We start from the raw sequence: 71,884 nt of genomic DNA, 5'->3' as shown, positions 1-71,884 counted from the left end.
TCCTCCGCTCTCCTGAATCACCGCTCCACGCAGCTCCATCATTTCGTGAACGGGCAGGCCCCTTCCAGGACATCCTCTAGAAGCCAGCAAGTTGTCCAACCGGATGGCCATGTCCACCAGTTGATCGAACGACAACGTGGTGTCCCGGCAGGCTAGCTCCCTTCGGATGTCCTCTCGTAGATGGCACCGGAAGTGGTCGATAAGGGCCCGCTCGTTCCACCAGGACCCAGCCGCTAGAGAACGAAACTCCAGGGCGAAGTCCTGCGCGGTCCTCGTCCCCTGCCTCAGATGGACCTGCCACCAGGAGACGAGGGCGGACACCTTCTCCCACTCCGATGGAGCCAGACTGATGGTTGAGAAGTATAAATCCATTTGTAAGAGGATTCTGTGATGCTGTGATTTTGAAGGAGTCAGGAGCAGTAGGGTAAATCACAGAATAACAGGATTTATTCTGAACTACAGAGTTACGCAGTAATGCGTAAAAACACTCCAGTGCGCAAAACAGGCACACTGGAAAATACAAGGCACAGGGAATATTCCCGGCGATACAACATACACAGAGCTCCACCGAGCTTCTCTCTCCTCCACAATAAACAATCACACACAAAGACAAGGGGGCAGAGGGAACACTTATACAGGTACTGATGAGGGGATATGAACCAGGTGTGTGTAATAAACAAGACAAAACAAATGTAATGATGAGATGAGGAGCGGCAGTGGCTAGAAGGCCGGTGAGGACGAACACCGAAGCCTGCCCGAACAAGGAGTGGAGGCAGCTTCGGAGGACAAATACAATTAGATTTGTTTTGATTTGAAAATCTAGCCGCCATTGGACTCTGGAGCAGTGGAATGGCATTCTCTGGAGTGATGAATCACGCTTCACCATCTGGCAGTCTGACGGACAAATCTGGGTTTGTGGGATGCCAGGAGAATGCATAGTGCCAACTAAAGTTTGGTGGAGGATGAATAATGGTCTGGGGCTGTTTTTCATGGTTCAGGCTAGATCGTGTGGAAGAACTTGACTGGCCTGCACAGAGACTTCAACCCCATCGAACACTTTTGGGATGAATTGGAACGCTGACTGCGAGCCAGGCCTAATCGCCCAACATCGGTGACCGACCTCACTAAGGCTCTTCTGGCTGAATGGAAGCAAGTCCCTGCAGCAATGTTCCAACATCTAGTGGAAAGCCTTCCCAGAAGAGTGGAGGCGGTTATAGCAGCAAAGGGGGGACCAACTCCATATTAATGCCCATGATTTTGGAATGAGATGTTCAGGTATCCACATGTAGTGTAGGGCAGTCAGGTGGTTAGCTGCCAGCAGAGACTGCTATTGTAAAAACGGCTAGCTGGAGCTCGTCTGAGCGGTCGGTTGTGAATGCCCTCACCTGCTAGTACTTAATGCTGATATAATTGGTTCCTGGAGAGCTACCCTCCTGTAGGTTTTCGCTCCAACCCCAGGTGTTACTAACCTGATTCATCTTATCAACCTGCTAATTATTAGAATCAGGTGTGCTAGATTAGGGTTGGAGCAAAAATCTTCGGGACAGTAGCACTCCAGGAACAGGGTTGGGCAGTCCTGCACAACAGACTGTCTGGCAAAAACAGTATGGATGCTTCTTAGTCCAGAACATCTATTATCTTCATCAGTTTACATAGGATGGACTTGTGGCAAATATACAATGTTGTAAGCTATGCAATAGGAATATCTACACAGGAAAGAATGGCATAGCATCTATACAGGGATATTCACATAACAGCATGCACATTTACAGCAGTTTATGTATAAACATCTCGCTGGCGGGAGAGAGAACTAATTACTTAGACAGGCGAGATTTATGCAAATAGTCCGGGTAGCCATGATTAGCTGTTCAGGAGTATTATGGCTTGGGGGTAGAAGCTGTTGAGAAGTCTTTTGGACCTAGACTTGGCACTCCGGTACCGCTTGCCGTGCGGTAGCAGAGAGAACAGTCTATGACTAGGATGGCTGGAGTCTTTGACAATTTTGAGGGCCTTCCTCTGACACCGCCTGGTATAGAGGTCCTGGATGGCAGGAAGCTTGGCCCCAGTGATGTACTGGGCCGTACGCACTACCATCTGTAGTGCCTTGCGGTCGGAGGCCAAGCAGTTGCCATACCAGGCGGTGATGCAACCAATTTAAAAGATTTTACAGAGTTACAGTTCATAGAAGGAAAACAGTCAATTGAAATAAATTAATTGGGCCCTAATTTATGGATGTGACATGACTGGGCAGGGGCACAATGATGGGCGGGCCTGGGAGGACATAGGGAAGGCACTGGGGAGCCAGGCACAGCCAATCAGAATGAGTTTTTCCACACAAAAGGGCTTTATTACAGACAGAAATACTCCTCAGCACCACCCCTCAGACAATCCTGCAGGTGAAGAAGCCGGATGTGGAGGTCCTGGGCTGGTGTGGTTACATGTGGTCTGCGGTTGTGAGGCTGGTTGGACATACTGCAAAATTCTTCGGCTTATGGTCGAGAAATTAACATTCAATTCACTGGCAACAGCTCTGGTGGACATTCCTGCAAAACTTGAGACATCTGTGGCATTGTGTTGTGTGACAAAACTGCACATTTTAGAGTGGCCTTTTATTGTCCCCAGCACAATGTGCACCTGTGTAATGATCATGCTGTTTAATCAGCTTCTTGATATGCCACACCTGTCAGGTGGATTAATTATCTTGGCAAAGGAGATATGCTCACTAACAGGGATGTAAACACATTTGTGCACAACATTTGAGAGAAATAAGCTTTTTGTGCATATGGAACATTTCTGGGACCTTTTATTTCAGCTCATGAAACATCTGATCTGGAGTGGGAGGGGTCTGAGTCCAATTGTGCATTCGGGCACTCTGATTGGTGGAAACCAGGAGGCTGTGCCAGCTGAGAAGAGGAGAAATCATCCTAACGGGACTATGGGGAAAGTCACGTGCACAGACATGGCCTTTTTTAAATTTATTTTTTATTTTTTATTTTTTACATCTATTGCAGTAATGTTGAAGGGCTCTTATTACTTAGCCAGCTAGAAGGATGAAGTAATAAGCTAACTTTAAACGGAGCCTACCTTAGCAGGAGCAAAACATAGGCTGCTAAGTTCTCATAATAGCTTTGCTTTACAGAGAATAGGCTACTGAGACAGACAGTGATTTGGCGCTCAGAGGTGAGGCTGAGGCAGGCTGCAATGCATGCAGGAAGAAGCAGAGGACACAGAGAGAGAGAGGAAGCAAGCAGAGAGAGGTTAGTACAGTGGTTCCCAAACTTGTGGTCGGGTCCCCATGTGGGGTCCCCTGAGAACATCTGTACTAATCCTATCAAACAAGTTAGGAACTTTAAAAAATAAAATATGTTTCAATATGAACATCTCCACATGGCGTATCTTTCCTTTCGGCCTCCATTAAATTGCAATCAGAATGTAAACAATACAGTTCTAAAAAGTAATATGTTTTCGTTTATTTCGGTGACTGTTCATCATATCTCGATCGCCCACCGGACTTTATAGTTTATTATATTAATACAGAAATCGTAAGTAATATTTTAATAATTCATGTGAATGTGATAATACGGTCATCTGTGTGCTCCATTGATGTCTGTTTGTGCGGAGCTTGATTAGTAATGCCTAGGAATACAAATGTGAACGCTATGTAATTTGAAAAAATAGATATCTATACAAAGAGTTGCTGATTTTATGCAATTCATCATTACAACTGACTGAACTGTCGCTGATGCTAAGTGTTAGTGTGAATCATTTCTCATATTTCCCCCCTTTCAGGGGTATAACATTATAATTGTATAGCTAATAGGTTATGCAGTGCATTAGGAAAGTATTCAGACCCTTCACTCTTTCCACATTTTGTTACCTTACAGCCTTATTCTAAAATTGTTTCCCCCCCCCCCACAGCAATCTACACACAATACCCCATAATGACAAAGCAAAAACAGGTTTTTAGAAATGTTAGCAAATGTATTAAAAAAATTGAAATATTCTGGGGCCTGTAGTTTTTCCTGATATGGTAACCTAACCAGGTAAAACTCCAGACCTTATACGGTATAACGTGATTAATCTGTTGTAAACATATTTAATATGGGCTACCATGGGACCAGAGTTTTTCTAATCAGGTCACATGGTTAACAAAAAAAACTCCTGGCCTTGAGGAGGAGGAAAACCCTGTAAAACTGCAGCAACCTTGTACTTGTTCATATGAATTATGTTTTAAAGAAGGGAGGTTTCGTGTACACAGAGAAAGCAACAGAATTGGACAAAAAAACTCACAGGGCAGAGCTTTCTTTATGCAGGTTTGCATCCTGTAGTCCTGCCCTATGCAACTGTAGGCCTCATTAAAAATTAACTCACAGTCTATATGTGCTATTGTGTTTATTTATTAATTCCAGCTAATCATTCTGGATTGAAAAAGTCTAGGTAACCTAGTCAGCCCAAGTTTGAATATAAACCAAATTTGATCCCATTCACATTTCTGACTATAGGCTAAATACAAAAAAGTTACCCTGGCCAGAGGGACAGGGCGCTTAGTAGGCTAGACTAAGATGCAGTTGTTAGTAGCCTACAGTTGATCAGACTGAAACATAGTCTCGTTTCCATACACTACAACATGTCAGATCGCTAATGTTAAGGTGTATAGGCTGCTACATTTACGTAAGAGTTTTTGCTTGTGTCTGTCGTGAGTGATGTGCTATCAGCTTGCTAAAAAAAAGAGCAGAGGTAAGTAGAGAGCACGCGCTGAGCTTTGTGCGTTGTGCCCATCCCGCACGACACCCCAAAGAGCCTGCAGCAGCACTCCAGCGTGAAGGACAGAGAAATTGTACACGAGTTGACAAATCATGAGGCAAATCGGTATAAAACAAAAGCACCTTTCCCCTCTTTTTAACTCTGCGCCAATATATTTTTATTAAAGTAAATGAAAAGTGGTGTGGCGCCACACCTGATTGAAAAGTGCTGTGGCAAATGCTGCCTCGACACACGTTTTCCGGCAGCCCTGATGATACATCATTATGACATGAACTATGACATTAACTATGACATGGCCTTTATGAACTATAGCAACCAGTACTGTCTCATTATCCAGCCCTACGACCAAAGACAGATGAATGTCTATTGTGGACCAATATATTGTATGCTAAGGCAATAAGGCCTTACAAAAGACACTGCCCATCATGGATGCCCCTCCTGTGAGCACTCAAATACCTAGCTATCTACTGTCTAACCCCCTGAACATGAGTTGAATTATAGAACCTGAAAGCATTACCTCATGTAGAGGTTTAATGGTTTATATTGGTTTCTTTGGTGTGCATAGATACTGTATACTAGGCTTTCAGAAAATGTATAATTGTCTGAACCTCTAACAAACAGTTTGACTGAATTGTTTCATAAAGGACAATGGATGATTGTATCCAGAAAATGACCAAGGCCCAATATCAGTTTCATATTATTGATACTCAGAGTCATATTTTGGATGCTTTTTTAATGTTTATTATAGTGTGGTCCTCCAACACAGCTGCGCCAAGAAGCTTTACTGAGGGAAAATCAACATCAGGCGGTCCACCCAGTTGTGGCTGAGATCCCTCAATGCAATGAGGTGATAGTGGACCTGGAGTTGGGCCTGGAGCCAACCAGGGTAGAGGTCTCCCTGAATGAGAGGGAGCAGCTGAGTCATCAGGAGATCGGTGGCTTGGTGTGCCTCCCAGCAGCGAGGGCCCAGGCAGAAACCAAGCTCTCTACGGAGGCTCCAGTAGTGGCACCATCAGTGCCAATGTACTCAGTAAGGAGGCGCCCAAAGGTAAACACAAAATGACAGATCTCACCCAGTGCTCTATCCATCGGTGTACAATACAACATATTTATTTCCCATGAAGCAGGCAATATGTAGCTTATACTTCAAGATGTATATTCTTCAAGTCACTCACCTCACTCTTATTGAAACAGTGAGGTGTCATATCATTGATATGCTGTGTCATGTTATTGATTAGCAGTGTCATATTTTGGTTGTTTGGTTGATGTTTATTACAGACCTACCCTCCTCCACCACCACCCTCCATGAGGCCAGGATGGACAGGGGATCCCTGTGGTCCTCAACCTGTTCCAACAACCTGCGCACATGGAAGAGGTGAGTAAAGAGTCTTTTTTTAACAGCAGTGAACCTAGAGGCCAGGTATGTATGACTTTGAGTAAGCATGCAAGTAACTAACAGGAATAGTGTCATTTATGGAGACTGAGGCTTTAATTGTCAGGTTGCCGTTTATTGGGATGAATCTTGTCTTGGAGGCAGCGCTGAATGGTTTCAGCTAGATGGGCCAGCCGCAATGTTAAAATTAGTTATATCGTAAAAAATTAATGGAAACAAAAATGTGCATTTTGGTCTTGATTGAAGGTTAGAGTTAGGCATAAGGTTAGCAGTGTGGTTAACGAATGGGGGTAAAGTTAGGTGTAGGTTTAATGTGATTTTATGACTTTGTGGCTGTGCCAGCTAGTGACCAACCTGAAGAGCTGCCTTCAGTACATGAGTCATCCCAATAAATGCCAACCTGCCTTTATTCATACTCGTGCCCTGTACTGCCTACAGAGTATTGAAGTTGTGTCCATATGTCCTACTTGTCACAGAGCCACGGAGCAGATACGTGGATGTCCTGGGCCAGGAATGGAAGAACAGTCCTGTGACTGAATGTTCTGCTGTCCCCAACTGCCCTGCTCAACGACCCGTGGTCCAGAGTGGACCTGCTGCTGAGCCTCTCATTGTGAGGCCCAAGACCAGCGGAGAGGGCTGGCTGGCTTGGCTTGCTTGGCTTTGGCTGTAAGAAGGAGACACACCTGCCGGAGGATTCCCCAAAATCTTTAAGAAACCTGCTCTTCATATCTTGACATTTTAAATCAGAGCAAAGCAATTGTATGAACTGTGAGTGTGTTATTAAATTGCTTTTACTAATTGTTTTCAAATTGTATTGATAGATACAGAGTAAGCCTCAACCACCTCCCTCACCAATGGGGATGTACCCCCCTCCAACAATGTGGAACACAGGCTATCTGGGGGACTCTGGCAGTCTTCCCAAGGGTGGCTACATGAGACTTAACTTCTCATACTGCTTCAGCCAATCATTGCTCTGTCTGCTGTTCTCCTTCTAACTTTTCCCCCTACTTACAGCAGGTCTGTGGGTTGACCCTAACCCCCAGATTAACCCGGATGGGAACATAACCGAGGCCCCCAGCCAGAGTCGCAAACCCGAAACACAGCTGTTCGTGACAGATGTGTATGCTCTGATGGCACCAATGGAAGTCCCACCTGACGGTCAGTATTGGTTATAAGTTGTTCTTGCTATTCTTCTATATGTTTGATAGGCTGGTGAGGTAAGGAAAGCTGCCACCATTTTGAATCCCTATTTGCTGGTAGTGATCAGACTCCCATCAATGCTTTTGCTATGGACCTCCCTTAGTAATAAGTATGCCGTAAAGTTAGACAGCAGCCTTTCCACAACAATCTACAGAATTCAGTAATTCGTTCAGTCTACAATTGTATTCATTAATATTTGAGCTAAGTTGTGTTTAGATGTTTGTAAAAGACAGTGAGGGAGAAATAGTGAGATACAGTATGTTTTTTTCTCTGCAGATTCAGAGAATTCAGCATGGTGGAATGGGAACTTTATTTAAAATGCCATGCCCAAATGCCACCACAATTCAAGAATGACCCTTTAGCTACCAAGCATGAGAACGAAAAAGACAGTTTTAATAAAAAAAAGTAGTAGTATTTCTATCCTCTGGATTTGCCATAAATTGTTGTTGGATAGAAGTACAGCGATACCTTCCATCCCTGGATTGAAGTACAAAGTTCACAGAGGTGCAAATATATTGGCATATGGTCGTTTCAACTAGGAGAGCATTTCTTCTAGTCTAAATGTTTTGGCTAGACCTAGGATCATAGGATAGGATCATAGAATCATAGAATCATAATGCAGCCTATACAAGCACAATGACAGCATTCTTCCACTAGAGGGCACCATCGACTTTGGTAAACCACCTTGAACTCAATACAAGTCGTGTTAGAGGCATAGAGATGGATAGAGGGTGCACTTGCCACAAATATAGTGTGTGTGGTCTCTTTCGCTCTCAATGCCTCACACCCATAGTAATGGAGAGAATCAAACACTGGATGTCAGTATGGTACCACCATGGTACACTAAAATCATTATCTGAGTCAGTGAAGCTGTTAGTCAGTAAGACCAACACCAGTGATTTATGATATTGTAAACATGCCAGAATGAAAGCAAACTATAGAAAAGTAGCTCGTTTGTCAAAGTCTCACCGGTCGGTAAGTGCACTGGACTTTTACAAAAGCATTCAAAGTTTGGAAAAATTGAGTCATACTTTCACTTGCAGTGCCAACTTGGTGGGAAAATGTGCCTCACAGCTCACACTCCTTTCTGCCAGTTAGCAGTGTTATTCAATACTGTCGCTACATCACTGTTAGGTAACTAGCTATATAGGCCTATGTTTATTTGTACCACATTTGGTTGATCCAACCAAATAACAATGTTTATTTTTGTTACAAGTATGTTGCATTGTGTGCACAGTGCTGTTCCCTGTGGGGAATGCCTGTTTAAGTGCATATGAAGTCAAATGACATTCCACTAACTATAACAGACATATTAATGAAGAACAAATCAAGACTACAGTATACTTATCTCACACACACACACACACACACACACACACACACACACACACACACACAAACAGGAGAGCCTGGAGCAGAGGGCATCTGCATTGCAGCGCCCAATGAGCAGTTTAGGGAGTGAAGTTCCTTGCTTAGGGGAACATTACATGTTAATGCAAAAACAGAATGATGAATAAATATCCTGGATAGCTTTGCTTTCTGATTATCTCGCCACCAAAAGAGATACATTATCTTATTTTATTAAGGATGTCATAATGTGTCTTCCTTCCACTATCTCGTACAGCAGCTGTGTATAATCACGCCGGCTAGCTAAATGACGGTAAGATGTGATTGTTATGTCTTTCTTGACCCCACATATCTCTCACAGCAGTGTAGTATGAAAAAAGTATGAAAAAGTATTAAATGTATGCACTCACTAACTGTAAGTCGCTATGGATAAGAGTGTCTGCTAAATGACTAAAATGTAAAGTATAGTAGCTACTGTCTGTAGCCCATAGCTGATAAGAACAGGGTGTGGTTGACACTAAGAACCAGTCTGACCTGCCTGTTGCCTAAATCAACTGACTGGCCCGTTACCAGCCACCAATCCTGATGTGTTGTCCACCCTCTCCATTGCAACAACATCCCTTCATAATAATTGTGAAACAAACTGCTCCCTCTTCATGACAGTTATTGCGGCAAATTTTTTATGGTCGTATGATGAATCACGCTATGATAAGCGAAGAGAGAGACTTGGTGTGATGTCAGTGGCTGTCTATCTTAACGACACAACAGGAATGCTAGCACTGACAGATTTATGATAGTGTTTGATCCCATGGCACTGTGTGCAGACCCAAGTCAAAGCTGCGCTGTGTGTTGAAAATTCACATCCAGCTAGTGCTTGGCTATGACTGTCTCGCATTGCCCTTGGAGGTTCCCCGTTCCCACTGAGACCTGCAGTTCAGTCGTTGTTTTAACTTTCACAGATAGTTATTGATACCAATCATGCCATGCTCTGTCTGAGACTCTGGGCAGAGGTCAAGGGTTTTCTCCTCTCCTTGTGTATTCAGTCAAACTTAGAATGCGCTAACATGGAGGCTATCAGTAGAACTCGTCACCTATGAGGGATTTTCCTTCTCTCACCCCACACAGTTCCTCCAAAGTCCCAAGCTATATACTTTTCTACAGACTTTTTTGGACAAAGAGGAGAATGTGTTCAACTTACTTTAGATACTAAGCTGAAATTTGTCTCAGTACTGTAACAAGAAAGCACAATTTATTCTAGGGATATTTCAAACAAGTGTGTTTCATGATTACTCTAATATGTATGATCAAAGTATCATGAACAGAGATTCCACTGGGCAAAAACTGGTTGAAACAACGTTGTTTCCACGTCATTTCAAACAGCAAACTAAATGTGATGATGTTGAATCAATATGGAAAACTGATTGGATTTGCAAAAGGTCATCAACTTAAGGGAAGTTAGTATTTTCTAAACCTAAATCCAATCACACTGTGACATTTTTGGTTGATTTCAAGTTTAATTCACGTTAGTTGACAACTCAACCAAATGTAAATCAAAACTGGACGTTGAACTGACGTCTGTGTCCAGTGGGATGTGATATAAGACAAGCTGGTAATTATTCAGTCGAATTAAATTAAATTAGATGTTATTACAGTCCAAGCCAATAAAATGTATTGTATTGTGTTGATTGACAAGGAAATGGTCCGGATCTGATTAACATTTGAAATGTCAATAGAAAAGACCAACCACATCAGTTCCAGGCGATCTGCCAGGTGATCAAAACAAACAAATTGTGGTTGCAGTTTTACAGCTATAAACAATAACACCTAAAGCTAATGTAAATTCCCCACAAACCCAAGCCTTGGGCTTTGTAAACAAGGCAGCAATTACAGTGTTTTAACAATCTGTATACAACAGGAAAATATGACATATGATGAGAGCAATTCAACATTTATTTTGACCACAATGTAAGTTAGGTGGTTATCCATCCCTTCTATGAACTCACCCCTATTCTACAAGCAAGAACAGTGTGTGTGTGTGTGTGTGTGTGTGTGTGTGTGTATGTGTGTGTGTGTGTGTCGGGGACGACGACGACAGCAGATTCACCAATATAACAACAATAGCAATAATAAGAACAGCCATTTAAAAGGATGTTATTTAGAAACCGGCCTGACTATGCATTTTTTATTCATGTATTGTGTGTGTGTGTGCACATATGTGGTGTGTTTGTGTGCAAGGATGTGTGTATGCGTGTGTCTGTGAGAAAGTGAGTGATTGCGTATTTGCAAACATGGTCCCCTTGTTTCATTTGCAGGAACTGCAGTTTCTAAATGTGCTAGTGATTCTGCTCCAATATCAACATTAGTCATCTCAGTATTCCACTAGAGTACGTCCACTATTCTCATTTAGGCATAGCATAGACAGAAACACCTACCTACCTGTCAAACATAAACATAGAATAGTGTGTTCACACAGAAACAGACACAGACAAGAACACACCCCTTGTTGCCCCCCCCCCCCCCCCCCCCCCCCCCCCCCCCCGTGCCCGACACTTCTGACTAGTTCCACTGTACTCAATCATCGTTCCACAGAGAGCAAAGTACAACACAGATACCAACCCTGTCAACAAAGACTTTCTTTGTTCAGCCGGTCAGTATTTACCTCCTCAGTCAATGTTTTTCCACTTGTCTCTAGGCAACACTGCCACTTGGTGAGTAGGAAACTCTGCATGTTGTGGCACTGTGTCGAAATGCTAAAGAATGTCTGAGGGCATAGATTAGTCGTCCAGTTGGGTGTGTCCCGACTCCCTCTTGAGGAGTAATTTTACCACACCCAGGGTCATATACTCCGTTCTGTGGTCACGGATCCTGCTCCCTGATCTTTTCTCCATTCAGTGGTGTTTGAGTGCACAAGCTGCAAGGCACACAAGACTTTCAGTAACCTTCAATGTCTCTCACATGTTATGTTTTCCACAGCTGAGTTTTCAGCCATTGTCCACAACATCCTGACCACCTCCTGACAACCCCGCTGTTATATCTAACACAGAGCCCCGAGAGTATTATGTGGTTGTCATGCTTTTTAATAAATACAGGCAACAGATAGGGGAAAAACAATACAGGCTTATAATAGTATGATAGTCAACTTTTCCAAAAGCTGTCTACCTTATTGAAATAATTTCAGCCACACAATAGCGATTCATATTCACCAGAACATTTATTTTCAGAAACAGGATGGTCAAACACACTCTGATAGCAAATCTTGTTCATTATTCCTACTTTCTCATCCTAATTCCACTTCCTGGAACTCTAGTAAGGCTTCCTATGATTGGCAGATATCTTAAAAACAGGTATATTATTGACCTATCAGGATGAGAGGCATTGCAGTGTTAATGGTACTCCTCAGGTATTTTATTTGACAGCTCTCCTCTTTAGTTGTAACAGTGTGTGGTGTTTGTGGGTGTGGGTGTGTTTCTGATAATATTATGCACTGCCAGCAGAGATGGACATCTAGCTGGAAGAGCGCACTGTGGTGGTTGTGAGTGTGGTTTTCGATCCCCCTGCAGAAAGAAAATGAGAACGTTACAACATGCTGATTACCTACTATTACAACCATCATATATTTTCATTATAAAGCCATTATATAAAATAGATGATATTTACCTGAGCCAACAGGTCTGAAAAGGCGGATGGTGAAAATAAATGGAAAAAATTAGTTGGAGTGGTAGCCATTTTGTATCTGTCTGAATGACTAACAATAATAACTATGACTACTATGATTATTTGGGCCATGTTAAATGTATGGACGTTTATGGCCATTTCCCATAGATTTGCAGTGTTTACCTGGACTCCTCCCCTTCCAGGAGGCCCCTGTAGGTGGCGATCTCCTGCTCCAGACGGGACTTGATGTCCAGCAGCATCTTGTAATCGTGGCCCTGCGTCTCGATGCTCTGGCGCACCCTGTTTAGCTCCTGTTCCAGCATGTTGATCTGGTTCTGGTAGCCCGAGAGCATGGCGCTGTAGCGGCCCTCTGTCTCTCTCAGTGTGTTCTCCAGAGCTCCTTTCTGTGTGGCGATAGAGGTGATACAGGGTCAGTAACAGGAAATGCAATTATAGAAATAATGAAAATAAACCTCAAACCAGACATAGTTATTGCACTAAATCAACTTTGATAAGCAAATGTCAACAAACTTCTGCTAATACACCATACCAAGACTATGTTGAGAGTTAACACAAATATGCCAGCGCCACTAAGCACAGCAAGGTCACTTCTTGGGGTGCTTATTTGAAATGAGATACTGAGTTCTATGTATTCCCAAAAAAGGAATTGCAGCAGATGTTTCTTTTCTTTAAATGACCTTTAGTGGAGGCTGCTTTGGGGAGGACGGCTCAAAATAATGGCTGGAACGGAGCTAATGGAATGGCTTCAAACACATAGAAACCATGTTTTTGATACCAGTCCACTGATTCTCCAGCCATTACCACGAGCCCATCCTCCCCAATTAAGGTGCCACCAACCTCCTGTGCTTTAGACCAAGATGGAATGTAGCCTTGTTACTGCAGCGGGATGGATTTAGATATATTTTCTGAGTTTGATAAGCCCCAGCTAAGTTCCCATGGGAGTTAGGCTCTAGCTCTTTCACTGCATTCCTTTGGAAACACTCATACTCTTGCTGTCTTCCAGAGAGGGTGCAGATGCCTTTAAAAAGCAGAAAACCTCTGCATAACCCTAACCTCCCCCGTGTCTACTAATCCCCCACTTTTAGCCTTTTTCCATTGCTTTCCCATTTTCCCTCTCCTACTCAATCTCTCTCCAAGTCCTCCCCCTTCTTCCCTCCCTCCTATCTCGTCAATCCCTTTCAACCATGCCCTCCTATCTCGCTCTTTCCCTCTGTTGAAAGAGAGAAACTAGACTCCAGAGGATTGATAATGAGAATGGTGAAAGAGAGTCAAATGTTGATTGTTGCCAAAAGTGGCATAAAGTTGTGTAAATTATGGCCCCTAAACTGTGGTCCGTTGTCAGATGTTAGTGATGCTGGCTCACCATGCTGAGCTGTGACTGCAGCTCGATCTCCAGGCCCTGCATGGTGCGTCTCAGGTCGTTGATCTCTGTCTTGGTCGTCTGGATGATCTCTGTGCTGGTGGCCACCTCCTTGGACAGGTTGGCTGACTGAAATACAAACAAACCAGGGCCGCCATTTTAATCCCACTGTAGCTAACATTCCTGATGAACTTACACCACCATCTTCAAATACATTACAGTTAATTACATATTGTTAATTACAGTTAATTACATATTTTGGTTTTGAAGATGTAATTACAAAAAATTAGCGTGGGAGACAGATGGGGAATTTTGGTGAGGTGTGCCATGGCGACGGTTACCTTGTCGTTGAACCATGCCTCCTGGTCGCGGCGGTGTTTGTCGATGATGCCCTCGTACTGGGTGCGGATCTCCTCCATCATCCTGGACATGTCCTGCTGGGGCGCCGCGTCCACCTCCACGTTCACTGTGCCGGTGAGTTGAGCACGCATGGCTGCCAGCTCCTGTGGAATCATGGGAAATGGAGTCACTCTCATCCCTCTTACTTTCTATCCAATGTTTCAAAACAATCCCCTGCCACTAACTTTCTCCTCTCTATTGTCACTGGGGTGTGTTTATATTGAATAACATCTCATCACTGCAATGGAAAAAAGGGAAAAAGGGAATTGCCCCCGCACCTCTACGTGGTTCTTCTTGAGGTAGGCCAGCTCATCCTGCAGACCCTCGATCTGCATCTCCAGGTCGGCCTTGGTCAGAGTGGTCTGGTCCAGCAGGCGACGCAGGTTCGCGATGTCAGCCTCCACCGACTGGCGCATCATCAGCTCATGCTCGAACCTGATTGGTTGGGAGAAAGGGAGGAAGTTATCATGAGACATTTGAATCCAAACTTGTAAATAAGACATGTACCTTTTGAGTGATTATTTGCTTGTTTGCCTCTTATAACCTAGTTTTGTAATAGCTGATACTATGGAGCTGATTGAGGAAGTGCCCTTACTTGGTCTGGAAGTCATCAGCAGCCAGTTTAGAGTTGTCAATCTGCAGCAGGATGTTGGCGTTGTTGCATGTGGCACCGTTGATCTAAAAGAAAACATGAAAGACTTTCATTGTTCACCATGGTAGAATCACAGTTAGTCAATTTGGAAGCTGATAGTATTTTGATACGCTATTGCATCTGTCGCAAAGCTTGTTGAATACACAAGGAGTTAACACTTCCTAAAAACCTAAATATGAATCTACCAGAAAAAGAAATCAGCCATTTGTAGCAGCTCCTGGAATGACCTTGTCACCTTCCTCCTTCAGATTGAACTCCTTTGCTTCATAGGTCTTAAATAGCCATCTTTTTTTAAAAATCTAATAATCTATAAATGTCAGTGACAGCTCATTGTTTTTCTAACCCTCTGTACTCTGATTAAAAACTATAAGTCAATCCTGAAGTATACTTTATGAATGTTGTGTTACTCATTCCTACATACAGTAAGCTGATTTTCCTTTCCCTAGTAGCCTGTCAGCACTGCCTACTTAACACTGCAAGATACGAAATGATGGATTTGATCAGCCAATAGCAGACGAGGTCAGCACACTACCTTGTCCTTCAGGTCGTTGATGATGGCCCAGTATTTGCTGTAGTCCCTCTCGGCGGCAGGCCCCTTCTTCTCATAATACTCCCTGATCTGAATCTCCAACTTGGAGTTGGCCTCCTCCAGCGAGCGCACCTTATCCAGGTAAGTGGACAGGCGGTCGTTCAGGTTCTGCATGGTGGCCTTCTCGTTCAGGTGGATGGCGCCGCCATCCAGGGCGCTGGACAGGTTGAAGCCGCCACCACCGCCGGATCCATAGCCGCCACCGAAGCCGGCCCCACCGCCGTACCCAGAGGAGACTGAGCGTACGGAGGAAGAGGAGATGCGGGTGCCACCGCCGGAACCACCTCCGTACACGCTGAAGGCCTTGGGGGCACTGGACACGTAGCCGACCCGGCTTGAGATGATGTTGGAGCCCCCGGAGAAGTTCATGGGGCCCCCACCGCTGGAGCTCTTGTACGAGTAGTAAGACATGCTGACTTGCTGGCTGCTGTAGGTCAGTGGAGTGGAGGAGAGAGGAGAGAGGACCGTTGTAGAGCTGGAGCCTCCAGGAGTGTGGAGTTGGACAGAGGGAGGCTGGCTCCTGATATAGTCTTAGCCCTGGGGCGGGCCTTGTGGAGGTGGGAGAGGAGAGGAGGAGAGAACAGGGAACGGACAGGGGGAGGAGAGGGTGACTTTACAACACTCTCCAATAGCCTTGGCACCGCCACAGTCTGTTTGCCTTTAAGGACCAGTGTTCAGTTTCCACCCTGTGAGGAAACTGTAATGGAATGCCTGTGTGTGTGATGTGTGCGGGGGAATGAGTGTGTGTGTGTGGTGTGTGTGTGTGTGTGGGGGGGGGGGGGGGTGAGTGTGTGTGTGTATGTGTGTGCCTGTGTGCCTTAATTACTAGAACTTTATGCCAGTCTATCAAACTATATCACTCTCTGTTATTTGCCAGTCGTTAGGTATACATTGTTGAAACATTGAAGTATCCCTTTTTTCCAAGCTAAAGTAAAGTGTTACCTGCCACACCTAAAGTAAACATCTTATTACAGGATAAGTGCTAAGCACACTGTATCTATCATTAAAACTGTGGGTGTCTTTCATTAAAGAAATGAAATGTATTGAAACCATTAAATGGTTATTCCAAGTTACCTACATTGGTACACAGACTGCTAAGATACTTCAGCATATTCAGCTGAAGACAGCAAATCAATGACCATTTTGCTTATTCGTCAGTGAGTGATGAAATGCATCTCAAACACGTGAACATACTGTATATCAAAAATTCAAAGCAATTCATCTACCCAGAAAGTGTTGGCATGCAGTCAATTACTATTGAGCACTTTATTGATTGAAACATCATCTATATGGTAGAAAACATGACTGCATGAAGACCCCCAGACCTCTATTGTTTTACATACTCTCAGCCTGGTCCTTTTAGGGGCCCATGTACGCGGCCCATTGTTCTCCATCTACTTCAAACATCCCCTTCAGCCCCATGGGCCGTGTCCTGTGTCTCTGTGTGTTAGTGTGTAGTGTGCTAGTGTGTGTGTGTGTCTTCTGTGTTAGTGAACTGAGACTCCCAGTACGGATGAAGTATGTTGTTTTTGGCCAGGGGGAGGTAGAGTGTATGATGAAGGACGATGAGGGAGAGAGAGCCTCGGGGGGGTTGTGACTGTGTGTGAGATCAGTCTTGGACACTGGCCAGCTCCCACCCCACATCTGGTATCAGCGTCAGAGAAACAGGGAGAGCAAGGAAGGGAATGGGTCCTCATACCTCATACAATCTCTAATAGGGTTGTGCCTGAGTTGGAGGGGGATGCATTCACTTTTTCTTCATACATGTGAGAGATTTTAGTAAATTCGAGGGAAAACCACTCCCTGAATGCAAACGAAGAAGAATTGCATGCAAAACTTTGCTGCAGAATAATCCAACAAACCATACAGCAGTATACCCATTACAGAGTGGCAGACTTTAGACATTGTGCAGACTGTGCAAGCTGTGAAGTGTAAGATTAGTTTTACTCTATAGTAGAAATTGAAACATCTCCAATGTAATTTTTATTCATTCATTAATTGAATTGCAGTAAATCTTCTGTATTCACTGGATTAAAAACAAATACAGAATATAGAATCAACCCTGGTTCTAGAAGTTTCTCTGGTTCATGGAAGTTTTCTACTCTTGCCCAACCCGGCCGGTGCCAGAACCTGGCCTTGGCACAGGTGGTGAGAAGTGGGCATACCGGGCAGATACCGGGCAGGTGAATCGTCTGGAGCAGCAAAATGATGCAGTCACTGACTCACACAGACACTTAAACAACCAACCCATTGTACCGTGTCACGTCGGAGCTTGCAACCTGTAAAAATCAACAGTGTGCCTGTTTTCATTTGCACTGAATTAATCTTTCACGTTTATAGAGGTGACCGGAAAACTTTCCCTACTGTGTAGAGTGTCTGATTTCCTGCCATAAAGATACTGTAGCGATTCTTATGAATATATATTGAGTCTCAATCGTAAATTGATAAGACAATAAGGTGATATTTGCTGATGAAAAGCATGTGATATAGCATTCTGTAAAAGGTGTGGCTGACCTAGCTGAACTCTACAATACAACTCTCTGTTTGAAGAGTATGGCAGCTACTGTAGTTATGGTGCTACTACGCATGGAATAATAACCCAAAAGATGTCCTTAGGTGTCGGGCATAAAACTGAATGAGGGTCCATTTATTTCACAATGCATTGAAACCATGTGTCGTTTCTGTGTGTTTCAGTGCAGCTAAAAACTGGAGATATCCTATCCTTACGTATTGATAACAAGCTGTAGGGTGAGCAATAATTTCACTGTAGTGTTCAAAGAATGACCCCAATCTAACTCTCATAAATAGTTCTACCTGGAAACAAAAATGTTCTAACTGGAACTAAAAAGGGTTCTACTATGGGGAAAGCCGAAGAACCCTTTTGGAAACCTTTTTTCTAAGAGTGTATGTTTATGATGCTTTATGCAAAAGTCTCAATGCAAAAGACTCAGGGCTCTATTCAATCTGTAAAGCTGAAGCGTTAGAGATTCCGCAATAGAAATTTAAAGGTAATTTCCGATTGAGCTGACATATGCAGCGTTTACTGTGAATGCAGTCTCCAATAAAAAGCAGGAACATTTCCTTTCAATTTTAATCACGCTGTAAAGCTGAACTTCCCCGATGCAGATTGAATAGAGCCCTCAATTTAGACTGAATTGACTCCACTTGCCTAGGCTAGAACTAAGCGCTTGACGTTTGTCTAAGGTGCACTCAAGTCTGGCTTTGTCTGAAAGGGGTTTAAATCAAATGAGTTAAGTCGTAGCTAAGAATGAGTCATTGTAGAAACACTACTCCACCCATGCACTCTTTCTTTCCCCATCCCCCTCTCTCTCCCCAGCCATACAGCTTAGTTAAACACAGGGGGATACAAAGGGAAGATAAGAACCCTTGAGAAATAGACTACCTTTGGAATGGGTGTTTTCGCCTGGGACTGAGGGAGTGCTTTAGGACAGTGTATGAGCCTTACTGACTGTCAATGTTATGAACTATGAACCGAGGGAATTATGGGGCAGGAAACGTACTTTTGGCATAACAACAAATACAAGGCATATTGTCTTGTGCTTTTTTCACGGTTTACACCTGTTAGTAGTGTTACGGTCTAAAGATCAATAGGTTTTCCTACTTGGTAAAATACCATATAACACCTGATTCAAATGACCTCCATTTAGTGGGTCCATGGAATCTGAGTCGTGCATTTATAGTGAATGAAAATGTAAATGTTGGTATGAGACACTTTCCTTTGTAATTCAATAGCCATTATCAATGATACCTCACTGTTTTATAAATATCCTAAATCAGATTATAGAACAGGCAATGGTTGAAATTGATGGAGAGATGGAAGGGGAATGGGTGTTGGTCTATACAGAAACTGCTCTCATCCCTTTTTTGTAAGTAGGGATGTGATTACTGTGATGTGAAATTTTGCCTTCGCTAGATTGAACAGAAAAAGGTGGTGGAAGTTAGTTCCACTCCGGAACTGCCCATGTCACGATCGTTTACTGAAGAAGACACGGACCAAGGCGCAGCGTGGTAAGCGTACATTTTTATTTATTTAACGTACTTAACTCACGAACAAAACAACAAACCAAACGATACGTGAAGTCCTAGGTTAACACCAAAACAAACCTTACGGAACAAGATCCCACAAATTAACTAGTGCAAAACAGGCTGCCTAAGTATGGTCCCCAATCAGAGACAACGAGCTACAGCTGTCTCTGATTGGGAACCACCCTGGCCAACATAGATCAACACGATCTAGAAACAAAAACATAGAAAACAAAACATAGAAAATCCACACCCTGGCTCAACATATAAGAGTCCCCAGAGCCAGGGCATGACAGCCCATAATTACCCTTACCGAAAAAAACTGGCTTCTGGCAAACAGTTGTGGCAAATATTTGGCCAATTTGTCACCAATCTGCCATATTTTGTAATCTGTCATATCTTGTCATCTGTCATAATTTCACATGCCAATTAGTTTTGTGGCAAACTGATGCAGCAAATTTGTGGTGACTTGAGAACTTCTGGCAAACAATTCTGGGAAATTCTACTGTTTGCTGCAAACTCATTATGAATATGCAAGGATTCATAACAACATTGAAATGTCGTATCTACATAAACCAAATCACATAACTTTAAATGAACTTGCTTCTCACAGAGAAAACTAAAACTGTACTTAGTCCCCTCCTGTACTCCCTGTTCACCCACGACTGCATGGCCACACACGACTCCAACACCATCATCAAGTTTGCAAATGACACTACGTTGGTAGGCCTGATCACCGACGGCAATGAGTCAGCCTACAGGGAGGAGGTCAGTGTGCTTAGCAGTGTTGTGCCAGGACAACAAACTCTCCCTCAACGTCAGTAAGACCAAGGAGCTGATTGTGAAGTATAGGAGAAAGAGGGGAGAGCACGCCCCCATCCACATCAACGGGGCTGTAGTGAAGCGGGTCGAGAGCTTCAAGTTCCTTGGCATCCACATCACTAAGGACTGAACATGGTCCACACACACCTGCACAGTCGTGAAGAGGGCACAGCAGCGCCTCTTCCCCCTCAGTTGGCTGAAAATATTTGGCATGGGCCCTCGGATCCTCAAAAAGTTATAAAGCGGCACCATCGAGAGCATCTTCATTGGCTGCATCACCTCTTGGTATGGCAAATGCACCGCCCTTGACCACAAAGCACTACAGAGGGTGCTGCGAACAGCCCAGTACATCAGGGCCGAGCTCCCTGCCATCCAGGACCTCTATACCTCAAACCATAGACTGTTCACTCTGCTACCGTCCAGCAAATGTTACCGGAGCATCGGCCCTCTGACCAACAGGCTCCGAGACAGCTTCTACCACCAAGCCATAAGACTGCAAAAAAGCCCTACTGCTAAATAGTCAATTAATGGTACCCGAACTATCTTGCATTGACCCAACACACACTCACTAGACTATATATGCAAACCATATACACACTCACACATACTACATTGACACTCCCACACAAAACCCACACACATTCACATACACTACGTACGCCCACACACACATTACACACACACGCACACTCACACTTTTACACTCATAATTTGCTGCTGCTACTCTGTTCTTTATTTTACTCGTATTATTATCTATCCTGATGTGTAGTCACTTTACCCTGCCTTTATATACATATCTACCTCAAATACCTCGTACCTCTGCACATTGATCTGGTACTGGTACTCCCTGTGCATTTTATATTATTCCTCGTGTTACTATTACATTTTTAAACTCTGCATTGTTGGGAAGGGCTCGTAAGCAAGCATTTCACGGTAAAGTCTACACTAGTTGTATTCGGCGCATGTGACAAATAATATTTGATTTGATAGCTATCACATCAATTGTGCAAAATATGATAGCTAATGTTAGCTAGCTAGCTAAGCGCTAACCAGCTAGCTAAGGCTAGCCACTACTAACGTTAGCTAGCTAGCAAGTCAGTGGTGCTGACAGATTGAAACTGATATAGCAACAAAATGTGTTTCACTCTATCCCATAAAACATGACATTGCTAACCAGGCATCAATTAGCTAACATAAGTTTAGTAGGAAGTTTAATTAATAAGTTAGGCACTAATCGGACAACTTTAGTAGGCAGCTAGATAGTCCGGGTCGATATTCACGTAACAATAAGGAATACCCCTCGACAACGCCCACAAATTGGGGAAAACAAACATTCTTTCCCAATGACCCCCAGTGTAAAAGAGCCAACTTCGTCGTAGATCTTTTGTTATACAGAAATAACAAAACAAAACAAAGTTGCGGTGTCGTTCAAGTGAGGGAAAAAAGTATTTGATCCCCTGCTGATTTTGTACGTTTGCCCACTGACAAAGAAATTATCAGTCTATAATTTTAATGGTAGGTTTATTTGAACAGTGAGAGACAGAATAACAACAAAAAAATCCAGAAAAACGCATGTCAAAAATGTTATAAATTGATTTGCATTTTAATGAGGGAAATAAGTATTTGACCCCTCTGCAAAATATGACTTAGTACTTGGTGACAAAACCCTTGTTGGCAATCACAGAGGTTAGACGTTTCTTGTAGTTGGCCACCAGGTTTGCACACATCTCAGGAGGGATTTTGTCCCACTCCTCTTTGCAGATCTTCTCCAAGTCATTATGGTTTCGAGGCTGACGTTTGGCAACTTGAACCTTCAGCTCCCTCCACAGAATTTCTATGGGATTAAGGTCTGGAGACTGGCTAGGCCACTCCAGGACCTTAATGTGCTTCTTCTTGAGCCACTCCTTTGTTGCCTTGGCCGTGTGTTTTCGGTCATTGTCATGCTGGAATATCCATCCACGACCCATTTTCAATGCCCTGGCTGAGGGAAGCAGGTTCTCACCCAAGATTTGACGGTACATGGCCCTGTCCATCGTCCCTTTCATGCGGTGAAGTTGTCCTGTCCCCTTGGCAGAAACACCAACAAAGCATAATGTTTCCACCTCCATGTTTGATGGTGGGGATGGTGTTCTTGGGGTCATAGGCAGCATTCCTCCTCCTCCAAACACGGCGAGTTGAGTTGATGCCAAAGAGCTCCATTTTGGTCTCATCTGCCCACAACACTTTCACCCAGTTCTCCTCTGAATCATTCAGATGTTCATTGGCAAACTTCAGACGGGCATGTATATGTGCTTTCTTGAGTAGGGGGACCTTGCGGGCACTGCAGGATTTCAGTCCTTCACGGCGTAGTGTGTTACCAATTGTTTTCTTGGTGACTATGGTCCCAGCTGCCTTGAGATCATTGACAAGATCCTTCCGTGTAGTTCTGGGCTGATTCCTCACCGTTCTCATGATCATTGCAACTCCACGAGGTGAGATCTTGCATGAAGCCCCAGGCCGAGGGAGATTGACAGGTCTTTTGTGTTTCTTCCTTTTGCGAATTATCGCACCAACTGTTGTCACCTTCTCACCAAGCTGCTTGGCGATGGTCTTGTAGCCCATTCCAGCCTTGTGTAGGTCTACAGTCTTGTCCCTGACATCCTTGGAGAGCTCTTTGGTCTTGGCCATGGTGGAGAGTTTGGAATCTGATTGATTGATTGCTTCTGTGGACAGGTGTCTTTTAAACAGGTAACAAACTGAGATTAGGAGCACTCCCTTTAAGTGTGTGCTCCTAATCTCAGCTCGTTACCTGTATAAAAGACACCTGGGAGCCAGAAATCTTTCTGATTGAGAGGGGGTCAATAACTTATTCCCCTCATTAAAATGCAAATCAATTTACAGTGGGGGAAAAAAGTATTTAGTCAGCCACCAATTGTGAAAGTTCTCCCACTTAAAAAGATGAGAGAGGCCTGTAATTTTCATCATAGGTACACGTCAACTATGACAGACAAAATGAGGGGAAAAAATCCAGAAAATCACATTGTAGGATTTTTTATGAATTTATTTGCAAATTATGGTGGAAAATAAGTATTTGGTCAATAACTAAAGTTTCTCAATACTTTGTTATATACCCTTTGTTGGCAATGACACAGGTCAAATGTTTTCTGTAAGTCTTCACAAGGTTTTCACACACTGTTGCTGGTATTTTGGCCCATTCCTCCATGCAGATCTCCTCTAGAGCAGTGATGTTTTGGGGCTGTCGCTGGGCAACACGGACTTTCAACTCCCTCCAAAGATTTTCTATGGGGTTGAGATCTGGAGACTGGCTAGGCCACTCCAGGACCTTGAAATGCTTCTTACGAAGCCACTCCTTCGTTGCCCGGGCGGTGTGTTTGGGATCATTGTCATGCTGAAAGACCCAGCCACGTTTCATCTTCAATGCCCTTGCTAATGGAAGGAGGTTTTCATTCAAAATCTCACGATACATGGCCCCATTCATTCTTTCCTTTACACGGATCAGTCGTCCTGGTCCCTTTGCGGAAAAACAGCCCCAAAGCATGATGTTTCCACCCCCATGTTTCACAGTAGGTATGGTGTTCTTTGGATGCAACTCAGCATTCTTTGTCCTCCAAACACGAAGAGTTGAGTTTTTACCAAAAAGTTATGTTTTGGTTTCATCTGACCATATGACATTCTCCCAATCCTCTTCTGGATCATCCAAATGCACTCTAGCAAACTTCAGACGGGCCTGGACATGTACTGGCTTAAGCAGGGGGACACGTCTGGCACTGCAGGATTTGAGTCCCTGGCGGCGTAGTGTGTTACTGATGGTAGGCTTTGTTACTTTGGTCCCAGCTCTCTGCAGGTCATTCACTAGGTCCCCCTGTGTGGTTCTGGGATTTTTGCTCACCGTTCTTGTGATCATTTTGACCCCACGGGGTGAAATCTTGCGTGGAGCCCCAGATCGAGGGAGATTATCAGTGGTCTTGTATGTCTTCCATTTCCTAATAATTGCTCCCACAGTTGATTTCTTCAAACCAAGCTGCTTACCTATTGCAGATTCAGTCTTCCCAGCCTGGTGCAGGTCTACAATTTTGTTTCTGGTGTCCTTTGACAGCTCTTTGGTCTTGGCCATAGTGGAGTTTGGAGTGTGACTGTTTGAGGTTGTGGACAGGTGTCTTTTATACTGATAACAAGTTCAAACAGGTGCCATTAATACAGGTAACGAGTGGAGGACAGAGGAGCCTCTTAAAGAAGAAGTTACAGGTCTGTGAGAGCCAGAAATCTTGCTTGTTTGTAGGTGACCAAATACTTATTTTCCACCATAATTTGCAAATAAATTCATAAAAAATCCTACAATGTGATTTTCTGGATTTTTTCCCTCATTTTGTCTGTCATAGTTGACGTGTACCTATGATGAAAATTACAGGCCTCTCATCTTTTTAAGTGGGAGAACTTGCACAATTGGTGGCTGACTAAATACTTTTTTTCCCCCACTGTATAACATTTTTAACCTGCGTTTTTCTGGATTTTGTTGTTGTTATTCTGTCTCTCACTGTTCAAATAAACCTACCATTAAAATTATAGACTGATCATTTCTTTGTCAGTGGGCAAAAATACTTTTTTCCCTCACTGTACATGTAACCAGGTCAAAAATCATGACCTAAGGTTCGCAATGCTCCCACATAGGAAATAGAGCCTGCAAGAAGAGCCCTCTGGCTTCAGGCTATTTGGCGTGGGAGAGTGGGAAATGTGGGGACCCGGTGTCCAAGTAGGCTACACATAGCCATGTGTGTGGTTAAACATTGAATCACAGGTAAGACATTTAACTTGTTTAGTATAGTTTGTTTGTAACTCCACTCACTACTTGTAGCTGTATAGTGGAAGAAATCCTCTGCCGATCTGTTTGCCACTAGTGACAATAAATATGATTGTTGCCAAAGGTTTGCCACAGATTTGCCAGTAGTGGCAAATATTTGAAAACGTTCTGGCAACATTTTGTGGCACACTTTAGTTTGCAGCAAATTTACCACAAATTTGCAGGAAGTTTGCCACAACAAATTATTTTTTGTAAGGACACACACCGTTTTCCTCAAATAAAACAGTTTACTGTTCTGTATATCGCTTCTACCCATCTATCTCTAGTATGTACTGTATCTCTCTATGGCATGGCCCGAACCAGGGGCCAGTATTCAAAAAACGTAGATTAGGAGTAGGAGTAGTAGAATTAGGAACGCTGATCTAGGACCAGTTTTTCCCTTTAGATCACAATGGATAGGATTATATGATTATATGAGATGCTTTGTGAATATGGGCCCTGGTTACTATTTATTTACAACTTGGCTGCCATGGTGATTGCACCTGATCACATAGTACCAGAAGGTGAATATCTCATCATAGGGCGTGAGTGTTTTCCTTACTCATGCTTGAACGTCTCCTTGTCTATTGTTGAAGTCTGGATCGGCTGGATTCCTATCGTGAGTACAAACGGATACAGTCTCACAGTGTTGTTGTCATCAACCACAACAACAAATGACACAGTGAGAGCTGATGGCCGGTACACCGTTCCCATGCCTGTCACACGCCTGCAATTGCCTGTTCCTTAATCTCTGAGTGACAGGTGAAGTTGTTAAATATGTTTGGGCTGCAGCATTGAAATCCTTGACTTTTTTACAGACACCTTGACTTTTTCCACATTTTGTTACGTTACAGCCCTATTCTAAAATGGATTTTTTTTTAAATAATCCTCAGCAATCTACACACAATACCCCATAATGACAAAGTGAAAACAAGCTTTTAGAAATTCTTGCAAATGTATACAAAATTAAATACAGAAATACATTATTTACATAAGTATTCAGAACCTTTGCTGTGAGACTCGAAATTGAGCTCATGTGCATCCTGTTTCCATTGATCTTCCTTGAGATGTTTCTACAACTTAATTGGAGTCCACCTGTGGTAAATTCAATTGATTGGACATGATTTGGAAAGGCCCACACCTGTCTATATAAGGTCCCACAGTTGACAGCGCATGTCAGAGCAAAAACCAAGCCATGATGTCGAAGGAATTGTCCGTAGAAGATTGTGTCGAGGCACAGATCTGGGGAAGGGTACCAAAACATTTCTGTAGCATTGAAGGTCCCCAAGGACACAGTGGCCTCCATCATTCTTAAATGAAAGAAGTTTGGACCCACCAAGACTCTTCCTAGAGCTGGCTGCCCGGCCAAACTGAGAAATCGGGGGAGAAGGGCCTTGGTCAGGGATGTGACCAAGAACCCGATGGTCACTGACAGATCCAGAGTTCCTCTGTGGAGATGGGAGAACCTTCCAGAAGGACAACCATCTCTGCAGCACTCCACCAATCAGGAGTGCTCCCCCCACCATGATTCACCGTAGGGATGGTGCCAGGTTTCCTCCAGACGTGACGCTTGGCATTCAGGCTGAAGCATTCAATCTTGTTTCTTGTGGTCTGAGGGTTTTTAGGTGCATTTTGGCAAACTCCAAGGGGCTGTCATGTGCCTTTTACTGAGGAGTGGCTTCCGTCTGGCCACTACCATAAAGGCCTGATTGGTGGAGTGCTGCAAAGATGGTTGTCCTTCTGGAAGGTTCTTCCATCTTTACAGAGGAACTCTAGAGCTCTGTCAGAGTGACCATCGGTGTTCTTGGTCACCTCCCTGACCAAGGCCCTTCAATGCTGCAGAAATCTTTTGGTACCCTTCCCCAGATTTTTGCCACGACACAATCCTGTCTTTGATCTCTACGGACAATTCCTTCAACCTCATGGCTTGGTTTTTGCTCTGACATGCACTGTCAACTGTGGGATCTTATGTAGACAGGTGTGTGCCTTTCCAAATCATGTCCAATCAATTTACCACAGGTGGACTCCAGTCAAGTTGTAGAAACATCTAAAGGATGATCAATGGAAACAGGAGGCACCTGAGCTCAATTTCGAGTCTCATAGTAAAGGGTCTGAATACTTATGTAAATAAGGTATTTTCATTTTTTTTATACATTTGCAAACTGTTTTCACTTTGTCATTATGGGGTATTGTGTGTAGATTGATGAGGATTTGAATTTTTTAAATCAATTTTAGAATAAGTCTGTAACGTAACAAAATGTGGTTTGAAGTCAAGGGGTCTGAATACTTTCTCAAGGCACTGTATGCTACTCTGTGATAATGGTAGAATAATATGATTATGTGGGTACACATATCACATTTTTTTATGCCTAAAATGTTATCCCAGGGCTACAGACAGTACATTGGCACAAAGCATAGAGAGATTTAATTTGGATCTGTTCTTTTCATTGCACTGTATCAACAGAGACAGAGTGCCAGTGTTGTCTGGCCCTAAATCCTTCGTCACCTATCTACATCCATACAGATAAATCTCTATGGCCACACCCTACTGCAAGTCAACCTGATATAACATAATACCTGTGGAGATAGTGCACACTCTAGTGGTAGCAGAGAGGGACATCAAAACCACTGAACCTTCCAGATCATATCACAACTGTTGCGTAATCATTGACGGAAGTAAAGTCTATAATCCAAAGCACATCCTTTTTTTATTTTGCCAAGTGGGACATGATCCTTGATCATGATTGTTTTGTTACCTGGATCAACAATACAATACCAACAGGGTATAAGTTTGGCTCCTGGATGCTGATTGGCTGAAAGCTGAGGTATATGAGACAATATACCATGGGTATGAGGCAAAACTACTTGTTTACTGGTCTAATTACGTTGGTAACCTGTTTATAATAGCAATAAGGCACCTTGGAGGTTTGTGGTATACAGTGGCGACCCGTCATTCAGAGCCCCACCTGTTTTGAGCGCCACCTGTTTATAAAAAAAAAATATATATATATAATTTATTTAGCCTGTTTTGCGTTAATACGTGTGACATATCAGTTTGCAAACAATGTAAAAAAATATATAATTGATTTAATAAAGCCGCATACACACATGGTCTTTTTTGCTTTCTTGAGTAAAACAGCTCCAAAATGCAGGTGTTTCAGCCTAGCTCAGTGCTTTCTGTGGTGGTGGGGCAGCCAGCGGAAAATACGGAGCGTAGGGGTTGGTAATGTTCTCTAGTTGCGCCGTGATTGGCTCAGTGTTCTGTCACTCATGGGGACAGTATGTCACCGCAAAATCTACGTGGATAGCTCGAAAATTCAAGCCCCTTGGGTGCTGCCATAGAGTTACATTAGAAGTGCCCATCCAAGAAGGCTCAAGGTCATTGGCCACAGATAAAATGATGTCAAATCACGTTATATCTACCGTAGCTTTGATTGGACTGATCATGTCAACATCATACTTGAAAATCTCAGCTAGCAAGCTAGACAAGTAGTCATCATCATGAATCACGTCGACAATCTACTGGCAAATCCTTTCATTTTCAATCCTTGTCATATGAAGAGAAGTTATAGATAAAACGTATCGGTGCTCATCGGCCATTGGACATAGACATTACACAACAAGTTGGAAATTGCAAATTCAACAATGAGTGGTTTGGAAAGAATCAGTGGCTAACTGCAAGCATTGCAAAACAACCACTAGACTGCTATTCAGTGGAGTGGGTGTGTGGTCCAAGTCTGGGTTTAAGGGTCTCTTTTCCAAGCTTAAAAGGATATACATTCACATGCCATTGGCCAGAAAGGTTTGAATACATTGGCCATGCTGTCAATCCAGCATGGCTTCTGCCACGTTTAAAACAACTGGAAACTCGGAACTGGGAAATCTCAGACTTCAGGGAATTCAAGACACTGATGGTTACTGATGGTAGGCTTTGTTACTTTGGTCCCAGCTCTCTGCAGGTCATTCAATAGGTCCCCCCGTGTGGTTCTGGGATTTTTGCTCACCGTTCTTGTGATCATTTTGACCCCACGGGGTGAGATCTTGCGTGGAGCCCCAGATCGAGGGAGATTATCAGTGGTCTTGTATGTCTTCCATTTCCTAATAATTGCTCCCACAGTTGATTTCTTCAAACCAAGCTGCTTACCTATTGCAGATTCAGTCTTCCCAGCCTGGTGCAGGTCTACAATTTTGTTTCTGGTGTCCTTTGACAGCTCTTTGGTCTTGGCCATAGTGGAGTTTGGAGTGTGACTGTTTGAGGTTGTGGACAGGTGTCTTTTATACTGATAACAAGTTCAAACAGGTGCCATTAATACAGGTAACGAGTGGAGGACAGAGGAGCCTCTTAAAGAAGAAGTTACAGGTCTGTGAGAGCCAGAAATCTTGCTTGTTTGTAGGTGACCAAATACTTATTTTCCACCATAATTTGCAAATAAATTAATAAAAAATCCTACAATGTGGTTTTCTGGATTTTTTGAAAATTACAGGCCTCTCTCATCTTTTTAAGTGGGAGAACTTGCACAATTGGTGGCTGACTAAATAAAAAATTTCCCCACTGTATTGTTTAGTGTTGTGTTGTGTAGTGGCTTTGCTGGCATGCATCTAAAATATATATTTTTTGTTTGGCCCACCAAGATTTACATGCTAAAATCGCCACTGGTGGTATATGACCATCGTACTGTTCCATCGGGCTGTATCCAGGCACTCAAGTTTGCGACGTGCATAAGAACAGCCCTTAGCCCTGGTATATTGGCCATACACAACAACCCCTCGGGCTTTATTGCTTAAGTATAGTTCAACCTGAATAGTAATTAGGCTACAAAAATAATGATTACATCTAGATTGAAGTGGTGGTTGAATAAAAGGCTAATTAGGCTTCCTGATAATTACATGACATAATTACATCATTACATCATTATATAATTACATCATTACATAATTACATTACATCATTACAAACAGCAATAACTATTTGGTTGTTTTGTGATTCATTTAAAAAAGCACCACCTGCAAGGCAGGTTTTTTCTGGTTAACACAGAACATATTACAAACATATTACAAACACAACAGTGGTCAAATATGTTTTTGTGAACGTGACAACATCTGTGACTCCATGGATTAGATTTGTGACCAGCATTTTACATATTTGTGACTTGCATTACATTTGTGAGTTGCTCCACATATTTGTCAGTTGTGTTTTATGGATCAGTTTGTGCAGATTTAAGATATGGCATTCAGATGCATAAAAATGAGATAAAAATGAATATATCACAATTACTTTTAGAAATGCATCTGTTTGATATCCTAGCTTCCTTTCTTTCCTATCTTAATGTCCTCCTTTCCTTAATCCTTTCCTCCCCTCTTTTGCTTTCCTACCTCTCTTTCCTTTCCTCCTGTCCTAGGTCCCTTTCCTTTCCTTGCTCCCTTTCCTTCCTTAGCTTATTTTCCTCTCCTCCTTTCCTATATATTTTCCCTCCTTTCCTAACTTCCTTTCTTCCTTTCCTTGCTCCTTATCTCCATGTGTATGCTTGCTCATAATTATAATCACAAACAAATATTTTTAAAATAATGTCTAATTGATGATAAAAGATTTCCAGCAGGAAATGCAAACTTGTAGAGTTTTTTAGGTTTAAAAATGCTTCTAAAGTTTGTAATTTCCACTTTAAAATGACTTGATTTGCCCTAATGAAAAATGGATCAATCCCCTCCAAAAAGTCCCATTAATTATAATCCACATAATAATTCACATTTCCTGTTGCTGCAGGATTATTTTCCTGCTGTAGCAAACTGTCTCAAAATCAGATCCTACATCAGTACTTCCCAACAGACTGAACAACTTTCACCCCCTGAACTCCCACTCTTGCCTAGAAATATAGGAACAGAAACAAAAAAACATGTCATAGAATATACTGTATACATGTATGAATTTGGGTTTGTACCCTAGCACAAAGCAAAATGTGATTTAACTTACATAAAAAATGTTTCTAAGTTTCAAATCTACAGCCCTTATTAATGTCTCAGCCCAAACTGCATTCCCTTATCTTGTCAAGCTGGAAACAGGTGCACATAGCTTTCCTGTGTGACAGATTGAACAGATCAGAGCTGCTGGAGATAGATCAAAATGACTTGTTACACAATGATGCTTTGATGTAGAACACATTAATAAAATCATATCAACTTTTTGTCTGCAAGCTGCCTTTCTTTGGTAGGTCAATGCACTAAACGGCTTTGGAATCACTTTAAAGGGATAGCTTTAACTTTCACATCACATTCGGTAACATTTATCAACTTCATAATCACAGTCTTTTGTGATTCACTCAGCGGAGTAACTCTGTGTTAGATATTGGGGAGTATTAAATCTGGTGGGGGGTCTGGGGGTTCTCCCCCGATTTTATAGAAATGTTTTAATGCATTTTGCTTACTTATCTGCTAACCCTCCATGACATGCATCTAGAGTGATCAAGTTTGCAGACGACACAGCAGTAGTAGGCTTGATTACCAACAATGACGAGACAGCCTACATGGAGGATGTGAGGGCTCTGGGAGTGTGGTGCCAGGAAAATAACCTCTCACTCAATGTCAACAAAACAAAGTAGATGATCGTGGACTTCAGGAAACAGCAGAGGGTGCACCCCCCTATCCACATCGACGGGACCACAGTGGAGAAGGTGAAAAGCTTCAAGTTCCTCGGCGTACACATCACTGACAAACTGAAATGGTCCACCCACACAGACAGTGTGGTGAAGAAGGTGCAATAGAGCCTCTTCAACCTCAGGAGGCTGAAGAAATTTGGCTTGGCACCTAAAACCCTCAAGCTTTAGCTTTTACCATTAGCCTAAGTAATTTTACTGGCCAACTTCACTTACTAATAAGTGGGTTAATGGGCATGAGTAAAAGTGTCACATGTTAGACTGCACTCAGTGCTTACCCCCCGCCCCCTCTCTTAACTCCATTGTGAGACGCAGAGGGACTCCAGGTAAATAAGCATAACGAGCTATTCCAGGAATGCTTGTTAAGGAACGAGAAAATGTTGAAGTGCGAGTTCCACCAGAAAATGGGGCTGACCCACACCACCCTGAAGGAGGTGTAACGGAAGGAGTTGGGAGAGAGTGAGCAGGTTGTTCACATTCTTGGGATTTCCACTGTCATCAACAAATTCCTGGCCAAGCCCACTTTCTTCCTCCTCAGGTATATAACCATGACACCAGAGTGATGCTTGTCACTGCAGATCCTTTGTCCAAGTCTGATCCAGCCAGCACCTGCTAACATACCTGTGCTAGCCAGCATCCTCCATCCTCCATCCACTATCCACCACCATGTCATTCACCTCCAGATCCTACACCTCTGCCAGGGCCCTCAGCATGTATGGGGGTGCCGGTGGCCGCGGTTCCCGCATCTCCACCTCCCAGGCTGGGGGACTCTACGACACCGCTTCCTCCAGGGGTGGCTTAGACCTGGCTGACGGCCTGGACCTCCACGTGTCAGCCAACGAGAAGGCCACCATGCAGAACCTGAACGACCGCTTGGCCTCCTACCTGGAGAAGGTGAGGCTTCTGGAGAAGGAGAACGCCGAGCTGGAGAAGAAAATCAAGGACTGGTATGCATCACGCCCGGTTATCTGCCACGACCACAGCGCCTACTTCGCCACCATTGCTGGCCTGAAAGACAAGGTAAGACGGAGAGGGAGAGGGAGAGGGGAGGGAGAGGGAGAGGGAGAGGGAGAGGGAGAGGGAGAGGGAGAGGGAGAGGGAGAGGGAGAGGGGGAAGGGTGTGTGTGTGTGTTAGAATTAAGGGTGTGTGACACCTGAAAATGTTTAATTTATTCCCAAAAGCACTTCATCATCACTGTTGATTTATTTGCTGGCTCCTCTGTGTATAGGCAGTTAGTTGTTGCATCTGTTCCTCTCTATGGGGGTGAGGAGGGAAATGTGTGTGGGATGGGGGTGTTTCAACTAAAAGGAATTCTGTCAGAGAACGTTTTTGTTCTGTTCCTTGAAGGCCAATGCAGGTTACGTACTAAAATAATGTCATTAACTACAACTTCACACATCCATATTCTTATGTCATCTTATCTGTCTATAGCTACAAACCAGATTTGCAACCAAAGTTGCGTCCCAAATGGCACGCTATTACCTAAACAGTGCACTATTTTTGACCAGAGCCCTATGGGTCCTGGTCAAAAGTAGTGCACTTTATAGGGAATAGGGTGCTATTTGGGAAACAACCCAAGTCTCATTTTTGGCAGTCCTGCTGCAGGTCACAGTCACTTGAGAATGTGCGTATAATGATGTGGGTGAAAATTAACACAGTGCCATCATGATTTCTGTTCCACAGATCAGTTTGGCATCCAGGTCCAATGCCAAGACTGTGCTGGACATCGACAATGCCAAGCTTGCTGTTGAGGACTTCAAGATGAAGTAAGGGGATACTAACTACTATGAATCATGACACACTATTTATACACTGCTCAAAAAAAAATAAAGGGAACACTTAAACAACACAATGTAACTCCAAGTCAATCACACTTCTGTGAAATCAAACTGTCCACTTAGGAAGCAACACTGATTGACAAAAAATGTCACATGCTGTTGTGCAAATGGAATAGACAACAGGTGGAAATTATAGGCAATTAGCAAGACACCCCCAATAAAGAAGTGGTTCTGCAGGTGGTGACCACAGACCACTTCTCAGTTCCTATGCTTCCTGGCTGATGTTTTGGTCACTTTTGAATGCTGGCGGTGCTTTCACTCTAGTGGTAGCATGAGACGGAGTCTACAACCCACACATGTGGCTCAGGTAGTGCAGCTCATCCAGGATGGCACATGAATGCGAGCTGTGGCAAGAAGGTTTGCTGTGTCTGTCAGCGTAGTGTCCAGAGCATGGAGGCGCTACCAGGAGACAGGCCAGTACATCAGGAGACGTGGAGGAGGCCGTAGGAGGGCAACAACCCAGCAGCAGGACCGCTACCTCCGCCTTTGTGCAAGGAGGAGCAGGAGGAGCACTGCCAGAGCCCTGCAAAATGACCTCCAGCAGGCCACAAATGTGCATGTGTCTGCTCAAACGGTCAGAAACAGACTCCATGAGGGTGGTATGAGGGCCCGACGTCCACAGGTGGGGGTTGTGCTTACAGCCCAACACCATACAGGACGTTTGGCATTTGCCAGAGAACACCAAGATTGGCAAATTCGCCACTGGCGCCCTGTGCTCTTCACAGATGAAAGCAGGTTCACACTGAGCACATGTGACAGACGTGACAGAGTCTGGAGACGCCGTGGAGAATGTTCTGCTGCCTGCAACATCCTCCAGCATGACCGGTTTGGCGGTGGGTCAGTCATGGTGTGGAGTGGCATTTCTTTGGGGGGCCGCACAGCCCTCCATGTGCTCGCCAGAGGTAGCCTGACTGCCATTAGGTACCGAGATGAGATCCTCAGACCCCTTGTGAGACCATATGCTGGTGCGGTTGGCCCTGGGTTCCTCCTAATGCAAGACAATGCTAGACCTCATGTGGCTGGAGTGTGTCAGCAGTTCCTGCAAGAGGAAGGCATTGATGCTATGGACTGGCCCGCCCGTTCCCCAGACCTGAATCCAATTGAGCACATCTGGGACATCATGTCTCGCTCCATCCACCAACGCCACGTTGCACCACAGACTGTCCAGGAGTTGGCGGATGCTTTAGTCCAGGTCTGGGAGGAGATCCCTCAGGAGACCATCCGCCACCTCATCAGGAGCATGCCCAGGCATTGTAGGGAGGTCATACAGGCACGTGGAGGCCACACACACTACTGAGCCTCATTTTGACTTGTTTTAAGGACATTACATCAAAGTTGGATCAGCCTGTAGTGTGGTTTTCCACTTTAATTTTGAGGGTGACTCCAAATCCAGACCTCCATGGGTTGATAAATTTGATTTCCATTGATAATTTTTGTGTGATTTTGTTGTCAGCACATTCAACTATGTAAAGAAAAAAGTATTTAATAAGATTATTTCATTCATTCAGATCTAGGATGTGTTGTTTAAGTGTTCCCTTAATTTTTTTGAGCAGTGTATAAAACATTTGTCTTTCACTCAAGGCTCTATACAACACACTCTGAGTAGAAGTTACCCTTTTAGACACAGAACTAGAATCAGCCTACCCAAGCTAAATCCTGTCCATAACTATTAGTGAGGAAAAGGCAAAACTGACCTTAGATCAATGACCGTGTCCAAATGCCCATACTGGCGTACTACATAATTAAACTGCATACTCATTTCGGTGTTTGATCTAGTAGAATTCACTTGTCTTTTCCGACTCACATGTTTGACAACAGCTGATAATCAGATTAAACGAGACACTGTACCAAAATGAATGAATGGCGGGAGTCAATGCAATCTCGCATTAGATGACACATTTGTAGTACTATTTTCAAATTTCACATACTATAAAACACACTATTTAGTACGCTAATAGGGGTATTCGGACACGGCCAGTGTTTAGCCATCCCTACTCGATAGACAAAGCAAAAGATTACAATTCTGAAAACAAATTGGTAGCCTGTGTGACCTTTGACCTTTGCCCTGCCCAGGTATGAGAATGAGCAGGCCATGAGGATGGCAGTGGAGGCAGACATCAGTGGTCTGAGGAGGGTCCTGGATGACATGAGCCTGGGTCGCTCTGACCTGGAGATGCATTACGAGGGTCTGAAGGACGAGCTCATCATGCTCAAGAGGAACCACCAGGAGGTAACGGATCGTTCCGGGCAACGGTTATTCATAGTACAACCACACTGTATAGCACAGGGGAGCTGTTTTTCCACAGTACACCCATTCAAAACCAAAATGCCATACCGTCATATCTTTCACTCAAGTTACGATGTCCACCAACGCCCACACGTTGTCACCTCCCTCCTCGCATCCACACCTAAAACAGATATGTACCATGGCATGTTTGTGCTAGTGAATCTGAATAGGAATGGCATGCATATGTTTACTTGTTAATACTGACCTAATAGTGCAAACAGTAGTAGAAAAATTGATTTATTATTTGCTTAGTATTCAGTGATGACATACAATAGGCCCTACATGTATTGCATTCCACTTACAGCAGCAAATAACTCACTTCAGTAGGCATCCACATGACAGTTGCTAGGTGGAAGGATATCATTGGCCACTGAGGAGTACTTAGCCCTGTTTTGCATGGGGTGTTATTGAAGCAGTTAATGTTTTGCACACAAATATGACATCTACCTAACCTCTGCTGATATCACACCAGGATTTCCTTTACACAGATGGATGGGTGTTTTTTTTTACAACACGGTTCCTCTCCCCTCCTCACACTTCCTAGTATTCTTAATTTCTTCCATTAACTCACTATTACCCTTTGTGGGACTCTTACATCCACAAACACACAAATGACAGTTCATGTATGGTGCATAATGGGTAATATCTTGACCAGTAGGAGACTGGTCAAGACTTAGTCCCTCAGGTTAGAAGTCCTCTGGTTGAAACACATGTAATCACAAGTGTGGTGCTGCACTGTAATAGCAAATACTCAGACTTATCTAAAACATTGAGACCTGTTTACTCGCCGTCAAGCTACTGTTGGTTGTTACGGTTACTAACTGCCGTTACGTCCTCTGACCTTTGACCTATAGGAGATTGCCCTGGTGAAGACCCAGGTGGGCAGCCAGGTGAATGTATCGGTGGATGCTGCCCCATCCCAGGACCTGAACGCAGCCATGACCGAGATCAGGAAGCACTACGAGTCTGTGGCTGCCAAGAACTGCAAAGAACTGGAAGCCTGGTACCAGGGCAAGGTGAGCTGAGTGACCAAGATACTACATGTAGTCATTTACCCCAAAGTGTTATTCTCTAATTCAGCTTTAGACAATGTCAGCTGCCCCAAAAAAACATGCATTCAAATGTAAAGTGTTACATTTGAAGTGTTCATTACAAAACATGTTTAAAGCATGAAGAAAGTATATTATCTGTATAGGAGGAAGTCAATGATCTATTGAAGCATGGAAATCAATTTAGAGACTGAATAAGTAGGCTCTGAGGTAAACTGTGTTGACTAATGCTGTTTTTCTACTTGTACAGCTGGCCACAGTGGAGATTGAAGTCGTGACAAACAATGAGCAGCTGGTGAGCTGCCTCACAGAGTTGAAGGAGTCCAAGAGCACCCTCCAGAGGCTTCAGATTGAACTGCAGTCCCATCTGAGCATGGTACAAGATCTCCCAGCATCCGCACCATACGCAAATCGGGTCTTTACACACACACACACTCTTACACTCTTATTCTTCTTTTTTGTTAGAAGTTTTCAGAGATGTAAGTGACCAGCATGTGGCGTTACAGCACTAATACTACAGGAATAAAAACATGCACACTAAACTGAACATAAGCCATATTGGAATTGGAAGTGAAAACCCAGGCATGGATGATAGCATGTAGGCCAGGTCTCTGCTTGTAATTATTCTGACACCCATAAATACCTTACTGACATTTTCAACTTGGCAACATGCCCACCTCATGTCTGGACTTGACCCAACATTTTTCTGGGGGTGTAGTCTATTGGAGCACCAGATTCACAACCTCTCACTCACTTTTGTACAACAGAGTTCTACAATAATAGAATATTATCCATGTGTGTAGTGCATTGGAGAGGGCACACACTCTATCCCCCTCCAACAGAAGCAAAACTGCAACAGTGTCACATACTGTGGTAGTATATCATTGGACAAGGTACCAGTATACCCACAGGGTGAAGTTTCCCTAGGTACAGATCTAAGATCAACTTCCCCTCCCCAATACTAAACTTAACCATTAGTGGGGGAGGAAATGCAAAACTGACCCAAGATCAGCATCTAGGGGCAACTTCACCCTACACCCACTAATCCCCTCCACCCCTCCTTCCCCAATAGAAATCCTCCCTGGAGGGCACCCTGGCAGACACCCAGAAGCGCTACTCTGCTCAGCTGGCAGGGCTCCAGAGCATGGTGACTAGCCTGGAGCTCCAGCTCTCCCAGCTCCACGCCAACATCGCCCACAACAAGCAGGAGTATGACATGCTGCTGGACCTCAAGACCCGGCTGGAGCTGGAGATCGCTGAGTACAGGAGGCTGCTGGATGGAGAGGAAGAGAGTTCCTCCCAAGGTAAACCATTGCATACAGCTGGCAATGTAGGCATTTGTAGACTTTATGCCAAATGCATGATCATGAGACTCATGAGACTTGGTCTTGCTTGATTTTAAGCTGAAAGCAATATACTGTATCTTCAAAACTTGAATGTTGACAATTATTCTGGACTGTATCAAAAGTGGACTAATGAAGAATAGTGGACTAATGTCAATTTTTGTCTCCCCAGTGGTTACCAAGACGATCACCGTGACCCAGACCATTGTGGATGGAAAGGTGATGGAAACCACTGAGTCTGTTAAATAAGTTGTTAACAGAACAATCAATAAAGATTATGTGGTTGAATGAGAATGGGCTGTGTTGTTTCACTTGTTTCAGAGATATTCATGCTTTATCATAGACTGACTATATCAATATGTGAGTATGGATTTCATAGCAGATACATTTTGTGTTCTCTTTTCAAATTGTTTTAAATTTTACATCTTTCAACCAAAACATGGTGACCAGCTCTACATTTGACTCTAAAAACAATCTCCATACAGTATATAACTCTGAATCTAATGTTTGAAAAACTGAGTGCTCGATTAATAGAGATAGAATTATGTAATTTTGCTGACAACTTGCAACCAGATTTCTACGATCAGCATTTCTAAAAAATATTGTCAAGTATTAAACTCTGTACAAGTTAATGTCATAAATTACACTTTTCAAGATCATACTGACAAATATACTTTCTCAAGACTATAGAATTGGCCTCACGTGCAAAATATAAAAACCTATATGATAGTCAGATGTATGGGAGCACACCAAATCAGATAAATCAAGTTGAAAGACACAGAAGACAGAATGACGGTGTCGGCAAGTCAGAGCATCTTTATTGCATTCACAATGGGGTCAGTTGTTGGTGTTCCATCCAGATGTAGTAGAACATGTTGTTCTGGAGGTGTCAACCAAACAAATAGAATTACCAGAAAAGAAATCCCCATTCAAGTCAATGTTCCATGATGGGTGTCTGAGGGGCTTTAGCCATTCTAGAGTTAACCAGAGCTGGGATAAACAAATAACACAGATAACGAAGATAGGAATTTTTCATCTGACAAAGACTTTGTATAAGTTGAAACATTGTATTTTAGGTTGCATGAATAAAGCACTGGAGAGCAGTAATTTTCCATGTGCTGGCCTCTCATTTCCTATACCCATTCTAGTAATTATATTTCTATGGTTAACCCATTGCTTGCTGCAGTGCTTGCTGTGTGTGTGGGACCTTAAGAGGTGTGTTTGGTTTCACTTGAGGAGACAACCTTGCCGTCCACCATTTCCTCTGTGACGATCACCACCTTGTGTGAGGTGGACGTGGAGGAGCTGGGGCCGGATTTGGAGGAGCTGAGGCCGGAGCTGAGGCCGGAGCTAGAGGAACTGATGTGGGAGCTTGAGGAGCTGTGGCCGGATTTCGAGGAGCTGAGGCCGAGGCTGTGAGGAAGGGAAACCCATGGTTAGCATAGTTAGCATCTATGATCTATGATCATAATAAGTATCTATTAAAGGTCACATAGCTGTAGATTCATGTCAAAAGTAACCATGGCTCATACTAAGGTCAAATTCATTTTCACTTGTTTCAATGTCCCATGTCACCCCTCTTCCCAACCCAAAAAGACGTAACACTCTCCTCCCACATCCCTGTCTGTCTTATTGGCCTCCCTCAGTCCAATCACATCCTGCCTTACCCGCTAGCCTCTCCGTCCAGCAGCCTCCTGTACTCAGCGATCTCCATCTCCAGGCGTGTCTTGATGTCCAGCAGCATCTTGTACTCCTGGCCCTGGCGTTCCATGTCGCTGCGGAGAGACATTAGCTGCTCCTCAAGACTGGTCACTTGGCTCTGGAGGCGTCCCAGCTGCATGGAGTAACGACCCTCCGTCTCCGCCAGCGTGTTCTCCAGGGAGCCTTTCTATTGGCCGAGAGAGATAGAGATGATGGGTCAAAAACAGTGGGAGTAGGTTTGGAATTTGGAATGTTTACTGTCATACTGAAAAGGTTAGCTCTAGTAATTGAATGTGTAGGCAGGTAGAGGTTAGCTATAGTAATGTAGTGGTGCCTGGCTATAACAACTTGAGGGATAGTGGACGAGACCAGGTGAAAGTGAGATACTTGAGGTTTCGTAAAGAGAATGATGAAAGAGTCAAATGTTGATTATTGAAGAAAGATGTAGAAAGTTGTGTAAGTAATGCCCCCTAAACTGTGGTCTTTGGTCAGATGTTAGTAATTACGGCTCACCATGCTGAGCTGTGACTGCAGTTCGATCTCCAGGCCCTGCAGTGTGCGACGAATCTCTGAGATCTCTGACTTGGAGGTCTGGAGAACCTCTGTGCTGGACGCCACCTCTTTGTTCAACGTCTCTGTCTGTAAAACACAATAAGTAGTCAGTCATCACAGGAACAAAACAACATTTCAACTCATGATAGAATGTGACAACGTTACCAACTAGAATTTAAGGAACATCTACACCATGAACATAGTTTAGAGGTTCTAGAGGTTCTACCTTGGTCTGGAACCAGGACTCCAGGTCGCGCTGGTTCTTGGCACTAACGGCCTCGTACTGCTCACGGATCTCAGCCATGACTCTGCTCAGGTCCTCCTGTGGTGCTGCGTCCACCTCCACGTTGATCTGTCCAGTCATCTGTGTCCTCATGGCCAGCAGCTCCTGAGGAGAAACATATAGTTGTGAGTTTAAATGATTAAGAAGTGACTAACCTCTGCCTGATGGTGACAACTTGACCTGCCCTCTGGCTTCATTATAAATGTGAACACCATTGCTTGATACAGATGTGCTTGAAAGCCAGCAATGTTTTTCTAACAAAGACCCATAGTAGGTAGACATGGTCAATAGATGTAATACATTAAGGGACTGTATGGATATGTTCCATCAGCCCACACACACCTCCTCATGGTTCTTTTTGAGATAGATGAGCTCCTCCTTCAGCCCCTCGATCTGCATCTCCAGGTCAGATCTGGCCAGGGCCATCTCGTCCATCAGCCTTTTCAGCCCGGCGATGTCTGCCTCCACCGACTGACGCATGGCCAGCTCATTCTCATACCTGAGAGATGGAGAGAGCTTAGGTCAACGAACTGCCTGAATGTGTTCCTCTGTGAGAATCGCAAGGGGTTTATAGATTCTACTATTCCATTTAGTTTTGGGAAAATAACTGAAAGTAGCACCAGGCTTCTGATATGTCTGTTGGGAGGATGTGGTTATGGTGGAGGTGGAGGGTGATGTCATTTGGTTTCCTTTTTTATAGATTCAACACAAAATAACAAAAATAAAACAGTACGAGGGTGTTTACAGATTTGGGCGTATATTCCATTTGGTTTATGGAATGCACCAGCAGTGTACTGTATATGTGGATGGTGTTGGATATACTTACTTGGTTCTGAAGTCATCTGCAGCGAGCTTTGAGTTGTCAATGCTGAGATAGATGCTTCCATTCAAGCAGGTGGCAGCCTGGATCTGAGAGGTAAAGGATGGCAAAACATTTCAGGATGGGGCATGCATAGAATTTCACACTAATGCAGTACGCACAAACTGTGAAATCACACTGTAATCATTGAGTTCTGAGTTTCAGCTGCACTGTAAATTATAGCTCATAGTAGTATTACAGGGAACCTGTTGTGTTTGTGAACATTGTAAAGCATGACACAAAGAAACAAATTGCACCTTTAGCAATCGCCTAGGGGTTCTTAAGAGAGAGGGAGGATTGGCTTCCATGATCTGCTTTATTTTCAATGCTTCAGCTGAAAATATGCATACTGTCTTTGCATCTATGTTTGGTGCAATATCTTGGTTTAATCAATTATAACAAATGTATATACTTTTGCATTGTCCAATATTCATATTCATATCACTCTTAGTAACTTGTTGGAAAAACAAGCTGATGATGTGTTCACCATGTACCTGTCCTCTCTAACAAAGCATAACAGTGTCACAATGCAGAATTTACCATTGTTTTGACATGCTGTGATGTCGTCATTGAGTGCTCTTGCCATCGAGGAGACATGTCACGTACCTTGTCCTGCAGGTCAGCGATAGTAGCGTGGAAGCCAGAGTAGTCGCGAGCGCTGGGGGAGGTCTTGCTCTCCAGGAACTGACGAATCTTCAGCTCCAGCTCGCTGTTGGCCGCCTCCAGCAAGCGCACCTTCTCCAAGTAGGTGGACAGGCGGTCGTTCAGGTTCTGCATTGTGGCCTTCTCGTTGGCCGACACATTAAAGTCGGCTCCACCGCCGCCACCACCACCCCCTCCCATGCCAAAACCATAACCGCCGCCGCCACCCCCTCCCATTCCGAAACCATAACCGCCACCACCTCCTCCGCCGCCGGAACCGAACGAGGAGCTAGAGATGCGCACCCCAGATCCTCCTGCACCTCCATACACACTGCCAGCCCTCATGGCAGTGACGCGGCCTCCTCCACCGCCACCACCACCCATCGAGGAGAAGCGGGAGGAGCCCATGCCCATACCCATTCCACCACCACCTCCAGACCTCATGGACATGGTGCCACCTCCGCCTCCACCACCACTGCTGCTGTAGGACATGCTAGATCTGGAGAAGGACATGGCTGCTGAGAGGGAGTCTGCCTGCCTGGGATGAGGAGAGAGAATGTTGTGCACGGCCCAGCCACTGTTCCCTTTTTATGCTGCACAGGGCAGAAGGAGGGAGGGAGGGAGGGTGGGATGAGGACATGGGTGGGAGAGGCAGAAGGGAGGAATAGAGAAGGGAGGAATACAGGGAGGTATTACCTCATGTAGGACAGGGCAGGGCTCCTCCACCCACTTTGACACCCTGCGGACAGATGCTAGGATGCAGAAGGAGATGGAAGAGGATAGATAGATATGTACTGTATGTGTTGATATGCAAATATTGAAAATATACTAGTGTTGTGCAACTCCACTCTCCCCCATCTCACATGACATGCTGTGACAGGTGAGCTTTGCCATGTTTCCTGAGCATATAGATTGACACACTGAATAGCTATTTACCTCTACCTGTTATGTTACCAAGACAACAAGTTGCAAAGTAACTTCACGGTACAATATGTTCTTTCGCTTGACACCCAGACAACATTCTCTCCGAACAGACCTGTCTTTGTCTCACACACTGACACTCTCCTGTCCTTTTCCTTAAACGCAATAGTCCAGCTTCATAGTTTTTGTGCATAGACTCAGGTACCATTGTCCTATGTTTCACTCAACTTTATGCATTTTACATCTACTGTGTCACGATCGTCGGATATAGAGGACCAAGGCGCAGCGTGGAAGGTGAACATACTTATTTATTAAATGATACACGAACAAAACAACAAATCGATACGTGACGTCCACAGGTGCAAAACACAAACCAACACGGAACAAGATCCCACAAACACTGTGGGAAAACCACCTGACTAAATATGGTTCCCAATCAGAGACAACCAACAACAGCTGATACTCGTTGCCTCTGATTGAGAACCACTCTGGCCAACATAGATATACAACACTAGACTAGACACAACGAGCACAAAACATAAACTCTACACACCCTGGCTCAACTTAAAAGAGTCCCTAGAGCCAGGGCGTGACAGTACCCCCCCCTAAAGGCGCGGACTGCGACCGCGCCTAAACATCACCGAACAGGGGAGGGCTGGGTGGGCATTCCTCCACGGAGGTGGTTCCAGCTCCGGGCTTGACCACCACCCTCTACTAACCCCCCCGTAGTGCCCCTGGTCTGGTCTAGCCCCACTGGCTGGAGCTGGACTGGACTTCGGTGGAGCGGATTGCTCAGGCTCCGGTGTGGAGCAGCTGACCGGTACCTGACCAGGCCCCGGTGAAACGGTCACGGGCTGGCGATACGCACCACAGGTTTGGTGCGGGGAGCAGGAACAGGCCGGACCAGGCTGGCAACGCGCACCATTGGCTTGGTGCGGGGAGCAGGAACAGGCCGGGCCGGGCTGGCGACGCGCACCACTAGCTTGGTGCGGGGAGCAGGAACAGGCCGGGCCGGGCTGGCGATGCGCACCACAGGTTTGGTGCGGGGAGCAGGAACAGGCCGGGCCGGGCTGGCGACGCGCACCATAGGCTTGGTGCGAGGGGCAGGAACAGGCCGGGCCGGGCTGGCGACGCGCACCATAGGCTTGGCGCGATGGACAGGAACAGGCCGGACCGTACTGGGAACACACACCACTGGCCTTACACGGGGATCAGGAACGGGCCGGACCGGACTGGCAACACACTTCAGTACCTCTCGCCGTGCCTCTACATTTTCCTTCCCTCTATACACCAATGGCTCCCGTAACCCGGTGGCCTTCTCTCCTCGTCCACCAACTCGCCCCTTATCTGCCTCCAGTGGCCCCGTCGTCTCTGCCATGTGCCCCCCCCCTAAACATTTCTTGGGGGTGCCCCTCGCCTGTCCGACGACTGCCCGGTTGGCGCTGCTTCTCCTCTCCTGCCTGGGCACGCTGCTTGGTCCTGTATTGGTGGGATCTTCTGTCACGATCGTCGGATATAGAGGACCAAGGCGCAGCGTGGAAGGTGAACATACTTATTTATTAAATGATACACGAACAAAACAACAAATCCATACTTGACGTCCACAGGTGCAAAACACAAACCAACACGGAACAAGATCCCACAAACACTGTGGGAAAACCACCTGACTAAATATGGTTCCCAATCAGAGACAACCAGCAACAGCTGATACTCGTTGCCTCTGATTGAGAACCACTCTGGCCAACATAGATATACAACACTAGACTAGACACAACGAGCACAAAACATAAACTCTACACACCCTGGCTAAACTTAAAAGAGTCCCTAGAGCCAGGGCGTGACATACTGTAGGAGTCTGCAGGACCGACAAAAGTAGTTTTCCCTTCCTTTTACCACTTTACAGCACCCATGGGATCAGTCATTACTCCGGGCATTGTACCCCAGGAAAACCCACCCCAGAAGGGATTAAAGTACTGTTCTTTTCCCTGAACACCTTGGCAGGGTACTTGACATCTGCAACGTGCAAGAACAAGCTATTACTTGTTTGCATATTTCCATATAACCAGAGCATTTCTTGCAGATTTTTTTTATCATGCTCCAGAGGTTGCCATTTGAGTCCCATATTTTGAATGTGGAAAAGTTGATTTGCATTTGGTTAAAGCCAAAGAGCATTGCAGCAGTTATGTTCTGATGTTAATGATTTGCAGTAGAATGGATTATTGTGACATTGGTGGAGATGTTGCCACTATATATAGCTATTGCCTTTAAGTCAACATGGTCTAATTAGAATATGTAACAAAAAAGTAACATTTAACCTTTGTAGGTAAATTGTCAGCATAGGGTGATGATTGGTTGAGATGTTGATCAATGAGATTCTAACCTATATTCACCCACTCAAAAAGACAGCCAAAAGTTTGTTGAATTCCCAATGTGTTATCACTATGCTTTCAACCATCCAAAAACACAATCAAATTCAGATTTTTGGTTTGGTTGTCACCTAAATGTGTTATAACTGCACTTTCAACCATTTAGCACAAAGTTCAAATATTTTGTGTATTTGTACAACTGAATGTGTTATCACTGTGGTTAATCTAATAGCACAACCAAATGAGCTGAATTGCAGTTGAGATTGCAATAAAAGTACATGGTGCAAGCACGGGCAGACTAGGACCAGAAATTTGGCCCTGGCATTTCGGTTTTTAAACTAAGTTCCTGCAATTCTACTTAGTTTAACATGACATCTATTGTTGGGTGTGCTATTTCATGATAATAGTTATGAAACAAATCTAGTCTAACCAATATTTGATGTTATTCAACCAAATATGTTGTAATATTGTAATATGAGTCATTATAATCTCTTATTCAGAACACCTGGGACTATCAAAGTAGCCAAATGCATTATGTTTTTTGTGCAGTTTTCAGTAAGCGAATAGCTCAATTGATGGCAACAGATTTCCCATGCAAAGTAAAGTCAAAAAACGATTTATGACTTGTGAAATCTCAGCCTCTGAATGTCATAGAACCTAAAGCATCGCAGAGATATTAGTTGTTATGCATCGGTTTATTTAATTTGTTAAGGCCTAGATTCAATCAGATCAAGGCGTTAACTGGCGATAGCAGATACCCGCATAGAGATGTTTTGGCAGTGTTGGAGGTGGAACTGCGTTGGCGCTGTCAAATCGGTGACCAGCTGCTCTTTTGATCATTGTCACAAAGCCACACGCCCCACTCTTGTTAGAAGTCCAGAACGAGTAAATGTAGGCTATATAGAAATAATTACGGTCAAATTGAAAAATCATTCAACAAAATAATGAGGATTTGTATCATCTTTATCAAGGTGTAGATTACATCTCACATTCAGGGCTGGCTCTAGCCTTTTGGGGGCCCTAAACTAGATTTGGGGGCAAAACTTTTTAGTGTCCCCCTTCTTGAAGTGGAGAGAAACATGTACGTTTAAAGCACATTTCTGCTGTTCTAAACATTTAGCAATGGGGCGAAGAGAAAAATACAATTACAATATTATTAATAATAATAATAATAATAATAATAATAATAATAATTGGGTCAGGGGGCACTAAGTGATGGCTTATGTCGCTTATGCCTGGAGCTGGCCCTGCTCACATTCCAGTGTTCGAACTTGTAAACATGGCTGCATGGGATTTCTATTAATGGGACTTACAAATGTTTGTAAGATAGTCTTCACTTTAGGCTATTGTATTACAAAGTAATATTGAATTGTGTTTGGTTGTATACACAACAAAATATCAACATATGAAGGAGATGTATCTACTGCTTAGCTAGTTTCATTTGTGCCACTGGCTCAGTCCTATAGATTTTTGGTTGAGATGGAGAAGTAAATCCAAAATACTTGTTGTCGACAAGTTAATAGGCTACTTACTGTAATGCAAAAGTGATACTGAATTGTATTTGGTTGTCAGAGCAACCAAATATCAACATTTGAATGAGATCTGTACTAATGGCTTAGTCCTATTATTTTGTTTGAGATGGAGATGTGAATCCAAAATACTTGTTGTCGACAAGTTAATAGGCTATTTACTGTAATGCAAAAGTGATACTGAATTGTATTTGGTTGTCAGAGCAACCAAATATCAACATTTGAATGAGATCTGTACTAATGGCTTAGTCCTATTATTTTGTTTGAGATGGAGATGTGAATCCAAAATACTTGTTGTCGACAAGTTAATAGGCTATTTACTGTAATGCAAAAGTGATACTGAATTGTATTTGGTTGTCAGAGCAACCAAATATCAACATTTGAATGAGATCTGTTGTCACGGTTTCGGCCGAGGCTGCTCCTCCTCCTTGTTCGGGCAGGTTTCGGCGGTCGTCGTCCCCGGAGTACTAGCTGCCACCGATCTATGTTTCATGTTCGTTTGGTTTTGTCTTGATGTTGTACACCTGTGTCTAGTTAGTCCTCATTAGTGTCCTATTTAGTTCTCGTTGTGTGTGTATGGTGTTGTGTGTGATTGCTCTTCTGTTTTGGTGTTCTGAGCTACGTACTTCCCTCTGTTGTTTGGAGAGGTTTTCGCACATGTTAGTGCGGCTTTTGTTTGACGCCTGTGTGCGCCTTTATTTCGCCTCCGGGCTTATTGTGCTCGTGTACTACGTGAATATTTCACTAAAGTCTTTTGGACTTAGCTTCTGCGTCCTGCGCTTGATTCCTGCACCACACCCACCTTCAGCACCCCTGACAGAATCACACACCTTTATAATGGAATCAGCAGGAGCAACAGTCACGCCTGAGTCGCTGGAGGAGCATGTCCGCTGCCAGGATGACCAGATCAGACAACTGGGGACCGCTCTACAGGACGTCATCAACACCCTGCACCGATGGGAGTCCAGAGGGGTACCCACACCTCCACCTACCCTGCCACCCCCATCGGCCGGTCCACCAGTCCCAGGTCCGGAACTCGCTCCCGAGGGCGTATGACGGAACAGCTGCCGGGTGTCAGGGGTTCCTCCTGCAGGTGGAGCTCTACCTGGCCACTGTACACCCGGTGCCCTCGGGACACGAGAGCGTTTCCACCCTCATCTCCTGTCTCACGGGCAAGGCGTTGGAATGGGCCAATGCCGAGTGGAGGAGGATGGACGCCACCACCATCTCCTACGCCGAGTTCTCCCGTCGCTTCAAGGCCGTGTTCGACCATCCACCTGAGGGCAAAGCGTCGGGGGAGCGTCTATTCCACCTGAGACAGGGGAGGAGGAGCGCACAGGCGTTCGCGCTGGAGTTCCGGACTCTAGCGGCAGACGCAGGGTGGAATGAACGGGCCCTCATCGACCATTTTCGATGTAGCCTACGGGAGGACGTTCAACGTGAGTTGGCCTGCAGGGACACCAATTTCACCTTCGACCAGTTGGTCGATATGTCCATCCGTCTGGACACCCTGCTGGCCACCCGTGGACGTCCCGAGTGGGGTCCGTCCATTCCACCCTCCGGCACCTCCGAGCCGAGCCCTATGGAGCTTGGGGGTGCTGGCGCTAGAGGAAGGAGGAGGAGGAGCCCGAGGGGGCCTGTCCCCTGCACCAAGTGCGGTCGTGGAGGGCACACTGCGGCCAGGTGCTGGGGAGGGTTCCCCGAGGGAGGAGACAACAGGCCACGCACTGGGGAGCCTTCCCAGGTGAGTAGACGCCCCACTTACCCAGAGCTCTCTGTTGCGCACTTTTGTATACCTGTTTGTTTTCCACAGGTTGCACCTCATTCCCAGCATAAGGCGCTAGTAGATTCAGGCGCAGCTGGGAATTTTGTTGATCGAAAGTTTTGTTTAGATTTAGGGATCCCTCTCCTGCCTGTTGACAAGCCTTTTCCCGTTCATGCTTTAGATAGCCGCCCGTTGGGGTCGGGGTTGATTAGGGAAGTCACAGCGCCACTTAGGATGTGTGCGCAGGGGGGTCATGAAGAGACTATACAGTTGTATCTGATCGACTCTCCTGCGTACCCGGTGGTGCTGGGAATTCCCTGGTTAAGCACCCATAACCCTGCTATTTCGTGGCAACAGAGGGCTCTCAATGGGTGGTCTGCTCAGTGTGAGGGGCAATGTCTGGGTGTTTCCGTAGGGGCGACTTTGGTGGAAAGTCCAAACCAAGTGCCCGCACTGCACATTCCGCCTGAATATGGGGATTTAGCTCTCGTGTTTAGTAAAGCTAGGGCGACGCAGTTGCCTCCTCATAGACAGGGGGATTGTGCGATTGATCTCCAGGCAGGAGCAGCGCTCCCACGGAGCCACGTGTATCCTTTGTCTCAAGAGGAGAGAAAAGCTATGGAAACTTACATAGCCGAATCTTTGAGACAGGGATACATACGGCCCTCCACTTCTCCCGCCTCCTTGAGCTTCTTTTTTTGTGAAGAAGAAAGATGGAGGGTTGCGCCCGTTATCCACTCCCTCTGATTGCGACCATGACGGAGTCGTTGCATGGAGCGCGGTTTTTCACAAAACTGGACCTCAGGAGCGCGTATAACTTGGTGCGCATTAGGGAGGGCGACGAATGGAAAACAGCGTTTAGTACCACGTCAGGTCATTTCGAGTATCTCGTCATGCCATATGGGTTGATGAATGCTCCATCAGTCTTCCAATCCTTCGTAGATGACATTTTCCGGGATATGCAGGGGCAAGGGGTGGTCGTGTACATTGATGACATTCTAGTGTACTCGTCTTCCCGAGCCGAGCATATAGCCCTGGTGCGTCGTGTATTGAGGAGGCTTTTGGAGCACGACCTATATGTCAAGGCAGAGAAATGTCTGTTTTTCCAGGAGTCGGTCTCCTTTTTGGGTTATCGGTTGTCCGCGTCAGGGGTGAGAATGGAGGTGGATCGTGTGTCAGCTGTGCGTAATTGGCAAACCCCAACCACTGTCAAAGAGGTGCGGCAGTTCTTGGGCTTTGCGAATTACTACCGGAGGTTTATCCGGGGTTTTGGACAGGTGGCAGCTCCCATCACGTCCCTTCTGAAAGGGGGTCCGGTGCGCCTGCAGTGGTCAGCTGATGCGGACAGGGCCTTTAGGAGACTGAAGGACCTGTTTACGTCGGCTCCGGTGCTGGCGCATCCGGACCCCGCATTACCCTTTCAGGTCGAGGTGGACGCGTCTGAGGCCGGTATAGGGGCCGTACTCTCTCAACGGTCCGGCACGCCACCTAAACTCCGCCCCTGTGCTTTTGACTCTAAAAAGCTCAGCCCAGCGGAGCGAAATTATGACGTCGGGGACAGGGAGCTGTTAGCTGTAGTTCAGGCCCTTAAGGTGTGGAGGCATTGGCTTGAGGGGGCTCAACACCCTTTCCTCATTTTGACTGACCATCGGAACCTGGAGTACATCCGGGCAGCGAGGAGACTGAACCCTCGCCAGGCTCGATGGAGTATGTTTCTCGCCAGGTTCGTATTTAAAATCACGTACATCCCTGGGTCCCAGAATGGTAAGGCAGATGCGCTGTCCCGGCGGTATGACACGGAGGAGAGGTCCGTTGAGCCAACTCCCATACTACCGGAGTCTTGTCTTGTGGCACCGGTGGTGTGGGAGGTCGATGCTGAAATCGAGCGAGCGTTGCGTACCGACCCCAGCCCTCCACAGTGTCCTGAGGGTCGGAAGTACGTTCCGCTCGAGATTCGGGATCGACTCATTTACTGGGCTCACACGTCACCCTCCTCTGGACATCCGGGTATTGGCCGGACAGTGCATTGTCTTAGCACTAAATACTGGTGGCCCACGTTAGCCAGGGATGTGAGGGTTTATGTCTCCTCCTGCTCGGTGTGCGCCCAGTGTAAGGCGCCCAGACACCTGCCCAGGGGTAAGTTACAACCCCTGCCCGTTCCACAACGACCATGGTCCCACCTCTCAGTGGATTTTGTGACAGACCTTCCCCTCTCTCAGGGGAATACCACCATCCTGGTCGTTGCGGACCGGTTCTCTAAGGCCTGTCGTCTTCTCCCTATGTCGGATCTTCCTACTGCCCTACAAACCGCAGAGGCACTATTTACCCACGTCTTCCGGCATTACGGGGTACCCGAGGACATAGTGTCTGATCGAGGCCCCCAGTTTACCTCCCGAGTATGGAGAGCGTTCATGGAGCGTTTGGGGGTCTCGGTGAGCCTTACCTCAGGGTACCACCCGGAGAGTAACGGGCAGGTAGAACGAGTCAACCAGGATGTGGATAGGTTTCTGAGGTTGTATTGCCAGGACCGGCCTGAGGAGTGGGCTCGGTACATTCCCTGGGCCGAGATGGCCCAGAACTCTCTCCGCCACTCCTCTACCAACCTAACCCCCTTCCAATGTGTGTTAGGTTACCAGCCGGTTCTGGCACCTTGGCAGCCAGATCGAGGCCCCTGCGGAGGATGATTGGATGAGGCGCTCGGAGGAGACGTGGAACGCTGCACACGTCCACCTGCAGCGGGCCATCCGTCGTCACAAGGCGAGCGCCGATCCCCACCGCAGTGAGGGGCAGGTGTACGCACCCGGAGATCGAGTCTGGCTCTCTACCAGAAACCTACCCCTCCGCCTGCCCTGCCGGAAGCTGGGTCGGCAGTTTGTGGGGCCTTTTAAAGTCCTGAGAAGATTGAACGAGGTGTGTTATAGGTTACATCTGCCTGTTGAATATAAGAATATTAACCCCTCGTTCCATGTGTCTCTTCTCAGGCCGGTGGTAGCTGGTCCACTCCAGGAAGGTGAGATAGGAGAGACTCCTCCGCCCCCTCTAGACATCGAGGGGGCTCCGGCGTACACCGTTCGGTCCATCTTGGACTCAAGACGCCGGATGGGGGGTCTCCAGTATCTCGTGGAGTGGGAGGGGTACGGCCCAGAGGAGTGGTGCTGGGTGCCGCGGAGGGACATCCTAGACCCATCTCTCCTGTCGGAGTTCCACCGGGACCATCCCGCGCGCCCTGCTCCGCGCCCTCCTGGTCGTCCCCGAGGCCGGGGTCGGCGCACGGCTGGAGCCGCGTGTCAAGGGGGGGGTACTGTCACGGTTTCGGCCGAGGCTGCTCCTCCTCCTTGTTCGGGCAGGTTTCGGCGGTCGTCGTCCCCGGAGTACTAGTACTAGATGCCACCGATCTATGTTTCATGTTCGTTTGGTTTTGTCTTGATGTTGTACACCTGTGTCTAGTTAGTCCTCATTAGTGTCCTATTTAGTTCTCGTTGTGTGTGTATGGTGTTGTGTGTGATTGCTCTTCTGTTTTGGTGTTCTGAGCTACGTACTTCCCTCCGTTGTTTGGAGAGGTTTTCGCACATGTTAGTGCGCCTTTTGTTTGACGCCTGTGTGCGCCTTTATTTCGCCTCCGGGCTTATTGTGCTCGTGTACTACGTGAATATTTCACAAAAGTCTTTTGGACTTAGCTTCTGTGTCCTGCGCTTGATTCCTGCACCACACCCACCTTCAGCACCCCTGACATCTGTACTAATGGCTTAGTCCTATTATTTTGTTTGAGATGGAGATGTGAATCCAAAATACTTGTTGTCGACAAGTTAATAGGCTATTTACTGTAATGCAAAAGTGATACTGAATTGTATTTGGTTGTCAGAGCAACCAAATATCAACATTTGAATGAGATCTGTACTAATGGCTTAGTCCTATTATTTTGTTTGAGATGGAGATGTGAATCCAACACATTCGTTATTAAGTTGTCGACAAACTGGAATTAAATGCTTGAAACCCTAGGCCTATAAGAATTGTCAATTTCATTTTTATCCTGGGTTAAATTGAAACAATAGCTGTTGATGACTTTTCACAAATGCTATAGGCCTAAATAGCAACGTTGATGAAAGATGATTACATGAATAAAGTATAGTTAAGTTTGATTTACTCTGTTAAACGTACCCTTTAAAATGTTGGCTCCATTCATTGTTCTCTCTATCGTTACCAGTCTCCCAGTCTTTACCATCCCCATAGCATGATGCTGCCACCACCATAATTCACGGTAGGGATGGTGTTAGACGGGGTGATGAGCTGTGCCTAGTTTTCTCCATTCAGGCCAAAGAGATACATTTTTGTCTTATTAGACCACAGAATCTTTTGCCTTCTGATCTCAGAGTCTTTCACGTGCCACTTTGCAAACTCCAGGCGTGCTGTCATATGACTTTTTATCAGGAGTGTCTTCTGTCTGGCCACTCTCCCATAAAGCCCAGATTGGTGAAGTGCTGTAGAGACTGTTGTCTTTCTGGCAGGTTCTCCCATCTCAGCCAAAGAACTCTGTAGTTCTGTCAGAGTGATCATTGGGTTCTTGGTCACTTCCCTGACCAAGGTCCTTCTTGCACAGTTTCTCAGTTTGGTCAGACGGTCAGTTCTAGGCAGCGTCTGGGGAGTTCCATACTAGATCACTGTGCTCTTGGAAACTTTCAACACTCTAGAAATGGGGTTATACCCTTCCCCAGATATATGCCTCATCACAATTATATCTCGGAGATCTACGGACAGTTCCTTGGACTTCATGGTATAGTTTCTTCTCGGACATACACTGTCAGCTGTGGGACCTTATAGACATGTATGTTTCGTTCCAAATCATGTCCAAACAATTGAATTGGCCACAGGTGGACTCCAATCAAGTAGTAGTGACATCTCAAGGATGATCAAAGGAAATTAGATGCACCTGAGCTCAATTTGGGGTGTCAGAGCAAACGGGTGTGAATACTTATGTAAATGAGATATTTCTGTATTTCATTTTCAATAAATGTGGCAGAAATTCTAAAAACAAATTTTCACTTTGTCATTATGGGGTATTGTGTGTAGATGGGTGAGAAAACAACAACAATTGAATACATTTTGAATTCAGGCTGTAGCACAACAAAATGTGGAACAAGTCAAGGGGTATGAATACGTTCAGAAAGCACTGTAAATTGTGATATGATACTCAGTGAATGATTGTAAAACAAATTACCTGAGGTTATCTGCCTAATCTCCTAACACATTCACCCAGTTAGTGAAATATTCTCATGTTGACTATCTTCAACCTTTTGGCAAGGTAGTCTAAGGGCTTGATTCAATCTGTAGTACTGAAGGGCTGCGCGAAAGCGCAATAGAAATGTAAAGGCAATTATCCCATGTTAGCGGAGACTGCATTCACTGCAGTGGCATGTATTCATGGATACCAAGGGAAGCCAGGCACAGGAGAAAGCATCCGAGCGAGCGAAACAGCGCCCCTCTGTCTCTCTACATGTAGGCCATCTATCTGATGCTGTCTGGTCCAAACGAGTATGACATTGTTGCCACCTGTAGCATTGAAGGCAAGGGAAGCCAGCGAGCATTTGGCCTCCCTTGACAAAAAAAAGTATAAGAAATTAACCAATCAGCGTTAAGCTAAACTAAGCAAGCTCAACTGTGAATGGTCCTGGTGCACCAAAAAAAAGTGTCAAGGGAAGCCAGCTTGGATTTTGGAGTCACTCCTATCAAATTCCATTGAGAGCATACGTCATTGACAGAAACACTTGAACTGTTGCATCTCGTTGTGTTGTTGTCCTCCGGTGGCTAGCTAGCTAGCAAGCTAAATTTAGCCCTTTCCTAAATTAGCCATGGATGGAGATAGGGATTTGGACTTGTGGTTTTACTGAATTGTCCGTACAGGCCAATGATTATAACGGCGATTCTGATCCAACCATTAATTCATACATTCTTATGCCCCTGGCCTGAGACGATCGACCACAAGTTCTCAATGGGATTAATGTCTGGGGAGTTTCCTGGCCATGGACCCAAAATGTCGATGTTTTGTTCCCCGAGCCACTTAGTTATCACTTTTGCCTTATGGCAAGGTTCTACATCATGCTGGAAAAGGCATTGGTCATCACCAAACTGTTCTTGGATGGTTGGGAGAAGTTACTCTCGGAGGATGTGTTGGTACCATTCTTTATTCATGGCTGTGTTCTTAGGCAAAATTGTGAGTGAGCCCACTCCCTTGGCTGAGAAGCAACCCCACACATGAATGGTCTCAGGCTGCTTTACTGTTGGCATGACACAGGCCTGATGGTAGATCTCACCTTGTCTTCTCCGGACAAGATGTTTTCCGGATGCCCCAAACAATCGGAAAGGGGATTCATCAGAGAAAATGACTTTAACCCAGTCCTCAGCAGTCCAATCCCTGTACCTTTTGCAGAATATCCGTCTGTCCCTGATGTTTTTCCTGGAGAGAAGGGGCTTCTTTGCTGCCCTTCTTGACACCAGGCCATCCTCCAAAAGTCTTCGCCTCACTGTGCATGCAGATGCCTCTCATCTGCCTGCTGCCATTCCTGAGCAAGCTCTGCACTGGTGGTGCCCTGATCCCGCAGCTGAATCAACTTTAGGAGACGGTCCTGGCGCTTGCTGGACTTTCTTGGGCGCCCTGACGCCTTCTTCACAACAATTGAACCTCTCTCCTTGAAGTTCTTGATGATCCGATAAATGGTTGATTTAGGTGCAATCTTACTAGCAGCAATATCCTTGCCTGTGAAGCCATTTTTGTGTAAATCAATGATGACGGCACGTGTTTCCTTGCAGGTAACCATGGTTAACAGAGGAAGAACAATGATTTCAAGCACCACCCTCCTTTTAAAGCTTCCAGTCTGTTATTCTAACTCAATCAGCATGACAGAGTGATCTCCAGCCTTGTCCTCGTCAACACTCTCACCTGTGTTAACGAGAGAATCACTGACATGATGGCAGCTGGTTCTTTTGTGGCAGGGCTGAAATGCAGTGGAAATGTTTTTTGGGATTAAGTTCATTTTCATGGTAAAGAGGGACTTTGCCATTAATTGCAATTCATCTGATCACTCTTCATGACATTCTGGAGTATATGCAAATTGCCATCATCAAAACTGAGGCAGTAGACTTTGTGAAAATTAGTATTTGTGTCATTCTCAAAACCTTTGACCACGACTGTGGGTCATGTAACTGTCTGTTACTGTACATGCAATATGCTTTGTGGACTTCACTGGACAGAGGTTGCTATCCGGTTTTGTGATGAAACAAGTGTGGGGTTGAATTTATTCTGCCACTGTCTCTTCTTATTGTCTCTGCCTTTAGGCCTTATATCACGATTGCAAGGCATATGAATTAACAGGTTATAGAGCAAACAACGCAATTATGACAACACATTGAACATTTGCAGTAGTCAAACATTTATATCTCTGAAACATCTCCTAAACTCTCCTAGTTTGTGTCATGCATACATGTATCTCTCAACTATATAGAATAATAGGTGCTCTGACATAGCAGTGTGCAATGTGCTCTCATGACTATACCTTTTACAAACCCTCGGAAACCTACATCTGGGTGCTGGCTGGGGATCTGGGATTGTGGGAGGTGGGAGAGGAAGAGGTTCAAGTGGTCCATAATAACCTTTTTTTTTACACTTCCTTGTCTGAACCATTACCATTTGCAAATGTTTTGTATGTTGTTTATAATAATTGGTATTAATAACTAATATAATCACAGAAACCTGTATCTGGTTTTTTTTTTTCCATCAACACGTCTCTTTCTCCACTAGGGGCGATAAAGTCCTTGACCATTGTTATTCTATCCACAAGCAAGCATACAAGGCCCTTCCTCATCCTCCCTTCGGAAAATCAGATCATGACTCTATAGTCCTGCTTCCTGTCTACAAGATTTGCTGCTTCCCCAATCAAAAACCCTGGATTAACACAGAGGTTGGCGCTAAACTAAACTAAAGGTTTACCGCGCACAGGGGCACCCAGAGGCTATGGCTGAGGACACAAACAAGTACAAGAAGTCCCGCTACGATCTCCACAGAGCCATCAAACAAGCAAAAGGACAATATAGGAACAAGCTGGAATCGTATTACACAGACTCCGACACCAGCCGCATGTGGCAGGGGCTATAGTCCATTATGGATTACAAAGGAAGGCCAAGCCATGATCTGCCCAATGATTCCTCTCTACCAGAAGAACTCAATGCATTAAATGAACACTTCGACAAAAACAACACAGAGCCCTGCATGAGGGCCCCCACCAATCCAGAGGACGGAGTAATCTCGCTAATCAGGTCAACACTCGCAAGGCTGTGAGGCCGGACGGTATTCCAGGGCACGTTCTCAGAGCTTGCACAGAACAGTCAGTTACAACCTCTCCTTTTCTCAGTCTCTAATTCCCACGTCTCAAGCTGACCACCATCATTCCTGTTCCCAAGAACTCTAAGACTACCTGCCTGTCGCGATTCTCTAAAGCAGAACCCAGAAGCAGACCAGGACAAGGTGAGTTGAATGAAGGTGAGTATTTATTTAAAGACTTAAATGTGGAAGCAGGAGAATCCAGGTGACGGAGCTGGCAGTGGAGGTGAGTTGGTGGGAGTGAATGGGCAGATCCAACAATGTCTCTGAAGCCACAGATGACCAGGCAGCGGTGGAGTAAATATTCCGGGAGAGTAACTGTAGACAGAGTAAACAAAGGTGAGTTCACAGCAAGCAAAAAGTACATAACAGCAAAACTAACTCTTAGTAATCTGAGGCTGATACGCAGGCACAACATACTGTTCATGGCTAACGATCCGGCAGGGAATGGATGTCAGGTCAGAGCTTATGAAGTGGAGAGGTGATGATCAGAACCAGGTGTGCAGATAGCTGATGAGATACAGGTGCGGGTAATGGAGAGATCTCCCGCCTTGCTTCGTCGCCCGGCAACCAGACAGGGTGCGTTCAGGAAACTCAGGAAAAAACTACTCCAGGGCAAAAAACAGGCAACTCAGACAGAAACCGACTCAGGAAGCGGGATTCATGACAGTACCCCCCCTCCGACGACCGCCACTGGGCGGACTACCCGGAGCGACAGGATAAAGGCGGTAGAAGTCACAAAGGAGATCAGCATCAAGGATCTGACGCCGAGGAATCCAACTCCTCTCCTCAGGACCATAACCCTCTCAGTCCACGAGATACTGGAAAATCCGACCTCGCCGTCTAGAATCCATGATGCGGTGCACCGTGTAGACAGGACCACCTCCGATCAACCGAGGTGGAGGGGGCAACAGAGGACTGAGGAGAACAGGCTTGAGGCAGGAGACATGAAAGGTGGGATGGACTCTGAGCATTCTAGGCAGTTTGAGTCAAACCACAGCAGGATTAATGACCTTCTCCACCACAAACGGACCAATGAACTTCGGTGACAGTTTCCTTGACTCTGTCCGCAGAGGAAGATCCCGTGTAGCCAACCAGACCTTATCTCCGATGGCATAAGCGGGGGCTGGAATACGACGATTAGCCTGGAGCTGATACCGGTCAGAAACTCTAAGGAGGGCCTTTCTGGCCCAATGCCAGGTCCGGTAGCAACGGCGAATGTGGGCTTGGACAGAGGGAACCGAGAGAACCTTCTCCTGAGAAGGGAACAATGGAGGTTGGTAGCCGTAAAGGCACTGGAAGGGAGACATCCCAGTGGCAGATGTAGGGAGAGTATTATGGGCATACTCGACCCATGGCAACTGAGAGACCCAAGAGGTGGGGTTGGAGGAGACAAGGCAGCGAAGCGTGGACTCCATATTCTGGTTGGCTCTCTCCGCCTGACCATTAGATTGGGGGTGAAATCCAGATGTGAGACTAACTGTAGCTCAAATGGCCAAACAGAAAGATTTCCAGACAGCAGAGGTAAACTGAGGACCACGGTCGGAAACAATGTCACTGGGCAGCCCGTGGACCCTGAAAACCTCCCTAACAAGGATTTTGGACGTCTCAGAGGCAGAGGGAAGTTTGGAGACGGGCACAAAGTGGGTGAATTTGCTGAATCTGTCCACAACAGTCAGAATGACAGTGTTCCCATCAGAAGAGGGCAACCCAGTGACAAAGTCCAGGGCCAGATGTGACCATGGTCACCGGGGAACAGGTAGGGGGTGAAGAAGTCCAGAGCTGGGCCGATTGGTACTCTTATTCTGCGCACAAACTGGAAAGGCAGCAACAAAACTCCGGGAATCTTCTCCCATGGCAGGCCACCAAAATCGTCTGCGTAGTAACGCCATAGTCCGAGACATGCCAGGGTGACAAGCCATCTTGCTGGCGTGGGACCATTGGAGGACAGCAGAACGGACAGACTCCGGGACAAATCTGGGGGGGCAGAATCAATGACCTGACTGGGAACAGAATGGGAACAGGCTGTCTCAAGGCAGTTAGCATAACATTCAATGCTCCAACTAGTTACCTTGCCAGTCACCCAATTGAATGTGGGATTGTGTTCTCTCAGCCAGGGGTATCCAAGAACCAGTGGGGCACGGGGAGATGGCAGAATGAAGAAGGAGATAAACTCTGAATGATTACCTGACAGCAGCATTTTAACAGGTTCAGTCCTCATAGTGATATGTGCCAAATGACTGCCGTTCAGAGTGGTAGCTTCAATGGCTTCCGGTAATTGCTCCTTGGAAAGCCCCAGCTGTTCCACCAAGTCGGCATCCATAAAGCTGCCATCGGCACCTGAATCGATAAAAGCGTTAATCTCCAAAATCGGATTCTTGTTCATGAGGGTTGCAGGAAAACGGGGTCTGACAGGGTTATTGAGAGGCTGAAACTGGCTCGCTAAAAGTCCTCCCAAACTTAGCGAGCCGGGCAGTTTAACGGGCGCTGGGGACAAGCGGAGATGTAATGTCCCGGATTACCACAGTAGAGGCAGCTGTTGGTCTCACGTCTACGTTGGCGCTCCTCCTTGGTTAACCCGTGCCGCTCCACTTGCATGGGTTCAGGATCTGGAGGCAGGAACTCTCCTCTAATCTCGTGTGGTGAATAATGATCAGCTCGTTCTGGTCCATTTCCTGACTTATAATAATAATAATAATATGCCATTTAGCAGACGCTTTTATCCAAAGCGACTTACAGTCATGCGTGCATACATTTTTTTGTGTACGTGTGGTCCCGGGGATCGAACCCACTACCTTGGCGTTACAAGCACCGTGCTCTACCAGCTGAGCTACAGAGTTATCCACCCGACTTGAATGGTAACCGAGTAGATGAGTGATTGGAAGACCCCCATCACTTCTCCCTCCTCTCTCGGATTCTGTTATCCACCCGAATAGATAACGCTACCAAACTGTCCAGGTCACTAGGCTCAGGATAAGAGATCAGTTCATCCTTGAGTTGTTCTGACAACCCCTGATAAAAAGCCGCTTGTAGTGACTCCTCATTCCACCCACTCTCCACAGCCAATGTCCTGAATTCAATTACAAAGTCTGCTACACTGCGAGCTCCTTGGCGAAGAGAGAACAGACGATTAGCTGCGTCATTACCACAGACTGGATGGTCAAAAAGCTTCCTCATCTCTGCCGTGAACTCCTGGTATGACGCCATGCAGGTGTCCTGTCGTTCCCATAAGGCTGAAGCCCACTCCAGAGCTCTTCCACGCAGCAGTTCAATTACAAAAGCTATCCTGGCCTTGTCTGTGGCGTAAGAGTTGGGCTGCAGGTAAAAAACGAATCCACACTGCATGAGAAATGAACGGCATCTTCCCAAATCCCCTTCGTACTTCTCTGGTGTCGGAACCTTGGGCTCAGGGAAGGAAACAGCTCCAGAAACGGCAGGCAAGAGGTGTGAAACCGGTGGTGGATTCTCCGCCGGCAAACTGAGCTGAGCCTGGATACTCGTCAGACTGGCAGAAAAGTTCCGAACCGAAGACGCTATCTCCTGTAGCGCCGTGCTGTGTTGTCCCAACATCTTCTCTTGATGAGTAATGGCATGGCGAACGGAGTCCAGGTCCACTGGGTTCATCCTTGGCCGGATCGTTCTGTCACAATTCTCTAAAGCAGAACCCAGAAGCAGACCAGGACAAGGTGAGTTGAATGAAGGTGAGTATTTATTTAAAGACTTAAATGTGGAAGTAGGAGAATCCAGGTGACCGAGCTGGCAGTGGAGGTGAGTTGGTGGGAGTGAATGGGCAGATGCAATGATGTCTCTGAAGCCACAGATGACTAGGCAGCGGTGGAGTGAATATTCCGGGAGAGTAACTGTAGACAGAGTAAACGAAGGTGAGTTCACAGCAAGCAAAAAGTACAGAACAGCAAAACTAACTCTTAGTAATCTGAGGCTGATACGCAGGCACAACATACTGTTCATGGTTAACGATCCGGCAGGGAATGGATGTCAGGTCAGAGCTTATGAAGTGGAGAGGTGATGATCAGAACCAGGTGTGCAGATAGCTGATGAGATGCAGGTGCGGGTAATGGAGAGATCTCCCGCCTTGCTTCGTTGCCGGGAAACCAGACAGGGTGCGTTCAGGAAACTCAGGAAAAAACAACTCCAGGACAAAAAACAGGCAACTCAGACAGAAACCGACTCAGGAAGCGGGATTCATGACACTGCCACAATGACTACCGCCCAGTAGCACTCACATCTGTAATCATGAAGTGTTTTGAAAGGCTGGTTATGGCACACATCAACTCCATCATCCCAGACACCCTAGGCCAACTCCTATTTGCATACCGCCCCAACAGATCCATAGACTACGCAATCTCAATTGCACTCCACACTGCTCTCACCCACCTAGATAAGAGGAATATCTATGTGAGAATGCTGTTCATTGACTACAGCTCAGCGTTCAACACCATAGTCCCCTCCAAGTTCGTCACCAAGCTCGGGACCCTGGGACTGAACACCTCCCTCTGCAACTGGATTCTGGATTTCCTGAAGGGCTGACCCAAGGTGTTGACGGTAGGCAACATAACCTGCGTCATGCTGACCCTTAACATGGGGGCCCCACAGGGGTGTGTCCTTAGTCCCCTCTTGTTCTCCCTGTTCACCCACGACTAAGTGGCCACGCAAGACTCCAAGACCATCATCAAGTTTGCTGATGACACAATGGTGGTAGGCCTGATCACCAGTGACTATGACACCGCCTACAGGGAGGAGGTCAGTGATCTGACAGTGTGGTGGCAGGACAACAACCTCTCCCTCAACGTCAGTAAGACCAAGGAGCTCATCGTGTACTACATGAAACAGGGGGGTGAGCACTCCACCATCCACATTGACAGGGATGTAGTGGTGTGGGTCGAAAGCTTCAAGTTCCTCAGTGTCCAAATCACTAAGGACTTAAAATGGCCCACACACACACTCGTGAAGAAGGCATGACAGGAGGTTGAAAAGATTTGGCATGGGACCTCAAATCCTCAAAAGGTTCTACAGCTGCACCATTGAGAGCATCATGACTGACTGCATCACTGCTTGTTATGGCAATGGCACCACCCTTGATTGCATGGTGCTACAGAGGGTGGTGCAAATAGCCCAGTACATCCCTGGGGCCGAGCTCCCTACCATCCATAACTTCTATATCAGGCGGCGTGAAAGGAAGGCCAGGAAAATTGTTGAAGACTTTAGTCACCCAAGCCATAAACTGTTCTCTCTGCTGCTGCATGGCAAGCGGTACCAGTACGTGACACCAACAGGCTCCTGAACAGCTTCTATCCCCAGCCATAAAACTGCTAAATAGCTCATCTCATCTCAGTTACCCAGAGGTTTCTCGTGAAAGTTTGCCATTTCCTGTTTTACTTCTGGGGGGAATGCCGTTAACAATTATGATTACCTTTGTGCAAAGGAAGGAAGCGAAGTCTCCTTTCTCGCAAACAGAAACTTTCGACCAAAGCCCTCCCTTTCGCTAATTTCACCCGTGCTTATCATGGCCAAAAAGCAAAAACAATGTATATAGCCAAGTTTGACTTTGTAGCTGTGGAGGCTTGAAAATCACTGCACCAGTTTACTCACTGCCTTCGCCCCAATCCTGATTCATCCAAATAATCAATTATGAAAACCCAAAACCAGGAACTAGTGCCGCTGGTAATCACATTATTCTACGTGAGCCTTGACAGATTCTGTCCATTTCATCTGTCCACGAAAACCTGTCCTCGAGATATTACTAAAAAGCTAACAAAATCAATGCACGGACTATCTGCATTGACACTTTTTATATATTTATTTATTTTTGCACTGACTCTGTGCACACTCACAGGACTCTACACACTCACTCAAACACACTCACATCGATACTCCAACAAACACACACACACAAACACACACACACACACACACCCACATGCACATACACTCACACACAATCCTCAAATACGCTGCTGCTACTCTGTTTATCAGACACGAGCAAAGAATGTACACATTTGACAGGAATGAACATGCAGTAACCCAAAGGAGAAAATGTATGAAGCATGAACTATGTAACGTGACCTCTGCCTGTCCTCTTCCCTCCAAAAAGACAGACCACACAATCCAGTGTGCCATGATTGTGTCCTAGCTAAATTCCCAATCTGATAAGAATGTGTTCTATTCTCAGTCAATTCACCTGGTAGAATAAGGGTTAAATAAACTAATGGTGTACACCCACCTCTAAGTTTGGATTGCAGGATGCGCCTACTGTGCAATCACCCATAAAGGGTGGCAGGTAGCCTAGCGGTTAGAGAGGCGAGCCAGCAAACGGGTTGCAAGTTTGAATCCAGGGTCCAAATCTTAGATGCCATTGCCTGCTGTTGTGCCCTTGAGCAAGGCACTTAACCCCCCACAGCAAATGCTCCCCGGGCATCCAGTGTGGCAGCACCCCACACCACTCCAAAAAACCTGTATGTGTGTGTGTCTTTCGGAGGGGTTGGGTAAAAAGCGGAAGTCAAATTTCAGTTTGGACCTTGTGTGCACTTGACCAATAAAGTTATCTTAATCTTAATCTTAAAATTAATATAAACTCTAACTGAAAGCAGATAAAAAAGATTTTGCAAAGTAAAGGAATACCTTTATTATTATTCCTCCTATCAGAATGTACTTTACACTGACATTCAGGATGTACTTTACACTGACATTTAGTTTGATTCTTTATATAAATAGAGCATGCAATAGTTTGTTCGTGTGTAAACTAAGGTATACCCCCTCATCTTAACCTGTGCCTTTTATAATTCAGAACATATTATACATTTTACATTTTACATTTGTCATTTAGCAGACGCTCTTATCCAGAGCTACTTACAGTGCATACATTTTTTGAGTCATTATTTATGATGCAAGGTTATTTGTAGATCAGCCAGTCGGCAGTCGCTTTGATGCTCTCGAACACCATAATTGTCTTGTCAACACAACTGTTGACAAGACAGGAGAGCGAGATAGATACACCCTGAAGAGACAACGAAGGATTATTTCAAAACATTTCCCATTTTCATTGCAAATTGGACAGGTTGGTTGTCTCCTTCACATTTAGATATACTAACTTTGGGTTTTAGCCATTGTCAGAGAACCGTTTCCACCCAGATACCGTTTGATACTACAGCATTTACCACTAGCACCTTTTCTGAATAAACAGGTTGTAGAACTATCGGTTTGTCTGGTTTCTCTCCTACAGTGTTAAAACAAACCATCCACTGACTCTGTCGTAATTGTTACCTAAACCAGGCAAGCTACACACAAACACTTTTCTTTGCACCGACAGACTACAAAAAGAAGCAACAACATTATCTGGTTGTTTGTGGCTGTCACACGGAGCCAAGCACAGCAGTGCAACATAGAGCCCCTGTCAATCACCAGATTCACCCGAAACTCAACCCCTGTCCATTGGCATTCCATAACTGGTTCTTCCAGACACACAATGTCCCCAATGTAGAAACAAACAGACCCCCTTTGCCTGAACAAAGATGCCCACACACACACTCGTGAAGAAGGCGTGACAGGAGGTTGAAAAGATTTGGCATGGGCCAAGCACAGCAGTGCAACATAGGGCCCCTGTCAATCACCAGATTCACCCGAAACTCAACCCCTGTCCATTGGCATTCCATAACTGGTTCTTCCAGACACACAATGTCCCCAATGTAGAAACAAACATACCCCCTTTGCCTGAACAAAGATGTCATAAAGAAGACATGATAAAGCAATATTTTCTAGACCACAATCTAGAGATATTATGGCTTTTACAAGCAATGCTAAATCAGAAAGGTGCAGTCAGTCAGTCAGTCTGACTTGTTTGTTCACACAAATAAGGAGCCAGGCCAAAGAAATCTGTTGAGATAAAAGCAATTCATCTGAATGCATGAATCTGGGATGAGTGTGGTGGAAGGAGTCAGGCGCAGGAGGGTAATCACCGAATACAGAGTTTATTCCTTCGTTGACACACAAATGCGCTCCAATAGCGATCAACAAAACAGGCACAGGGGAAACTCTCATCCCTGGCAAATACACTGTAACGGATATCCAACAATACATAGGCACAGGGGAAAATCTACCCTGGCAACACAATGTTACGAGTAGCTCCACCGAGCTACTCTACTCTCCCAACTAACAATCACCCACAAGGACAAGGGGGCAGAGGGAACACTTATACACAGACTAATTAGGGGATAGGAACCAGGTGGGTGTGATTGACAAGACACGACAATTGTGATGATGATTGGGGCGGCAGTGGTTGGTAAGCCCGTGACGACGAACGCCGATGGCCTGCCCGAACAAGGAGGAGAGGCAGCCTCTGCCGAAGTCGTGACAGAATCACTATATTGGTTGAATGCATTCAGTTGTATAACTGACTAGGTATCCCCTTTTCCCTTTCCCTTATATGTGGTCTGCATCTTGATTTATGGCTGTGCACCACTGTGAGTAGAGCACTCTACTTTTCAAGCCTTGTATGAGTTTCTCAAGTCTCCCACAGTCATATCTGTCAACACTAACTCCAATGACTACTTAGGTTGTGTAACAGTGGAGGCGCCTCAGAGGAGGAAGAGGAGGACCATTGAACTCATTTTTAGATAAAACTATACTAAATACAGTGGGGAGAACAAGTATTTGATACACTGCCGATTTTGCAGGTTTTCCTACTTACAAAGCATGTAGAGGTCTGTAATTTTTATCATAGGTACACTTCAACTGTGAGAGACGAAAATCCAGAAAATCACATTGTATGATTTTTAAGTAATTAATTTGCATTTTATTGCATGACATAAGTATTTGATACATCACAAAAGCAGAACTTAATATTTGGTACAGAAACCTTTGTTTGCAATTACAGAGATAATACCTTTCCTGTAGGTCTTGACCAGGTTTGCACACACTGCAGCAGGGATTTTGGCCCACTCCTCCATACAGACCTTCTCCAGATCCTTCAGGTTTCAGGGCTGTCGCTGGGCAATACAGACTTTCAGCTCCCTCCAAAGATTTTCTATTGGGTTCAGGTCTGGAGACTGGCTAGGCCACTCCAGGACCTGGAGATGCTTCTTACGGAGCCACTCCTTAGTTGCCCTGGCTGTGTGTTTCGGGTCGTTGTCATGCTGGAAGACCCAGTCACGACCCATCTTCAATGCTCTTACTGAGGGAAGGAGGTTGTTGGCCAAGATCTCGCGATACATGGCCCCATCCATTCTCCCCGCAATACGGTGCAGTTGTCCTGTCCCCTTTGCAGAAAAGCATCCCCAAAGAATGATGTTTCCACCTCCATGCTTCACGGTTGGGATGGTGTTCTTGGGGTTGCTCTCATCCTTCTTCTTCCTCCAAACACGGCGAGTGGAGTTCAGACCAAAAAGCTCTATTTTTGTCTCATCAGACCACATGACCTTCTCCCATTCCTCCTCTGGGTCATCCAGATGGTCATTGGCAAACTTCAGACGGGCCTGGACATGCGCTGGCTTGAGCAGGGGGACCTTGCGTGCGCTGCAGGATTTTAATCCATGACGACGTAGTGTGTTACTAATGGTTTTCTTTGAGACTGTGGTCCCAGCTCTCTTCAGGTCATTGACCAGGTCCTGCCGTGTAGTTCTGGGCTGATCCCTCACCTTCCTCATGATCATTGATGCCCCACGAGGTGAGATCTTGCATGGAGCCCCAGACCGAGGGTGAATGACCGTCATCTTGAACTTCTTCCATTTTCTAATAATTGCGCCAACAGTTGTTGCCTTCTCACCAAGCTGCTGTAGCCCATCCCAGCCTTGTGCAGGTCTACAATTTTATCCCTGATGTCCTTACACAGCTCTCTGGTCTTGGCCGTTGTGGAGAGGTTGGAGTCTGTTTGATTGAGTGTGTGGACAGGTGTCTTTTATACAGGTAACGAGTTCAAACAGGTGCAGTTAATACAGGTAATGAGTGGAGAACAGGAGGGCTTCTTAAAGAAAAACTAACAGGTCTGTGAGAGTCAGAATTCTTACTGGTTGGTAGGTGATCAAATACTTATGTCATGCAATAAAATGCAAATTAATTACTTAAAAATCATACAATGTGATTTTCTGGATTTTTGTCGGCAGTGTATCAAATACTTGTTCTCCCCACTGTATATTCACGTAACCAAATAGTGTACCTGATTAAAACAAACTGGTTTTGCAATGAAGGTCTACAACACCCCCTAGAGTAGCACCATGGTGTAGCCGGGGGACAGCTAGTTTCCGTCCTCCTCTGGCTGCGGCAGGTAGCTTAGTGGTTAAGAGCATTGTGCCAGTAACCGAAAGGTCGCTGGTTCTAATCCCCGAGCCGACTCGGTGAAAAATCTGTTGATGTGCCCTTGAGCAAGGCACTTAACCCTAATTGCTCCTGTAAGTCGCTCTGGATAAGAGCGTCTGCTAAATGTAAAAAACAAAAATAATAATAATAATTTTTAAATACATTGACTTCACTACAAAACCTAGGAGGCTCTGGCTCCTCACCCCATTCCATAGACCTACATGGTAGCTATGATGGAGACCACCCAGAACGTCAAGTAATATTTTGTCAAGACAACCATCAATAAAGATTATGTGCTTGAATGACAATGGACTGTGTGGTTTCTTGTTTCAGAAATATTCATGCTTTATCATAGACAGACAATATGAATATGTGAGTATGGATTTCATAGCAGATACATTTTGTGTTGTTTTCAAATCTACATATTTCAACCAAAACATGGTGTCCAGCTCTACAGTTGCCTCCACAAACACTCTCCATACGGTATATAACTCTGAATCTAATGTTTAAAAAACTAAGAGTTTGATTAATAGAGATATAATTATGTAACTTGCATTCAGATTTCTACTATCAGCATTTCTAAAAAATATTGCCAAGTATTAAACTCTGTACAAGTTAATGTCATAAATGACACTATTCAAGATCATACTGACACATATGCTTTCTCAAGACCATAGAATTGGCCTCATATGCAAAAGATAACAACCTACATTATAAGATAGTCAGATGTATGGGAGCACGCCAAATCAGATTAATCAAGTTGAAGGACACAGAAGGTACTAAACTGCTTGAAGTAACCCTGGATTGTAAACTGTCATGGTCAAAACATATTGACACAACAGTAGCTAAGATGGGGAGAAGTATCTCCATAATTAAGCGCTGCTCTGCCTTCTTAACAACACTATCAACAAGGCAGGTCCTACAGGCCCTAGTTTTGTCGCACCTAGACTACTGATCAGTAATGTGGTCAGGTGCCACAAAGAGAGACTTTGCAGTTGGCTCTAACAGGGCAGCATGGCTGGCCCTTAAAGGTACATGGAGAGCTAACGTTAATGATATGCATCTCAATCTCTCATGGCTCAAAGTGGAAGAGAGGCTGACGTCATCACTACTTGTTTTTGTAAGAAGTGTTGACAATGATGAATGTACCGAGCTCAATGTTTAAACTACTAGCACACAGCTTGGACACCCATGCATACCCGACAAGACATGCCACCAGAGGTCTTTTCACAATCCCCAAGTCCAGAACAGACTATGGGAGGCGCACAGTACTACATAGAGCCATGACTACATGGAACTCTATTCCACATCATGTAACTGATGCAAGAAGTAAAATACACTTTATGGAACAGCGGGGACTGTGAAGAGACACACACAAAGGTAAGGACACACGCACACATTGTGATATTGTTGTATGGTGGTATTAAACAGGCGGTGACCCGATCCTGTAGGTTCATGCTCTACAACATTCGAAGAGTACGACCCTGCCTTACACAGGAAGCGGCACAGGTCCTAATCCAGGCACTTGTCATCTCCCGTCTGGATTACTGCAACTCGCTGTTGGCTGGGCTCCCTGCCTGTGCCATTAAACCCCTACAACTCATCCAGAATGCCACAGCCCGTCTGGTGTTCAACCTTCCCAAGTTCTCTCACGTCACCCCGCTCCTCCGCACACTCCACTGGCTTCCAGTTGAAGCTTGCATCTGCTACAAGACCATGGTGCTTGCCTATGGAGCTGTGAGGGGAACGGCACCTCCGTACCTTCAGGCTCTGTTCAGTCCCTACACCCAAACGAGGGCATTGCGTTCATCCACCTCTGGCCTGCTGGCCCCCCTACCTCTGCGGAAGCACAGTTCCCGCTCAGCCCAGTCAAAACTGTTCGCTGCTCTGGCACCCCAATGGTGGAACAAGCTCCCTCACAACGCCAGGACAGCGGAGTCACTCACCACCTTCCGGAGACACTTGAAACCCCACCTCTTTAAGGAATACCTGGGATAGGATAAAGTAATCCTTCTACCCACCCTTACCCCACACCACCCCAAAAAATAAAAATAAAAAATTTAATAAAAATAAAATAAAAAAGATTGTAAAGTGCTTATCCCACTGGCTATAATGTGAATGCACCTATTTGTAAGTCGCTCTGGATAAGAGTGTCTGCTAAATGACGTAAATGTAAATGTAAATTATGTATTGTAGATATGTAGTGGTGTAATAATGTTATATGATGTACTGTTTTATCTTTTGTTTTATATGTGATGTAAGTGATTTAATGTGTTTGGACCCCAGGAAGAGTGGGGATCCCTAATAAATACAAAAACATAAATAAAAATACAGAGGACAGAATCATAGTGTCATCAAGTCAAAGCATCTTTATTGCATTCACAATGGGGTCGGATGTTGGTGTTCCATCCAGATGTAGTAGAACGTGTTGTTCTGGAGGTGTTAACCATAGAAATAGAATTACCAGAAAAGAAATCCCCATTCAAGTCAATGTTCCATGATGGGTGTCTGTGGGGCTTTAGCCATTCAAGAAAGAATAGGAGGATGGTATGCACATCCTAAACTAGAGTTAACCAGAGCTGGCCTAAACAAATAACACAGATAACAAAGATAGGGATTTTTCATCTGACGAAGACTTTGCATAAGATGAAACGTTGTATTTTAGGTTGCATGAATAAAGCACTGAGGAGGAGCAATATTCCATGTGCTGGCCTCTCATTTCCTATACCCATTCTAGTAATTATATTTCTATGGGGTTAACCTGTTGCTTGATGCAGTGCTCGCTGTGTGTGGGACCTTAAGAGGTGTGTTTGGTTTCACTTGAGGAGACAACCTTGCCGTTAATCATTTCCTCTGTGACGATCACCACCTTGCGTGTGGTGGAGGTGGAGGAGCTGGGGCCGGATTTGGAGGAGCTGAGGCCGGAGCTGAGGCCGAGGCTGTGAGGAAGGGAAACCCATGGTTAGCATAGTTAGCATCTATGATCTATGATCATAATAAGTATCTATTTAAGGTCACATAGCTGTAGATTCATGTCAAAAGTAACCATGGCTCATACTAAGGTCAAATTCAAATGAACATTGTTTTTAAAGTCAAATGTTGAGGGAGACATCAATTCATTTTCACTTGTTTCAAGGTCCCATGTCTCCCCTCTTCCCAACCCACAAAGATGTAACACTCTCCTCCCACATCCCTGTCTGTTTTATTGGCCTCCCTCTGTCCAATCGCATCCTGCCTTACCCGCTAGCCTCTCCGTCCAGCAGCCTCCTGTACTCAGCGATCTCCATCTCCAGGCGTGTCTTGATGTCCAGCAGCATCTTGTACTCCTGGCCCTGGCGTTCCATGTCGCTGCGGAGAGACATTAGCTGCTCCTCCAGACTGGTCACTTGGCTCTGGAGGCGTCCCAGCTGCATGGAGTAACGGCCCTCCGTCTCCGCCAGCGTGTTCTCCAGGGAGCCTTTCTATTGGCCGGAGAGAAAGAGATGATGTGTCAAAAACAGTGGGAGTAGATTTGGAAAGTTTACTGTCATACTGAAAAGGTTAGCTCTAGTAATTGAATGTGTATGCAGGTAGAGGTTAGCTATAGTAATGTAGTGGTGCCTGGCTATAAAAACTTGAGGGATAGTGGACGAGACCAGGTGAAAGTGAGATACTTGAGGTTTCGTAAAGAGAATGATGAAAGAGTCAAATGTTGATTATTGAAGAAAGTTGCAGAAAGGGTATGTAAGTAATGTCCCCTAAAATGTGGTCCTTGGTCAGATGTTAGTAATTACGGCTCACCATGCTGAGCTGTGACTGCAGTTCGATCTCCAGGCCCTGCAGTGTGCGACGGATCTCTGAGATCTCTGACTTGGAGGTCTGGAGAACCTCTGTGCTGGACGCCACCTCCTTGTTCAACGTCTCTGTCTGTAAAACACAATACGTAGTCAGTCATCACAGGAACAAAACAACAATTCAACTCATGATAGAATGTGACAACGTTACCAACTAGAATTTAAGGAACATCTACACCATGAACATAGTTTAGAGGTTCTACCTTGGTCTGGAACCAGGACTCCAGGTCGCGCTGGTTCTTGGCACTAACGGACTCGTACTGCTCACGGATCTCAGCCATGACTCTGCTCAGGTCCTCCTGTGGTGCTGCGTCCACCTCCACGTTGATCTGTCCAGTCATCTGTGTCCTCATGGCCAGCAGCTCCTGTGGAGAAACACATAGTTGTGAGTTTAAAGGATTAAATAGTGACTATCCTCTGCCTGATGGTAACAACTTGACCTGCCCTCTGGCTTCATTATAAATGTGAACACCATTGCTTGATACAGATGTGCTTGAAAGCCAGCAA

General features: G+C 45.3%; 4 protein-coding genes across 4 annotated transcripts in view; 1 reads left to right on the top strand and 3 right to left on the bottom strand.

The window, feature by feature from the left end:
* Positions 1-11,896: 11,896 nt before the first annotated feature.
* On the bottom strand, positions 11,897-15,870 carry LOC311130524 (keratin, type I cytoskeletal 19-like). Its single transcript, XM_084163286.1, has 8 exons — positions 15,323-15,870; positions 14,734-14,816; positions 14,417-14,573; positions 14,081-14,242; positions 13,743-13,868; positions 12,542-12,762; positions 12,362-12,375; positions 11,897-12,258 (listed from the first exon to the last, which is right to left on the bottom strand). The coding sequence occupies exons 1-8, from the start codon at positions 15,788-15,790 to the stop codon at positions 12,209-12,211; spliced, it is 1,281 nt and encodes a 426-aa protein (XP_084019412.1). The 5' UTR covers positions 15,791-15,870; the 3' UTR covers positions 11,897-12,208.
* Positions 15,871-32,395: 16,525 nt separating this feature from the next.
* Positions 32,396-38,496, top strand: LOC311130525 (keratin, type I cytoskeletal 13-like; the record flags this gene model as incomplete). The annotated part of the gene is made up of 7 exons (XM_084163287.1): positions 32,396-32,749; positions 33,414-33,496; positions 35,642-35,798; positions 36,710-36,871; positions 37,155-37,280; positions 37,977-38,208; positions 38,420-38,496. The coding sequence occupies 7 exons, from the start codon at positions 32,396-32,398 to the stop codon at positions 38,494-38,496; spliced, it is 1,191 nt and encodes a 396-aa protein (XP_084019413.1).
* A 154-nt stretch (positions 38,497-38,650) lies between these two features.
* LOC311130519 (keratin, type I cytoskeletal 13-like) lies at positions 38,651-42,881 on the bottom strand. Its single transcript, XM_084163280.1, has 7 exons — positions 42,249-42,881; positions 41,610-41,692; positions 41,126-41,282; positions 40,727-40,888; positions 40,462-40,587; positions 39,915-40,135; positions 38,651-39,660 (listed from the first exon to the last, which is right to left on the bottom strand). The coding sequence occupies exons 1-7, from the start codon at positions 42,795-42,797 to the stop codon at positions 39,456-39,458; spliced, it is 1,503 nt and encodes a 500-aa protein (XP_084019406.1). The 5' UTR covers positions 42,798-42,881; the 3' UTR covers positions 38,651-39,455.
* A 27,017-nt stretch (positions 42,882-69,898) lies between these two features.
* Positions 69,899-71,884, bottom strand: part of LOC311130520 (keratin, type I cytoskeletal 13-like) — a 4,074-nt gene continuing 2,088 nt past the window's right edge. Inside the window, exons 4-7 of the mRNA XM_084163281.1 lie at positions 71,581-71,742; positions 71,325-71,450; positions 70,785-71,005; positions 69,899-70,483 (exon numbers count right to left, since the gene is read on the bottom strand). Coding sequence (XP_084019407.1) covers positions 70,342-70,483; positions 70,785-71,005; positions 71,325-71,450; positions 71,581-71,742 — 651 coding nt within the window. The 3' untranslated portion in view covers positions 69,899-70,341. The remainder of the gene's footprint in view (positions 70,484-70,784; positions 71,006-71,324; positions 71,451-71,580; positions 71,743-71,884) is intronic.

The sequence above is a fragment of the Coregonus lavaretus genome (genome assembly GCF_964263955.1).
Source record: "Coregonus lavaretus genome assembly, chromosome: 6".
In the NCBI taxonomy this organism is placed as follows: Eukaryota; Metazoa; Chordata; class Actinopteri; order Salmoniformes; family Salmonidae; genus Coregonus; species Coregonus lavaretus.
Note: the sequence above shows the minus strand (reverse complement) of the source record. Positions and strands in the feature narration are given on the sequence as shown.

Coding starts and splice junctions, on each gene's coding strand:
- LOC311130524 (XM_084163286.1), bottom strand. CDS start 15,790: ATGTCTTACTACTCGTACAAGAGCTCCAGCGGTGGGGGCCCCATGAAC. Junction 13,869..14,080: donor AGGCATGGTTCAACGACAAG/GTAACCGTCGCC, acceptor TTTGTATTTCAG/TCAGCCAACCTGTCCAAGGA. Junction 12,763..13,742: donor TGCAGTCACAGCTCAGCATG/GTGAGCCAGCAT, acceptor ATCGCCACACAG/AAAGGAGCTCTGGAGAACAC.
- LOC311130519 (XM_084163280.1), bottom strand. CDS start 42,797: ATGTCCTTCTCCAGATCTAGCATGTCCTACAGCAGCAGTGGTGGTGGA. Junction 41,693..42,248: donor TCGCTGACCTGCAGGACAAG/GTACGTGACATG, acceptor TTTACCTCTCAG/ATCCAGGCTGCCACCTGCTT. Junction 41,283..41,609: donor GCAGATGACTTCAGAACCAA/GTAAGTATATCC, acceptor TCCATCTCTCAG/GTATGAGAATGAGCTGGCCA.